Below are 71,413 nucleotides of genomic sequence, written 5' to 3' on the forward strand. Positions count from 1 at the left end.
GTTCAGGGTGCCACAGGACTGTTCAACAGAGTGAGAGAGGTTCCCAACCACACTCACCCAACAGTTTCAGGTCAGCCAATCATGGCACAGAGACAGGCCTACCCTGCCATTTCCTGGGTCTTTTGACCTGTTTCCCCAGTTTCCACCCTCTAGTTCTAGGTCATACATGTGCCAATATGCCCTCCCGTTTGGGTTCTGTATCCTCCTTCCCTGAAAGTCCTGTCTCCAAAGCCTCCCCAATTCAGTGGGTGTTCATCTGGCACTTTTCTATTTTTTGAAAGTCCATTCTGCCCTCTCCTTTGCCTGTGGCATTACCTTTTGCTCTAGGTGCATGTCCTCAGCCTGTGTGTTCCGGATCCGTGGACTTAATTCTGTTTCTTCTGGCGTTTTTGTCCATGTGCATTGGGGTTCTAAGTCCTGTTGGGTCTTTCTGAACATTCTCTTTTCTCTCTTTTTCTCACACATTTTCCCTATTTCCATCCATGTCTCCTCCCTTTAAAAACTAAAGAATTTAGACATATTTTAAGCCTTACTAGAAATCTTATAGGTCTAACAACTAGAGAACTTAGGTTAAGAATTGCTGAGGGGCTGGGGCGTTATCTTAACTTTCCTTGGCATCCTCCACGAAGGAATGGTTCTCTGGGGTGGCGTGCAGACCGAGGGGTGCTGACATGCTGACAATGAGTTGTTGCAGACATTGTGATATGTGGTGCGCACCGTATCAGGGTGGTCAGTGCGTTTTTCTTTTCCCTTAATAGTGCAAATTAGTGTGGCTTGCATACCTCCCTTGAGAAATTAAGGGATGCTTCTGATTAGCATTTGTGTCCCAGTGCTCTTAAGGTGGGCCCTAATGCTCTAACGGGCCCTAATGAAGAATGTGAGTTCTTGGCAAATTCCTCAGACAGCAGGCAATGCCAGAAGAGGTAATATGTTCTACCCTACATGTAGCACCCTGAGAAAGGAATGGGAGCTCAAATTAAGCCAAGGGAAGGTTTGACCCATAACTCAGGCCGCCAGGTGTCTGCTGGTGCTCTAACCAAGGGCTGGCTAGAAACATAACATATGCTAACTTCTTTCTGTAACAACTTTAAGAGTCGTAGTCTCCAAGGGGGACATGTCCGTAGGAGGAACTACCTGAGTGTGGGGAGAAAATATTACAATTTCTACTTAGTTTTTATTTTGTCTTTTTAATATTTCTACTTTTCCATATGTTTTATGTTACTGAATATTACATGCATATATTATATAAATAGTAATTGTATACTGTAGAAATTAGTAAAGGGCAACCTCACTAACATGGAGTTGAGAGGCCTGCAGGGGGATCTCTCCTCACACCCATCACTCTTCCCCTGGGAAAGACGGGACAGACACCTTGCACAATTCATACTCCTTCAGCTACTCCACCCCTCAGTAGGAGGAGAGGAGTTTCTGCCTCCCCCAGACACAGCCCAGTCCGTGAGAGACTGCACAGCGCAGCCAGTGAGCAGCCACGACATGTAGGACTCCCAGTTTCTTCCAATGGACTTTTTGCTTAGAACAGTCCCCAATTCTCTCCCTTTCTTCCGTGGAAGAGCCTCCTGCCCTTTGTTCTGGGAACATGCCTGTGGTTTTGCCACAAGCTTGCTTGTTCTTAATTGCAACTCTCTGCTGTTCCTAAATAAACCAATTTTACTGGAAAGATAACTGATGGTTTATTTTGATCAACCTTACCTGCTAGAAATACCTGCCTAGTCATTTTTTAATGATGAAGTGTGTGTGATCAAAGTTTCAGAGACCACTGCTCTGGAGAATCTTTGGAGCTTGCCATGGGCTCTAGGGGTGGGTCTGAGATGCTGGCCCAGAGCAGTCCAGCTGAGGAGGAAGGCCTAGCCCGTGTGGACAGACTCAGTGGTGAGGTGTCACTTACCTGACCTTGAGAGGGAACCATCGAGCTCTCCAGGAACAGCAGTTGGATGACCGTCCCCTGTGCCACTGTGAAACACCACCTCTGAGGTCACCTCAGGAATTCTGGCTACCTGATACCCAGAGCCTTTATTGAGAAGAGGGAATCATAGCTTCTCAAAGGGAAATCTGAAGAAGTGGGAGGCTTAGGAAGTTCTTCAGCAGGGGATCTGGTGCGGGGAGCTGTGACCAATTAGGATCTTGCTGATGGTTGGTGGGAGTGGATCCTGTCGTCATGGTTAGGAGCCTGTCATCTTAGGAATTGTGTCCTGCTCTGACTGTGCATCTCCTTGTTTCTGTCATGATTTATGTTTGTGACAGGCACTTCTGGTTGCCTAACAGAACCCCAGTTTTGTTTGTGACGCAAATGTGCTTAGCCAAAAACTCGATTTCTCAACTGTTCTTGAAGGGAGGGGTGGTCAAAGGACATGACTGCAGTCTGCTGGGCTGTGAGCTGAAGGCCTGGGTGGCGCTTCCTACTTTGCTCTTTATCAGGGGTCAGATGGTGTGAATCTTTTGTGCTTCATACTCCTCTTTTTCTTGCCCCAAACACAGTGTGGTGCCAAAGGTGGAGCAGCTGCCTTGGGACCTCACAGGGACAAGGAGGAAGAAGAAGAAGGTTGGGTGGCAACACAGAGGGAGTCCGGCTCCCTGAGGTCCTGTCTGCCCCTCCCAGACTATTTGTTATGGCAGGAGGAGGAATCACTGCTTGGTTCAGCCACCACCAGTTGATTTTCTATTACTTCCAGCGGAATGCAGTGCTGGCAAGTATGAAGGGTGACTTCGGAGCTCCCTGGTGCTTTGGTTAAGGCTGTTGACTTCCTCCAAGAGGCTGATGCCCTTACAGTTGAAGACTGTGAGCATTCCCTGCCTTTGGAAGCCCTTGTTTGCCCTCCTTCCCTGGAAATGGTAGAAACAAGCTGGCCTGTTACTTTCAGATCCTTGGAGGAGGAGATAAATATTGAGCTGGGCCTTTAAGAATAGCTAATTCTTTCAAGAATGTGGAAAGTCAAAGTCAGGGTGTGGTTCTGGAGCAGGCTGCTCAGGTTTGAGAGCTGATGGCGCACGTCTCTCCTAATGTGCATTAGAGCTGGTGGTTTGAAATTGGCCATGGCAGGAGTATTAATGTTATGGGAGTAGATAAGTACTACAAATCAGGGCTTTATTATTATTATTTCCTGTCTTTTTCTGGAGAACTGGTTGTTAAATATTTACCAACACACCCTTGGAGGGACCAAAAGTTCAGTTTACTCATGATATAAATATTATTTCATAGCTTTTCTTGTTTTCCTCATGCCATTCAATAAATGATAAATGGGCAGAATCAGGGAGCAGCTAAGTTTTACTGAACATAGGCTTTAGTCTCATTATGTCTTTGGGCCTAAAGAGAACCCTAAAAGTTCAGACTGAAAGCAAAACTAATTTCAATCTGACTTTGGCTGTCAATTTGTCATCTGGTCATGTGCCTGTCTTAGGTTTCATCTCCTTTCCTCCTAATCAGCCTCCTGCCCCATCCTGTTGACAATCTTCAGAGCTTCAGCTCTTGCAAACCTGGCTTCTTGCCCCATTTGTGCCACCTGCAGAAGCCCCTAATTCTGGGACAGGCATAACGGTTTATCACTTGCATCCAATCACCTCATCATCTCCTCTGATTCAGCACTAGTGTGCACGCATGTGTGTGTTACTGTTACATAGTCAGAAACCAGACTTGACGTTTTTGGTCTATTTTTTCACCCGCAGGTACAGTCAGGTCTCTCCTGCTCCCTTGCACTGAGCATAGCCTGGGAAGGACCTCTTTCTAAGAAAAGTGCAGCCATATTCACGCTGTTGGACTGGACCCAGCTCCCTGTGTGGCTGGCAGGCTCAATGGACTCCAAACGACTTTGCTACCCAGTATTTAGATTAAGAGGTGGGAGATTTCCCTGTGCTTCCAGGCCCACCTTGTGTCCCAGAATCGCTTACAATGGAGGCCCTACATTTCTGAGTGTTGAGTTCATGCTGGATGTACTCTACCTGTCTCTCCAAAACACTCTTCATCCTTTTCCGCCCTGCTCTGTGCATGGGGAAGCTGACTGGTACGGTTTTTATCAGCAGAAGTCAGAGGGAAGGAAAAGAGTGAGGCTGGGGATCTGGACTCCCCCAGATCTCTCCTTCATGATCCTTGGACTAGTTAAGGTTCTGGTTGCATTCCTTAACCAAAGTCATGGCTTCTGTCATGAGGCACTCTCCTAACAGTTCTGTTTCTGGGTTCTCATAACATTTCTCTTTTCTTGTCTCAAAGGTGGGCCTAAGGTTGGAAACCATTGCAGCTAGCCCTGGAATACTACATTATCTCTTGTGACTGCCCTTTAACCTTGCCTACACTTTTGTAAATAATCTCCCTTTTATTAAACTCTACTAAAATTATGCAATTTGTCATCTCTTACCTGTTGGGGAACTGATCCAGATAGGGGTTCATTGTATTGTTAATAGAGCTGATGTTTTGTTTCCTATTTGATTGTAGTCGGGTTATGCCTAGCAAACATTGGATAAATGTTTGTTGAATGAATGAATGACTAAATGTCTGAGTGATAGGATTAAACTCCTACCCCTTCTCTCTAAACTTCTACTACACAGTTTGAGTGGTCATGTGTAAAATATAGATGCTTGGTGCATTCTGAGTGCAATAAATGGGTGGATTATGTGGCTTAAATTTCCAGGGACCTTCACTTCTGTGGTTTTGCCCTAGTGATTTGTCCCCAGGTGTCCTTTTTCCTGGAGGAGCAATATAGAATAATATAAAGAGTATTGGAAATACACTAAATGGTGAAGACATTATTATGTTCACTAAATGAAGAGTAAGGCGATGTCTTCAATTGGAGAACACATAAAGTTTCAGACCCCAAAATAAGAAATGGACATTGAAAAATTTCACTTGCTCCTTGGGTTGGTTAAGTTATGGTTTTAAAGCAACCATACTGAATGAACTGAACTTACGGCTTACCAGTTATGAATTTATAAAGTTTATGTGATCTTTATTATAATTAATATTGTATTAATCATCTTGACATGACTATATATGAGGTGAATTTGATATAACTACTTTGTAATTATGGTTACTTTCAGTTTCACAACTGCAGGATGCTGCAGTTCATGACATTCATGATAATTACATTTCCACTGTGCAAGCGTTAGAGGAGTTCTCTCAAATAGTGAGATGTGACACATGACTTGCAACTCTCTGAGGGCATTTATCTCTCTGGGGAGATGCCTTCATGGATGATGCTCAGATAAATATCAGGTAGGACAACCCTAAGCTCCCTTACCTTGCCCTGCCCCAAGAAGTGCCTAGTTCTTTATTAACTTGTCCACATTATAATATCTTAAGGTGATAGATTCCAAGATCTTCCTCCCTGGATTTCCCAGCAGGAGAGCTGTCCAGATTGAGTTGTCATAATATACTTCATCTTGGCGGAGAGCTGCCCCCTTGATGATTTCCAGGGCACATTCTTCCTTTGGAGATGCATCCATGTTTAATATTCCATCAACTGCCTTCATGGCTGTGTCTGTAGAATGACAAGAGAAGAGTGGGATTATCCAAACTAGTAAAGTCTGCATGCTGGGAAGTCTGCAGACACCAACACCTTAGCTGTTCAGGGCTGTCTGCCAGTGCTTGCTCTATAAAGCCTACAGGCCCTATTCTGAATATGTGGTGAAGACTGGGTATGTCTTCAGGTCCTGTTGGGCAGAGAGAGGCTTGGTGTTAATGTGGGCCTTTATTCCTGGATGAAGATTTTGGGGGGCAGTTAGAGGTAATTAATTGAGAGATTTGAATCGTGTTCTTCTCTTGGGTGTTTGGTTGGGGTGAGGGGGTAAAACTGGGGGACAGAAGGAGGATGGAAGTCATATGATGACCCCATAGCTAATGGGAAGCATCAGTGGGCAAAGACAGGGTGCAATGTGATAATGAGTTACTGACTTGTAAAAGGAAGAGATGGACGAGAACCCAGGCCTCTTCCCTTGTCAACCTAACCACTTTCTCTTGGAAATAAAATTGCCTTCTTTCCCCTCTCAAATTTTCATGTCTTTCTGGCACAGCTTTTCTCTCTTTCTCATCCCTTTCTTGTTTCACTGTACATCTTTGCCTTTCTCTCTCTCTTATTCTATGACTGCTACTCAATTTACTCAATTACTCTTTAAATAGAGTTTCTTGTCATTCCTGCCACATGTTTTAAATAAACCTGCATTTGGACTTACGGAAAAGTTATAAAAATTATGCAAAGTATTTCCTTATATCCTTCACCCTGTTTCCCCTAAATATAACATCATACATGACCATTGTACAATTGCCCAGAACAGTATGATCTAATTGGAACAATATTACTAACTAAACCACAGACCTTATTTTCACTAATATCCTTTTTATTTTCCAGGATCTTTTCTAGACTTACACTTAGCAGTAATTTCTTCTTATTTTCCCTTCAATCCATGACATCAGACTTGCCTTGATACTTTTGAAGAGTACTCATCAGTTGCTTTGTAGAATGGCCCTCAGATTGGGTTTGTCCATTGTTCTCTTACAGTTGGAGTGAGGTCATGTATTTTTAGCAAGAATACCACAGAAATGTTGCTGGGACCTTCTCAGTGTATCATGTCAAAGGCTTCATGATATTGGTATGTTTTTTACTGGTGATGCTATTAAGAAAAACAGACTTGCCCTTGATAAAATCTTATATAGGAAAGTAACAGCTCGTGTCCATGAGGACATGTGTTCAGAATAGGATCAGGTGATGAGCATGGCATCACCCTGCATACTTGGTAGTCAGAATGGGAAGAAGGGTCAAAGAGTAATCAGAGGCTCCACGAGTGACAGAGCTGCCTTATTAAATGAGGACCAGTACCCTTCGTGGTTGCTAGTGCATTATGCAGGAGCCAGGGGGTTCAGCACAGATTTACCGGCAGTAGGAAGGCACACAATCCATCTGCAGGCCACTTATTCCAGCCTCTTGACCTTACCTGTGTTTATGAGGCCAAGGATGCAGAGAGTGATTGACACGTTGACGTTGGTCACTGAATACTCCTTCCTGATGGAGGAGAAGAACCCGTCCAGAGCAAACTTGCTTGCCGAATAAGGAGCAATAAGTGGATTAGCCATTTTCCCTGGATGATAAAAGAAATGGGGATAACAAGATGACAGACCCATTTCTGCTTCTGACAGAGCTGATCTTTGCTTTACCTGTAGCAGGCTTTGTAAGCCCTGCGGAGTCCTTCTACCCTTGGCATAGTGGTTTCCCTCTACTCCTTATAGAGATTATTGGGCTGTACTGAATTTCTGAAAGAAAGAGTCACTAAACTATCAAAGAAACTCCCCTTGCAGCAACTGGGGTGGGATGTGTGGTGGGCTGCAGAAAAGTCTTCGTTGAAGAGAGATCAGTTAGATTTTAGTAAGGTAAAGTAAGTGGGACAACTAAAGAGCCATGTAATCCCACGGCTGTCAACTCTGCCGCCTCTGGACCGAGAGAGCTGGGACTCTGGGGCTTGGCATGAGCTCTGGGACAGCACAGTGGCCTGTCACTGATTTACTTTCTTCCAAGGGGAAAGGAAACTCCTGTCTTTGCTTTTCTCTCCAAAACTATTCATTACTTTAATAAGCCTGGTTAATGCTCACTCAGGTTTTTGGGAGGCCACGTGGACACATGCCTAGTAGGATAACCTATTCTTTGTACCTTTTCCAAGAGGGAGTAGAAGTGGCCTGTGACTTTAGACTCCTTCCTGAACATTGTTAGAACAGCTGCTTTAAAATCCTTGGCTGCAAGCTCTGAAACATGGGTCATTTTAGGATTGATCTCCACTGATTGCCTTTCCTCCTGATTATCAGTCACATTTCCTGTTCTTGTATGTGCAGTAATTTTTCATTGTATTCTTTATATTGTGAAGGATACATTATATGGTCTCTGATTCTACCACTTTTATCCAAAAAGTATTGACTTTTATTTTTTAGGTGGGCAGTTAACGTGACTGAAACCCTGTGTATCTTGCAGTAGGTACCAGCTAAAAATCTCTGTTTAATTATTTAATCTTAATGGGCATCTTGGTGTCTGCATTGACCATTGTTTGGTCAGGGCACAAACAGAGATTCGGGAAGAGTTTGTGTATAGAATTTGGTGCTCCTCCACTGTGGCTCTTTCCTTTCCAGGATGTGCCCCGTTTCACTGTCTGACTGCTACAGACACCCCAAACTCTCCCTTCCGGTTCTTGAAGGCAGGCAGATGGCAGGTTTCTATCCCAGATATGGCAGTGTTTTGGGCCTGCCCTTAGGCTAAGCTATAAAATTGGGAAACTCTTCCAGTGCCCCTGCCCTCTTCCAAGTGTCAACTAATCTCCAGTTTCCATCTGCTCTTGCCTTTTCTCTCCAGTGCTTTCATTGGCTGTTTTCTGTATTTTGTCCAACCTCTGTTATTCGCAGGTTGGTCTGTGAGGTACCACTCTGCCATTATTGAATTTGGAACCTCCATACATTTTAAAATGTAATTAAGTTGCATGCCAATTCCATTAAGAAAGGATAGTTTATTTAATAAAGATGCTGGGAAAGTTGGTTAAGTACTTGGAAAAAATTGTTAATTACTTGTTTTATATCATATATCAAAAAAAATTTCACAGAGAAAATTACAGTAGATGGTATTGTCTACTTAATATCCATTTCCCCTTCTTTAATAATAGAATCTGGGTTTGCTCAGGACAGCAGTGTGTTCAGATACAACTGTTTGCCTGCTCAAGATTTCTTTGCACGCTGGGGTGGCCATGTGATGTAGTTCTGGCCAGTGAGAAATGTAGCAGATGATGGTTTCCAGGCAAGATATTGACTTCCTGATAACATATTCAGGTGGCATGTGTTTTTTACTTTCTGCCCTTCCCCTTTCTTCCTACCTGTACTTCAGTTGTTGTACCTAGAATTATAGCAGTCATTTGTGAATTTAAGGAAAAACTACATATTATGGATTAGAGAGCAGAAGTGTGGAGTGAGCTTGGATTCTTGAAGATAAAAGTCCACCAAACCAGCCCTGAATGTCTCATTACCTGAGGAAAACAAACCCCCATTTAGTGTTAAACAATTGTAAGTGGAATTTTTGTTACATGCTGGAGCAGAATGCATCTTCTGACTGATTAAAAAAAACAATTCCATCACAGAAAGAGGATAATATAGGTGAATAATTATCAGACCTTTAGTTATGAATGACGATTCAATAGAAAAGTAAAAAAAAAAAAATGTAAAAGCAAAGAACACTTGACTATATAGAAGCTTAAATTCTATATGGCCAAGCAACTGTAATAACATCACTATAAAGGTAAGAGATAAATGATAAACTAGAAAACCATTGGCAACATATTAGACAGACAAAAGCTTAATATCCTCAATCCTTAATGTCTAAAGAACTCCTAAAAAATACAAGCAAATCTCTTTAGAGAACCACACCAATTCCATTCTCAATTATGAGTTTTGGCTTGAGATAACTCCACAGTCAAGTTCTGAGAATGGGTGTGAGACCCAAGATGTCCACCCGAGTACCTGATACCTCTGGGCTCCTGGTCGGTTTGGGGCTGGGCCACAGACTCAAGCAGGGCTGTGGGACTCCTTGCTGGCCTGGTTCCCTAAGCAGAATGATTTTCCATTTCTTCCTCTGTAACAGAGCTCGAATTGGGTTCATGTTTGCACCTGTTGGCAGAGACTGCTAGCATTCTCTCAATCTATCCTCTGCCCTTCCTCTTGAGTAGTAGAATCCCCAATTTGTGGCTGGGCTCCCCGTTACCTGGAAAACCCACATTTCTCAGCTTCTTTGAACCATGTTGCCAAATGACTAAACCCTCTATCTAGTGGATTGTAAAGTATATCATGTGATTTCTGGGATATGTTCTTAAAGGAAGAAGTCAGTCTCTCCCTCTCCATTCCTTTTTCCTTCTTGGTGTCTGAAGGTGCCTATGATGGCTATGGCTCCAGAACTACCTTGGACCACAGAACAGAAGCCACGCGTTGAGAATGGCAGAGCACTGAGTGAAGGAGAAGGGATGCTGGGTGACCATGGAGCTACCATCCGAGCCCCATATTGCCTATCTTCAGGCTTGATTTTACCTTTTAACATTTAACCAACTGTTAGTTTATGTTTTTCTGTACCAGAGAGCTGAACCTAATCCTTTCGATAGTCCTTCTCACTTTTGTGCAGCCCATGTGCCAAAGGAAAACTGATTACCATCTTGAACTCTAGGGGTAAGCTTCTTTTATTTATTTAATCCCATCCTCCTTGCTCATGACTGATGCAAGAATGGACATGCAGCCCATTCTGGTCCCATGAGACTCGAGGAGAATTTTGTCGGAGTATCTGGGAAATTTCTTTGTTTTTCTGGGAGAGCTCCTTGAAGTAGCAACCCTGTTTCTCTTCGATTAGGCATTTTTGTTCATGGCTGCAGGGGCTAGAATCGGAGCAGCAGTTTCACGGTCAGCCTGAGGATGAAGCCACAATGTGGAAGAGAGCAGGACCAAGAGAATCATAGGGACATTGAACCTGAGCCAATTCAAGAAGCCTGCCCTAAATCTGGACTTCTAGTAATGTCCATAATTTTCCTATTTAAGCCAAAAATAGATCTAAATTATTTGTAAGAATAGCATAGTGGTTAAAAGTCTGAGCTGCTAGGGTCAGATGACCTGGGTGTGAATCTCAAGTATGCCAATTCCCAGAAGTAATATGTGGATAATACTACTAAGCTGAAATAATCCATGTAATATACTTAGCTCAAACTTTGGCATGTAGAAAGCATTTGGTAAATGCTATTATTATTAGTATTAGATTTCAAATTGGTGAGAAAAGTAGGAGCTATTTAAAAAATTATGTTGGGACAAATAAAAAATTATGTTGGGACAAAAATACTTGGAGAAAAGAAAAACTGCTATCTAATTAATAGATTCAAATTATATTAGAGAGTATATGTGGAAAGTAAAATAATAAAATATGGGTGAATATACAATCTCAAGGTAAGAAATACTTTTTAAAGTAAAAAGTCAAAAGCATACATTATGAAGGAACACATAAATAGGTTTGAATACATTTTGAAAAAGCTTCAGTATCCTAGAAATGCTCTCCACAATGGCTTGAACACACATCATGGTCTCTGAAGAAACTGAAATAAGTGACATAAGGATTTTAATTAGCTCCTGGTGGATATTTAAACTGAAAGGTCATATAAGGAGGGGACTGGGATAGCCATTTCCAGCCATGGAAAAAGAGAAGCAAGAGATATAAGCAGACAAACAACATCATCATAAAAATTGGAACTAAACAGGAGCTAACAACGTAGCTCTTATGTGCTAGTCTAAAGGTTAAATAATTCCCTAAAGTTGCAGGGTTAATGAGAATGAGAAACAGGATTTAAATCAGGATTCAAATTTGACTCTAGTGGCCCCACACTTTCAAGCATTAGGTGGTATTTCCTCTACAGAAGCCACTGTTCTTCATATGAGTATTTTTTTGGAGCCATGTGTCAAATCTAGCCATTCCTGAACTGGTGTGTCTGCTTGACAGTTAAGCTCCCAAATAGGCAGCATTTATGAACAGCAATATTATTTTCACTTCTAAATTGACGGACAAGGGTACCCCTAAATAGATAAGGCTAGTCACTCCTACCTGGTCCCTTTGTATTAGTTTCCTAGGGCTGCATAACAAATTATCATAAACTTGGTGGTTTGAGACAACAGAAATTTATTCTCTCATAGTTCTGGAGGCTAGAAGTCCAAAACCAAGGTATCAGCAGGGCCGTGTTCCCTCTAATGTTTCTAGTGGAGAACCCTTTCTTGTCTCTTCAAGTTTCTATTGTCTGCTACCAATCTTTGCCATGCCTTGGCTTATAGATGCATGACTCCAATTGCTGCCTCCATCTTCACACTGCTTTCTGCTCTTCTTGTGTGTGTTTCTTACTTTTCTTGTTAGGACACTTGTTATTGGATTTAAGACCACCCAGATAATCTGGGATGAGCTTATCTTGAGATCCTTAACGACTTCTGCAAAGACCCTTTTCCATGTAAGTCACATTGACAGGTTCCAGGTGGAAATATCTTTTGGGAGGCCATCATTTAGCCCACTACACCCTTCTAGATGATGATAAAGATATTTACTGTATCTTATCCAGGTCTCAACTGAGATGCAGAAGCAAGAGACATATGATCCCATAGACTGAATTCCTATAGCAGTGATTTTTGTCCCACTAATGGGCCTTATTGTATCCCATTTTCTAGACTTAATTACGCCTTTGGTTATATGCTCAAAGTATAAGAAAGATGGTAAACTATTTTGCAGGAGAAAAGAAGAGGGATTTTTGTTGTTGTTTCTGAGAGGAAGGTGAGAGAAGAGAGAAAGGGAAAGAGGAAGAAAGGAGAGAGGTAGAGAAGGAGCCAGCCAGTCACAGCAGAAGACTTTTCCTGAAAAATTCCCCAGATGGATGTATGGTTAAAATTTTTTTTTAAATGGCAAAGAAAAATCCTGAATTATTAGACAAGGTCAAGACAGGACAAAGACTATTGAAAAATTATTAACTTTAATAATGAAAACTAGGCATGAAGTAGACATTGTAATATATCTATGGGAACTGTCAGTTTCTCAGGTTAAGGCTGCAGTTGTAAGGGATATTCATTATAACCACATTTCATCTCTCAAATCATGTGACCTCCCATTGATCTGCAAACTTTTAAACCTATAGTTCTCAGATTCAGTGCACATAAGGACCTTGGGAGAGAACCTGCAGATTCAAGCCCAGACCGTACCCAGATTCTTGAAGTCTGTGTTCTGGGGTCAAGGTTAATCAGGAAGAGGGTATTTATCTGTAAACTATTTTATGGTGGCTTTTGGGTGTGGGTGTGGGTGTGGGAGCAGGAACAGCATGGTGGCATATGCTTGTTGAACTTGATTTAGGAACTCCCAGAAGAAATGGGGAGGGAGGGTCTTTGGAAGGGGCTGAAATCTCACAATGACAGCTGGGTAAGCTTTCACTGAATTATGAGTTATTGTGTCTCTTTAAAGCCCAGACTAATATGACTTGGGAAAACATGTGTCCCAAATATAAACTGGATATTCGGATGAAGAAAAATAATGGATTAGCCAGGCAACTTCACTACAAGAGATAAGTTCTGAACTCTGCTTTGCTGAAAGAAAGTACAGGGAGGTGGGCAAATGGCTTGTACAAAGGCTAGAGATGGGGATGAATTCAATAGAATGAAAATGAAAAGCTAGTAAAACAAGAAGAATGATAACATAGTTCATTACATTTTCTCCTCTATAAAAGTAATGGCGTATACATAGTTACCCAAAATTCTTAGTGCCTGATGTATTATGGAGTTAAGAATTATTTTTGGAGTTTAGAGGGTGGTATGGGGTTTATTACATAATTAACACTCCCAGTGAGGTCTGGGGAGGCATCTTGCAAGCAGGCACATTACCTTTTTGGCACTAGGGTATTTGAAACTTCACACTGAGGTAAGGCTTTAAATACCTTCCCTTCAGTTTCAAGTTAAATTAACCATGTAGGATTCATTATGAAAAAATTCCTAGTTTTTCAGAGCTTTTTTTTTTCCCCAGGGTTTTTGGATTTTGGAATTACAAATAAAGGACTGTGAACCAGTCCAGGCACACTAAAGGAAAGCTGGAACATTTCAAAAAGCAGAAAAAAAGGAAAAGAGAAAAATCTCCTAGGTTCTTGCTCTTCCAAAACAACCTTGACACATTTCGTTGAAGTCTTTTCTATTCATGGTATTGTTTGTGAACATTTCCCCGCCTAACACTAATTAGTTTGTGTGAGAAACCTCTGTAAAGAATCTCTGTTCAGTGTAAAGCAGGTTACGAGTTTCAGAAAGCTGAAAAGGGCAAAGCTCCTAAAAAATCCCAGATTCTTATTTTTCAGAAATGTTCTGTGAGTTAAGCGGCCCTAGTCAAAATAGAATAAGTAATATGTAACAGGATGTTAATATTTGACTCTAGTTTCAGCTAAGGTTCAAAGGCAGATAGCACAGTAATTGGCAAATGCCTCCATATTCTGAAGGGAGGTTCCAGACTACGTGAGCATTTACAGAGGATTTGGCAACAAAGACAACAAAGAACCACAAAACACAAAACAATGAATTTGCAATGTGCAGACCTGCAACCCTTCCAAGGGGATGCAGGGGATGAAGGTGAAGATATCAGAGAGGACAGGAGTTTGGGAGGGGAAATGAGCAGGTGATCTTCCTAGAAGGGGTGGGAGCTTCCACTCACGTCAACCCTTGTGAGAGGAGCTTCTAGGACACCTTGCGGAGGGCTTGTCCCCGGGAGTTAGAGGGACACCAAGGACTGAAGTTTGACCCAAACCGAGAGGCTGGTTGTAGGCAAAGCCAGCACAGAGCTAGACCTCTCCCCGCGGGGTCCCAGAATCCAGCCACACTTTGCTCATCACCCTGCAGGTGTTGTCCCAGGACTCAGCCCTTGTCCCCAGTCATTCCCAGCCCTGCCCCAGGGGAGAACCCAGAGCGGTGAGTGTATTCCCCTGCATTCCCGGCACATGAGGGAAACTCATCAGCAACTGTTGCTCACCTCACAGGAAGAATTATCAATATTCCAGCAGGGGCTTCCAAAGAACTCACAAAAGCACCGGGGCGAGACTCAGACTTGGTCATCCTCCCGGCCCAGAAAGCAGAGGTTTTCAATATCTGTGGCCAGAGGAGACCAATGCGGTATTACCTTGGCACCAGCCAAGAAAGCCCTTTCCTATCCCGTACCTCTCTTCTTCCCTGCACCCCAACCCCTCATCTTTTATATAAGGGATGCTAGAGGGACCCTGATGAGCGAGGAGTTGGGGAATGGGGAGAAAGGCTGGACTCACCTCTCTTACCTATCCAAGGTTTCCTACAACAGCAGGTTTGAGCTTGACGAGGGGAGGAGCTTTGTTAAATTACACACGACTAGGACATTTTAATTACTGAATTGGGACCTTTCTGGAGACTGGAATCATCCAGAGGATCTTTTATTATCCTAGAGTGTGGCCATTTGCCCTAGATCACATCCAGGTTCAGGGAAGAGCTAACCCATAGAATAGGTCTGAAAGGAAGAATTAAGTTGTTCCTGATTAGACCCTACAAAATGCACTTTTTCAACTACCAGTTAAAAAAATATGCCCGAGTATGAGCTTAATTACATCAAATGACCACGTAAATAAATGTTCTGTTCTAATGTGCATGGAGCAGTCATGAAAGTAAGGGCATGCTTAGAGGCCTGAATGCTTTTGACCTAGGTTGAGTTTTGGCTTCTGTGGGGGAATGGAGCCATTATGGCAGAATAGGTGTAAGGCAGCTGAATTTCCCTTCTGGGAAGTTTTAGACCACAAAGAGATAGAGCTGTGGTGACCATACTTTCTGAAGAAGAATAAGAGACAAGGAGTCTGACAAGAGTGCAGACTTGGTGATAAATGGGACATACTGTTTGCAATTAGCTCTGTCCCAGAAAAGCTGGGACTTAGCCACTGGGGGACCCAGCAAGAGCCAGAGGGCTGGCAGATTAGCTGTGCACCGGAGCTCGTTAGCTGAACAGAAGAGGTCAAAAGCAGGTCTCAGGCCTTTGTTCATCCACTCCACACTCTCTGTCCCCAACTTCCCTGCTGTTCCCAACTTCCCTGCTGAGATTTTGAAAATATTTCCATGTTAAAGGCCGATTGTGAACTGTTTTAATTGAGAGCTCAGAAGAAAGGGTACAGTATTGCAAACTTCACTTCTGCCTGCTTTCAGACTTGCAGAGTGACCCCAGGCAAATGTGCCACATCTTCTGTTGAGCGAGCCCCAACTTGAGGTTCACCAGGCCTTGATGGATTCGAGGCTGGCAACTCATCCTGGATCCTACCCCTTTTCCCAGCTCTTCCTAAACACCTTTCTTCAGCTGTGACTCTCATGGTCTAAACGCTTATAGTTGTCTGGGTTCTAAATTAAGTCCATCTTTCTACTCCAGGCTTTGGGGAACCTGAGGCACCATCATAAGCAATGAGACAACACACAACACAGTGAACACTGAAGTAATGGGAATGGATGGGATTGCCCAGGGAGTGTGTGTTGAGTGAACAGGGAACAGGGTTTAGGTTGGAAAGAATCTGAGGAAATGAATAATAAGATTGGGGAGATGAAGAGAACTGAAAAGGGGCAGTCAGGGCAGCTGGAGGACACCTATGGAGGCGTTTTGGCCACAGACAAGGGAGGTGTGTACGGTGTTGAAATTGTACAAAAAGTTGCAGAGATAAGATAAAATCTGTTACTAGATTTCACAAGGTGACTTTGTGCAAGTATGAGGGGGCGGGGAAATGTGGTTCCTCCTATTGTCTCAGAGCATCAGCATATCTCCCAGGGTGAGAATAAAAGGACAGATTTTCAAGAACCCCCGCAGTTGAAGGGGGAGCCCCAACCAGGTCTACCAGTGTTACTTACTCACCTACGTCCAGCTTAAATGGTTGTGTTTGGAGAAGGAGGAGTGGTCAGTGTCTGGTGTTCATCTACTAAGGGTCAGGGGAGGTGGGGTGGGGGTGGGGATCTGCATTCTCTTCACCTCCAACCGCATAGGAGGGGCTTTAATGAGATTGTTTCGAGACCTTTGCAACTGTGCCCTGGAGTCTGGAGACTCACACCTGAAATTCTAAAGGCTAGAGGCAGGGCTGTAACTGCCTGAGGGCGAAGTTGAGTGCAAGCTGGGATCAAATATATACACCAACAACAGGCGTTTCTGAGACCAAATGTGAACCCCATGGAGGTGAGCTGGCCTGGAGTCACCGGCCCAGGGGTGGTGGGGTGGACTGGGCCAAGAGGGCTGAGCCGGTGGAGCCCCTGGAGCTGAGGAGAAAGCTGAGAGGGGTGAGCTTGAGGAGGCACTGTTCCTGCCAAGGGGCCTTCTGCAGGCGGTCCCTGAGGGAGCCACAGGAAGCCCCGCAGAATCCATCCTCATGCGTCCTCCAAGCCACTAGACCCCTAGGGTGGGGATTTTTTTCTTCTGAGATAATTTCAAACTTACAGAAGAGTTACAAGAATAGTACAAATGACCTGTCTCCCCCTTCATGAGCTATTTGAGAATAATAGCTGTAATTGAGGCAATTGCTGACCCAATGCCCCATCCCCCCTGAGTATGTCAGTGTGCATTTCCTCCACATAGGGACCTCCTCCTCCATTTCCACAGCACAACTCCCAAAGTGAGGAAAGTAGTTCATTAGTTTCCTAGACCTGCTGTAACAAACGACCACAAACCGTGAGACTTAAGAGAAAAGAAATGCACTCTTTCACAGTTCTGGAGACCAGGAGGGCCAGTGTCATCAGGGCTGCACTCCCTGCAAAAGCTCCAGGGGGGAGCGGATCCTGTCCTAGCAGCAGCCCGCATTCTTTATGGCTAAATCACTCCAAACTACCGTCTTCACAGGGCCATCTCCTAGTCTCCTGTCTGTTTTCTCTTCTGTCTCTTATAAGGACATCTATCCTTGGATTTAGGGCCCATCTAGGTAATCCAGAATGATATAATCTCAAGGGCCTTAACTTAATTAAATCAGCAATGACCCTTTTTCCAAGTAAGGTCACATACACAGGGAGTTTGGATATAGACATATCCACCATTTGAGGGCCACCATTCAACTACTACAGTATTTAGTAGGACCGTACTTTTTAAAAAAATTAAATCACTTTTAAGTGTACAGTTCAGTGGCATTAAGTACATTCTTATTGCTATGCAACCATCATCACCATCCAGCTCTTCTTGCAAAACTGAAACCCTATACCCATTCACAATGACTTCCCATTCCTATTTCCCCCAGTAATTGGTGACCATCATTCTATTTTACGTCCCTATGATTTTGACCAAGTATTTCATTGAAGTGCAGTCATACAGTATTTGTCTTTTTGTGACTGAGTTATTTTACTTAACACCCTCAAGGGTTACCCATGTTGTAGTATATATATATCAGAATTTCCTTTCTAAGGTTGAATTATATATAGATAGCACATTTTGCTTATCCATTCATCTGTCAGTGGACACTGAGGTTGCTTGCATGATTTAGCTAATGTGAATAATGCTTCTATGAACATGTATGCACCTCTCTTCAAGACTCTGCTTTCAATTCTTTCCATTATATACCCAGGAATAGAATTTCTGGATCATATGATAATTCTATTCTTAATTTTTTGAGGAAGCTTCATACTCTTTTCCACAGAGGTTGCACCATTTCACATTCTCATCTACAGTGCCCAAGGGTTCCAATTTCTCTACATCCTCAACAGCACTTGCTATTTTCTGTTTTTTGTTTTTTTAAATATTGGCTATCCTATCAGTTGTAAAGTGATGTCTCACTGTGACTTTGATTTGCACTTTTCTCTGATAGTGATGTTGAGCATCTTTTTGTATATCTATTGGCCATTTTTTTTTGTCTTTGGAGAAATGTCTATTCAAGCCCTTTTCCCATTTTTGAAATAGATTGTTCAATTTTTTTTTGTCATTGAGTAGGGTAATTTTTGAGACTATATAAATAGAGTATCTTGTTAAACTTTTACCCACTAGTTTTAGCACCCATTTGAATTGATGCTTTCTGGATTGATTATTACTGTGGGGTTACCAAATGATTTTTCCCAGTTTCATCATTCTATATTCAGTATTTGTCTTTCTACTATATGGAAAAGGCTTCTCCTCCCTCATTTATTACTTCAGGTATTTATGTCATTATGGATTCCTATTATAGATAACAGGTTTAATCTGTTATTATCATTATTTATTTGAATGCCTCAATGGTCCCAGATTTGTTTGGTGGGAGCCCCTTAAATTTTTCTATGTCCTAGCAATATGTCCCTATTGATCTTTGAGCAGTTCTTTAATACCAGCACAAGATTTTCAGGTTCATCTTATACCTTTCCTGCCACTGCCCTGGGATCAACCATTTCTCCAATAAGCCTTATTTCATTTTAGTGGAGGATATTTAGAAACCAAGATCTGGGCACTAAGGGTGCTCTCAGGCCCTCTCAGTGGACAGAGATAGGGAATATATGCATGCATAGAGAGACACACACACATTTATATTTCCGTATCTATCCATGTACATTAAAAACTATTGATTCACACCGACATCTCCATTTCCAATCCAACATCACGAGTCATTCTCATTTTCCTCCTTTTCGTAATCTGTAACACTGAGAGTGAAAATCTGGCTTCCATTATGTTACTTATTTGATTGATGCCCCCTGTAGGGGACTGTTCTTCAGGTGCTTCTGCACCGTCTGGGTGGATGCCCTCCTCATCCTACCTGGGCTCTGACCCACCATGCCAGGCCACATTGCACTGCCCCTTGGCAGCACGCCTTGCAGACGCTCTTGTCAGCTCTCTTAGTTCTGATACCCCATGCCAAGTACCACATGGATACCCTCTTCACCCACTTGAACTCTGAAACTTCACCCCAGGCTACAATTGCTGTCCCTCATGTGCACTGTGTCCTCATGTCCTCCCAAATCAGGCTGCCACTGCAGCTCCCTGCCACCTACCTGTCCCATCCTGTCCAAGTTTGACAACCTGTGCTGACAGAAGCAATCCTGAAGGAAGTTTATCCAAGGTTATGTAAGCGGTTCAGACAGGTCTGCCATTGCCTGCCCTGCTTTTAGCCTAACTCTGCCCTTCCTGTGGCTTCACTGAGCCAGCCATGATTGTTTCCCTCTAGGCTGCTCCTCCTGAATGACTTGGGGGAGAGACTTTATAAAACTCAACTGAGCCAGTTAGATTGGGGGAAATTAGAAATTTCTTTGGGGAAAATTTGTAGTTAGGAGATTCGGAGAGCAAGAGAGTTGGCAATGGGGCAGAAGTAATCATTTTGAGGCTTGTTCTGTTGAGAAAGGGACTGTATCCAACTATGTACCAGATGAAGCAGAGGCTAATAGAGAGGAAAGAGGGGCAGATGTGCTGAGAGAACGGGGGTGGCAGGACCATGCATCTGGGAGGTCCTGGGGTGGCCTTATTTCCTCACGGCCTCTCACTTGCAACCCCTATAAGGCCAGCTGTCTCCCCAGGGGTGGATACAGACGGATGTATGCCCAGTATGGCCCAGTGGTTTGGCACCCCTTCAAAGTGATGTTCTTTAAATATTGCTCACCATTTATTTAGAGGGTCTGGGGAAAGACTAATTTTCTAATGCTAGAAATAAAGGACTTATTGTGTACACTTATTACATGGAAGTTCCCAAATTGGACAACTTCATGGAAAAATATGAAATCATTCAAAACCCATATAGTGAAATGGACTACACCCTACACTAATTGGATTATAACTTTCAGTTGATCCTGCCTTTCTGATATGCCTGATTTCAAGCACATGTGAATTGGCTATATTCAGTATTGGTAGCTTTGCTTATAGGTTCATAGACACATTGAAAAAAAATCCTACAATAAACGCTTTGTACATATATATGTGACTGGATTGATGGTTATTTCTTAAGAGTCTTAGTATTATGCTAGCTGGGTGAAACGATGGGAACAATTTTAAGGCCATTGATACATACTGCCAAATTGCCATAGACAAAATGAAAAATAAAGAACTAGACTTTCAAAAATCAATAGTGAAAATGAAAAAAAATTAGTGAGATTGTTAGAAAAAAAATTAGTATAAACATTTGATGTTTTGACCTGCATGATGGTTACATGAGTGTACACACGTCAGAATTCATTAATTTGTATGTACCTCAATATAAATAAAACACAATGTGAAGAAACATCAATAGTGAAGACCAGTTAAAATGAAAAGTACTGTACCCCTTCCCACCAGGAGTATACGGAAGTACCCTTCTCATACCTGCTTTGTGGAGTTAACAAACTTTTCAACAGTTAACAATTTTGTAGGCAAGAAAACTCCCCCAAAAAACCAACAACAAAAACTAATACCCCCATTCTTCACCATGGCATTTAGTAGTTTAAATTTGGTATTTTAGTAATTTTGGTCATTTGAATGTGTTTGTTTACTTGTGAGACTCAGCGCTATGTGCTTCTGAAGTCAGCCTTCCTGGGAGGAGAAATTTTCTGGTTTTGGTTACCATATAGAACCCTGTTCCTTAATTTTTTTCCAAAAATTACTCTAATAAAATTCATACCAAGACTGTTGCACAGTTAGCATTCTCAAGTATATACAATGAAAGGTAAAAACCCCCTTTATAAAACACCATTGGACTCATACTATATTATACTGTTCTCTAAATTATTTTTCCTTTATGCTTATGATTTTTATAGCCAGTATGTATAAATATTTATGTACTTATTTCACTACAGCTTAAGAACCTGTTGCCAGTAGTGGATGTTCAGGTTGTTCTCAGTTTTTTAAATAACTATAAGCAATGCAGCAACAGTTGGCTTACACTGGAGTGTGGGCTCCATCCCAGCACACGCTTGGCCTTGCCCTTCTAGCTCACTGCTGTGGCCCCAGCATTGGGCACAGTGTCTGGCTCAGAATGGACCCACTGTGCATATTTTTTGAATAAATGGGTGGATATATTTGGGGAGCACTTGTGCAAGTTTATTTGTAGAACAAATTTCTCAGATGTAAAATTATGCTCTTTCCCCAGCCGTTCCTCACCTTGAAGTACCTTAAGCAGAATGCTCCCAAGCAGGAATCTTCCTTGGGTCAACAAGCTCAACTATCCAAAGCTACACATTTGCACCATGTCAAAATGCACTTTTGACTTAATCAACTTCATTTTTAGCTGCATTTCAATGATAATGTCTTTGCAACCAGAAGCAGCACATGAAGTTGATTTGCTGTATTTATCGTTAGAAAAGTTTTGCCTAACATTTCAGTGGTCAAAACAGAAAATATAAATAGCCTACAAATACATGAAAATGACACCCATTAGGTAATTATTCAAGTTATATTAAATTTTCACTACATGCCAGGTGCTATTGGAGGAAATAAGAATACAATAGTAACCAAAAATAAGCAGATAGGGTCCTCACATTCCACCTCACAAGTAAACAAAGAAATTCAAATTATAACTACTAAATAACTTTTTCTTTTACCTACACAACTGTCAATTGCTGAAAACTTCAACTCTGCAAAGTAGGTGTGAGATGAACACACACACACACACACATACACTCAGGGTGAGAATGGGGCGTGGCACTCATAAGTCATTTAAATTGATTTTTATTTTTGTATATTTTAAAACTCCAGTCCTTTATTTATCATGTTATCTAAAGCAATTTGGAAATGTGTACCAATAACCTTAAAAGCGTTTCCATCCTCTCACCTAGTAATTAATAATAATTTAATAATTTAATAATCATTGACTTAACTACAGATTAATGTAAAAGATATTTATTAAAGGAGTTTTAAAATGGCAAAACATTGAAAATAACCTAAATATCTGGCAGCAGGGAAATAATTGTGCTCTATCTCTATCTCTATCTCTATATATATATGGAAGGAAATTATCCAAAACATTGGCATGATTATGGATGAGAAAAAGCTATTTATGCTTTTCTTCATTTTTCAGATTTTCAAACTGCGTATGTGTAATTTTTATAACCGTAGAAGCATTTAAAATAGTTGCTGGGGGCATTGCACTTTCCATTACTTTGCGCCTTCAATTTATAATCTTTTATGAGAAATTTATTTCAGAAATTACTCACTTCCTGCTGCGCTTCCTTCTTTTGAATATATCCTTACCTATACACTGATCCTATTCTTTTCCTTTTTGTCAAGAAAATTCAAGAGCCAAATTTGAAACTTAAGCACCATATATCTAGGCTGAGTCTAATTTTGGCATTTTTATATTCTTCTTTTCTTATGACCTATTCTCTGTTTCTGTATTTCCAAATAGAGTTATATGCCCTCTCAAACTGGTGAGTAAAGACAGGAACGACGGTGAAGCCTTACTGGTTTCATCAGGAAGGACGCTTGAACAAAATCAACGGTCTAGCAGGGCTAAGGAGACACGACTGCAGAAGTTTCACCTGCCTTTAAAAAGGGAAACGTGGAACAATAGCAGAGAGAGCATTACATTGTTCTCCATCTGCACTTTAAATGGCCTCCAGCAGGCAGTCTCCTCTCCTTTAAAATCTCCCTTTTTTGGGGGTCAGTTACAGCCCTGACCTCAAGGATGAGTCCAGCAGCCTCTGTGTCAATCCTTCAGATTCTGCCTAAACATAATCTCTTTAATTTAGGCAACAATGAGTCCTGTAGTTTTAATGTCCAGGTCGTTGATTCTTACTCTGTCTCCTTCGGCCTTCCTGCAGGCCCTAGCGATGACCTATCTGCACACACCTCACCTCCTGTTTCTCCCCATTCCCTCCAAATAGTCCAAACCTACAGCAGCAGTCCCCTTCCCACCTCAGAACTCATTTTCACCTTGGAAATTGTGGTCCCTGAAAATTATGTCTGAGGTAATTGGATTTAAGAGTAAAGATTTTACCTTTCCTTAGAAAATTAGAAAAATTGGTTGAGGGATAAATCACCCCTTTCTGCTGTAGTTCGCAGGCTCCTTTGTGTCCTAGACCTTGACCTTGGCCCTCTCCTCCCCACTGCACCCCAAAGGGATCCATAAGTTGAGGCATTTATCTATCTTTCTGGAAAAAGTGGTATGCCAGAGCTGAAGGCAGGGATGAGGTTAACATCTGTATATCCTTGTCTTTTTGGAAAACACCATTATGGATATTCCAATTCCTGTTAGTTGATATGTCTAGTTGAGAAACTTGGGTGGTTTTATTTTCCGCCTTTGTAATGTTGAATTCTAAAATAGGTTTAGACCACACAGCCAGCCCTCAGCTGGCAAACAGGTTAAGGTCCAACATGTGACTTCATACACCAGTTTGAATTTTCCCACAAAAGCATTGTCTTACGTGGTATTTGCCCCTGGCTAGTCAGCTTAGAATGTGCCTGAAATACTACACATTTACGTAAAAATAGCACAAAACTGTGCTGGAAATGAGTAAACCAAGAAAGGAATGCATTTGAATAAGGCTTAAAAAAATATATATAGAAAGTTGATCTCTTCGAAGGAAGATTTACTTGGAAAAAAATGAATAGGTAACTGGAGACCCTTAAGGAAATTCCAGAGAGGTCTGAACATTAGGAGGTTATTGGCAAGGTTCTTTTATTCCTTATGATGTGCTTTTCATTTTGAATATTTAAAGAACCCCAGTCTTTCATTGTGCCTAGTTTTACCTTAAAATATAGCTATATCCTTACACTTACACTGGTCCAGTGTGGCTAGCTTGTGTATTATAATTGTTGTTAGTAGCATTTGCATCACCAGGGAAGCCAACAAAGAGAAACAGAACATAGGACTTCTAAAAGAAACTTTCCAAAGTTCAGTAGATATGAGGAACAGGCTGTGGAAAGGGCTCTGGTGAGGATGGAAAAAGACTTGATATGAGGTGAGGGCCAGTGGCTCTTGAGACAAGAAAGAAGCAGGGGGATGGCAAGGTTTGCCCACAGTTCTTCTGAGGGCACATACAGGAGGGGGAGAGAAACAGAACAGAGGCTGGGTACCAGCTGTCATGCTTGTAACTGATGTGATGCGTCACAGTGATGGGGCTCACAGAGGCAAGAGAACTTCACTTTTTAAAAATTGAACCTAAGTCAAGATGACCCATTTTGACTAATTGCAAAGAAGCTTCTTCCAGATGTTTTCAGCTGTTCTCTGCCCAGTGCAGTGATTTTTATTCAGTCAAATTGGAGTAGTAATATCTCTGTCTCGGTGTGTTTCACAAACACCATCTAGGCATTCTCTTCCTATTCTTTCACCTACCCCGTTATGCCCTGTACCATTGTTGGAGGAAAGGGGTTTTGTTTTCTCCATGGGCTTTGAATGTGAGAGAGACTGGGTTTGGGGTGTGAGCATATGGTGTGGGGTACATGGAGGGAATACTGCCTTCTAGTCTTAGGTGCATTTTGGCATGGGTTGATGTGAGAGAGACTGTTGTTGCTTATCAACATCAGGGTCCTCTGTAGAACTAGAACCCCCAATTTTCAGGTGGACACAGGTCCACTCAGAATAAAGACCACAGTTGCCACCCACTGCACCCGAGAAGCTTAAAACTTTTAGGTTGTTCTGCTTCACTTTCTCCAGCTAGATTTCTGACATGATGAGCCATCTTGGATGTACAGGTGAGGATAACAGCCTCCAGGATGGTAGTTGTCAGGTAGGTGCCTGGACTACTTCATGGGGCAGAACTACCATATCAACCCTGGACTGCTTGCTCACTGCAGGCTGTTTCATGAGAGAAATATTAATTTTGATGGTTTAAGTCATTATAAATTCGGGTTTTGTTATAGCAGTTCCACTTAGAACCAAACTAGCACTCAGTGGAAGGAGGGGAGAATAGTCAATGTAGTAGATGTTATATACACATAGAAACTTGATTGGGGCCAAAAAGGTGTTGAACGGTGGATGGATTTGGACTTGAAGAGGTTCCCAGAGGCAACAATACTGCCTCTGTTAGTGCTAAAGAAGTAGCTGAGGCTCTAAAATACATATTAAAGTATAGGATTTCCATGTAATATAATAACTGGAAATGCATTGCAGATAAAAACAATTGCTTATCACTGTAATTCAATAAATGACTTGATGCACCCCCCTGGAAGGAATGATTAAAAACCCATACTAATACTCTTTGGCTGACCTTAGGAACAACTTGAGGATTAACATCCCATGTTTGTGGAATTCAGATTTTAAGGAGAAAGGATTAATGAACATGTTTGCTGGCTGCTTAAAAGAATATAGCACAAAACAGAGAAATTCTTCAGTTAGGGAGAGAGAGCAAAATGTCTGTACTTTGCAAGTTCACAGACAGGCTTCAAAGTAAGCAGGCTGAACTCTTGGCCAAACACACAATAGACACAAAGGAAAGTAGCCCAATGAGATTTCTACCTCTCCAAGTCCACAGAAATTACAAAGTGACGTTTGGTAGGTATAGAAGATGTGTGGGAACAGAGGTTATCGGAATGTCATCATGCCTTTGGACTTCTACAGCAATTCTTGTTCCTTCTTGTACACACTTAGACTGTGTGTACATTGTAGAAAGTTAAATTCACCAGCCAAAGATGAAGCACACCCTTTGTCTGGAGTGTATGTATTATTTAATCAACTGAAATCATTAACGTCACCTACACCATGACTGATGGGAGGGTTTTGGCCAATACCTTAGGATGGAGTGGGGATGTGCCCAACACCCTCCCACTCAGTATGCATCTGGAAGCTCTCCCTTCTTTTCAGCCCAGAGAGAGGCTGTGTCTGGGGAGGGGTGGGGAGCTGTGTTGTCTGGGAAGCACGGGGATGCATATCAATCACTCTGTTTGGCGGGTAGCTCAGACACACTGCCCTTTTATCCCATCACTATGCAGCCCTTTCTCCTTCAGAAAGTAGAACTCTTTACAACATAGATGGTGTTCTATGTCACAGGAATAAATAATGTTTGTTAAGTTCTTAAGAATTTACAGTGTCCTCTAGGTCATTTGTTTTTACATTGCCAGGATCCACATTTAGATGACTAATCTTGGTCCTGGTGTTTGCACCTTCCAGCCCCCTCTGACTGACCAATCAGCAAATATGTAAGGCTTTTCTCTCCTGGATCCATGATGAAATAGGCCTAGGAATCTCCCAGCTGGAAACTGTCTAGCTCTTCATTGGTGATAGATTCTGATACTGCCACCATCCAAAGCATGAGGGACCTTGCTTGATCACACAAAGTTTTCTTCATGAATATTTCTCTGTACATACTCTCTCCCTACCGTGTTGGTTGTTTAAATTGGACTTTTAATGTAGCAAGTTCAGATTTAGGAGAAAACCCCTATTAAAGGCAGGTCCGTTAATAATGTGGTGTATTTGTTTTTATTCATTTCATTTTGCCTTAGCTTAACCCACTTATCAGACAACTATATATTGTTAAAATATTTCACTTTTCAGTTCTACCTGTGCATCAACTGACTTCACCAACCTACAGCTCTTGGTCCTGGAGGAAGTAAAATTCTTTTTATCCATTGTGACCAGGTGTCTCCCTTAGATTCAAGACAGGCTGTACCTCCAACAATCTCTTGATATCCCTCTGGCCTTCCATTTGTAGATCACAAACCACCGGATTTCTGGTGGACATTCTGAACTGCTGCTCTTTCTCTGTTGCTTCCAGGGATCTTGTAGCCCATCTACCTTGAATAACCCTTCATTTTTTATGGTCCCGCATGTTCTTAATAGCGTCCCTTTGACCCAGCATGCATTCTCCTCACTGAGTTTACACACCCATGTCTCATTCAACTATCTGCCTGGCCACACATGTGGGCAAACTATTAGTCAGCTTCTGCTTAATATCACTGTGAGCATTTCAGCTTCCAGTTTATATGGGGTTACTTCTCTGCATGGAAACTGATAAAAATTCATGTTCACTCCAGAGCCCCTCACACTCCCTCTGGCACTTTTCCTGCCCTTGTCTTCCACCTTGGTCCCTGCTCCACTCACCAGCCTTTGAGGAGACAACTACAATGCTTCCATTGCTCTGCTTCAGCATGGGCAAGGCAGCAGCGCTCAGGACCACATAACTGAGGAAGTTGACCTCCATGCTTCTGCGCACCAAGTGTATGTCGTCACTGAATAGAGTCAGAGACGTGTTGGTGATGTGGTTGAGAATGAGCATGTCTAGTCCCCCTGCAAGAGATGGCTGTGTTGAGAGAAACCATCCGGATCAATACCTTCCCCTTCTCCCTCCCCAAGACTCCCTGGTTTCCCCTGGAGCAGAGTTCAGAAGATGAGGGAGGAGAAGGGGCCTCACCCATGAGCTTTCCAGCTTTGGCAACAAATTGCTCTGCGAAGGTCATATTCTCCATGGTGCCAGCGATGTAGTGCGCTGAGGCCGCTCCGAGCTCCAGGCAGTGGGATACTACCTGCAGGGACGTAGGGGCAATGGGGTCAGTCTTAGCTGCAGACCTTTGCAGGAAATGTCTGAAGTAATGGTTTAAATGGCTGATAGCCCTGTTTCGATAAGAAATGGTGAGGGCGTGTGTGTGAGTTCAGCAACTCTGCACACACGCTGGTGTGTGTTGCTAAATGCAGTCTAACACAATCTCTGTCCTCTGAAATACTTTTTGGAAATATTTCAGGTAAGATGTAAGTGGATAAATCATTGCTGCTGGGATTTAGGCTATGATGTATGCTCACGAGTTTCTGGAAGCAGACGTTACTGAATGCATTATTGGTATGGATACTAGTTTCCATGTGAATAGCCATGAGTTTGTGAATGTTTGTAAATCCTTGAGTTTGTGAGTCCAAGCATATGAGAGGGCATGTGTCTGAGAGTCTGCGTGGCTACAATAATATGAATTCATGAGGAAGTACTGAAATTTTGGTATCTGAGCACACATCTATATATCCATGACTCCATGTGTAAATGTGTGTGAATAAGTGTGTCTATGAGCTCATGTAGTTCAAGAACTTTATGTCTATATATGAGTGCATGGGAATGAATACTTAATTGCATGTTTTTTATATTCCTATTAGCGCTTGAAGCTGTGTGTGTATGTGTGTGTGTGTACATGCATCTGTGGTGGATGTGCCAGCTTCTGTGCATTGGCATGTATATGTGAGTATATGTAATGATACATCTGGGCATGTGAGGGTACACTTGTCTGTGGGCACAGAGTCCTTACCTTCTTTAGAGTTTCTTTTGACCTCGCTGTCACCACCAGGTGGGCCCCCATCTTTGCCAGCTGATAAGCCATTGCTTCTCCAATCCCCTTGCTGGCCCCTGTGACAATCACTTTCTTTCCTTGGAGCATCTCTGGGAAACCCCAAAATGAAGTGAGCACAACACCCAACTTGGCAGTGACATTCCTCCTGCATGGATGGGGGCCACCTTATCTCAATGTCTAAAGATTATAAGGCCAGATCGATTTATCCCAAACTGCGTAAAGTCAATGAAGAAACAGTTCCAGTCTTTCAGCATGATCTGTAATCGGGGTTGGCTTAGTTGCTCAAAACCAAGCTTTCCTGCTCTTCTTCCTAAAAACCTCCATGGACAGAGAGTTCAGCTAAAACACTGGAGTTCCAGACATTTTTAGACTCATCCAATTTTGCTCAACTGAAATAAAATTCAAAAAACTCATCAAAACATGTGCTCACACAGAATCCAGGAATTTTCTTTTGCTTCTATTTAGTCATCAGCTCCAGAGCCCTTTCTTGCCTCCCCCTTATCAGCCTCTTCATGGAGTCGAATTATCTGGATGAGTTGTGAATTTTGGAAATACCCACATGTTTGTAGGGGATCTGAAATTGCTTTCCCTTAAGGGTGCCAAATAAAGCATGGACTATTTGGCAATCTTTTGGCTACATGATCACCCTTCCCCACCCTCCTATTACCCATAGCCTGTGACTGGAAGACACACAAATACAGTCCCACCTCAGAGTCCCTCTTGTTCATCAAGTCTGGGGACCAGAAAGTCCTATTGATTCTCAGAAACACTCCAGCTACCCACCACCCCTTTAAAAAAAATCTATTCCTCTAAAATTAGACACATTGGTGCTTACCTGGTCTGAATTCCTCATTTGCAGAATAGTAGTGGTAGGCCAGGAAGACCCCCAGAATGGGGAGGAGGTATTTTTTCATAAAAGCCATCAGACAGAGGACTGGTCTGAGGAGCCCTGTAGGACACACAGAGATAACCTACAGAGCTTTCCACAACCTCCTAGGCAGGCAGCAGCCTCTGAATTGTGACATCAGGGACGGGGGAGGCTGGAGGAGTCTCAGGCAGTGCTAGCCAATTTCCCTGTCAGAGCAGTGATTGGCTTTGGGTGGGGGCCCATTCATCCTGGCAGCTGCGTGGTGGATTTCATAATGGACAATGTTTACTCCATTTCATTGAGCAAGAAGAGACTTCCAGATGGCCAAGCTCATGACGGTACAGGACTGGATTCCTGAACATCCCTACGCAGAGCCCATCTTCTTCTTAACGTCTTTTACACCAGGAACCGACGGCCTTTCAAAAGTGGAATGTCAAAGGCAGAGAGAAAAATGTGCGCGGGGCTTCTGGGGAAATGTGAGTAATAGCAAAGAGGGCCAAATTCAAGCCAAATCTCGCTCTCAGCCCCACCTCCCTGTCGGAAGCAATTAAAAATAACAGCACAAAACAGAAAAATAAGCTTAAGAAAAAATGTGCACATCTTGGTTGGGAGGGGGAAGCAGACAAGCCCTATAAGCCCCACACTCAAGTTCAATGAATAAATATTGCAACATCAAAGGGGAAAGCAAGCCAGCCAGAAGTCCAATGGCGGGAAACACAGGACCAGTTCAAGACTCTCAAGCAAATAAAATGGAACGTACGCTCATTACTTTAACAGCAGAGAAGGAAGAAATAATGAATGCCAACAAAAGAAAAAACAACGCACTGAGCTATTAAACTGGGTCTTGTAAGTGTTATAGAAGAATAAGAAACACAGAGGATGTTAGGAAGAGAGGATCTGGGGCAGAATAAAAAAGAACTAGCACCGTTGAGGCAAAATTAGCCTGAAAAGCCCACATTCCAGCTAAAAACGAATCTAGTAACAATATAAGGATCAGGGGAGAGAAACCTCTAGCAATTTAGAATGTATCACAAAAATATAGAAAAAAACACCCATTATGTCTGTAACAAGAATTCATTAAGGAACAATCCTCTAAGAAAGAGTTTAAGTATATTAGTAAGTTTCTCAACTTAAAACCAACTAACTAACCAAGTCATAAAAATAACCCTATCACAGAGCAAATCCAGAATTCTGCAGGTTACCAACAGCTGAGAAAGCCATTTCAATGTGTTGATAAGAATGGCTACCTGTGCTTTGGAGGAGGAACATGGGTTGAGGGTGGTGGATGGGGGATTCACACAGGATTAAGAGACATCAAGTTATGACCCCACGTACGGTGTCTGGAAACACTCACTGAATTTTCACTTCAGAGTAAGGGAAAATAGACCCAGAGGAGATGAAATAATTTGTCAACAAAGGCTCACAGCTGTAAAGTTCACTTCCGGAAAACAATGGAGATTTGAGAATACTTGAGGGCTTGCTAGAGCTCAAGGTTCATGGAAGACAATAAAAAAAAAAAAATCCAAGTGGAATATCACATTACATATGATCAGAACTGTAAGATATGTATGTATAATTTTATAAAGGGTTTTATGCTACCAATATGTTACAAACTACACTCCATTTTCATCTCTAGGGAGAAGGAAACTTAAGTTTTATTTTCTTAATACTATACTATTAAGAGTAAAATTACAGAAAACAATGAAAAATTGCTTTAAAATATGATGATTCTGAAATGATAGAAGGATGGACAGTTGAGAGAAGTACATTGACAAGAAAGAATTTTAAAGTGCACTATGGAAAACATAAATTTAAAGAAAGAAAAAATAACCACAGGTAAGTAAACTGCAGGGTAACAGAACATAAAGTAAATGCATCAACTATTCCTGATTGTTGGCTAGATTAAAAATGAAATCCAACACCGTGCTGCCTCAAAAGATACAATTAACCAGAGACACATAGAAAAACACAGATCAATAATCAGATAACCTAATAGCTGTCATGCTAGAAAATAAGGATATAAAGAAAGCATCCAATAAAGTAATATTCATGGAATTAGAGGAAACAATTTTTAACCAAAAAATGCATCAATGAGAAATGAGACACTCAGTAATGGTAGGTGATACATTAAGTCTTAGCAGTTCTCAAAATTTTTGGTCTCAGGATCCCTTAACAGTCTTAAAAATTATCGAGGATCTCAATGAATTTTTGCATATAATAGATATAGGTTTCTATCTATTGATATTGATATTGCTGTATTAGAAATTAGGACTTTTTTGTTAACTCAGGAATACAAATACATAGATTTTGCTTTGTATTATCACACATCCTGTAGCCCCTGGAAAACTCATAAGAGGGAAAAAAGACAAATAATGTCTTACTAGATTATGAGAATAGTTTTGCCCTTTCACACCCTCAAGAGGGTCTGAGAGACCCATGGCACCATACTTTGACCACATTTTGTAAAAAACATAGATGTGTTGTATGACCATATTTACACGCCTGGTTCTCTCATTAGCTTGTAAACTCCCAGAGAACACAGACTATGTCTTTTCATCTTTGTCTCCATCTCCCCTGCCCAGCCTTGATCCAAAATAAGCATTCAGTGAACTTTTGCTTCTGAGGCGCTGCAGCATTGAGAAAATTACCATCTTTCTGGAGTCTGATTTAACCTGGAGAAATCACTGGGTTCGGCATTCTGCTTAGAACCTATCAACCCTACTCACTAACCCTTCTAGTGGTTGTCAACAAATTAAAAAATTAAAAAAGGCAAAAGAAATATGACTGTTTTACCTAGCATTTGTTTCCAGGCAAATCTTCCCCAGTCCAGTAAAGTTCCTTTTGCTGCCTTAGCAATGGAGCTGGCTGTTCCCTCTCCTCTTCCCACAGGCCCTCCTTTGTAAGGCATCGATCAGCTCCATTTTAGAGCACGCTCTCTGTGAAATACCTAAACACAACCTGCCAGGTTTAAAAAACCCACATAGAATGGGTTCCTCTCAGCTGGAGGAGCATGTCAGAGCCCAGCCAGGAATTCTCTGACTTGCTCATTATCACTTGAGTAAATTGGGGTGGAGGAAAAGCAGCAAGGGGAGAAGAGCCCAGGGACTGAATGGGTAAGGGACTTTGAGGGATGGGCCAGATCTGGGAGGACGAAGAGGACGTGGCAAAAATGGGAAGAGGAGCAGCCAAAGAGGAATTTCTATGCATGTGGCCAAAAATGTAGATTACGAATGGAGCATCCATCATTTAGGAGGCAGAAGCCGCAGCTACAATATACTTCAGGACTGTTCAGTGGCTGTGTTGGGAAAGTGGCCTCACTTGGAGAACTAATCCCAGCCGTGGAATTGTGGGCAGGCCTCAGAAGAAGAGGTGGGTGTGAACCCTCTCGGTTGCAAGTCTCCGTGGTTGAGACAGAAAAGGACTTTGGCATGATATTAGAGTATTAGCATGAATTTCTTCCTTTCCCTTCACGCCTCCTACCCCGTCCCCACCCACCCCAGCGCCTCGGGTCTGACTTTTTAGGAGCTTGTGAGGCTGTGACATGGCTGCCCAAAGCTGTTCCTTGCTATGGAAACAACCATCATTTTATATTATTTTATCTAATACCACGGACCCCTTCTCCCCACCTGCTTTCTTCTCCCGCCCCATATATCTAAGGAGGGGTGGGGAATTCTATTTGTCAATCCTCCCATGTGACCACACTCCTATTGGACAGATTTACTCATATATTCCAACTACTGCAACCTCAGATCTGGGAGAATGAACTAGAGATGGGATCAGCTGCCCTGTGTGGGCCGTCCTGTCCCTCACCTGTCATACAGAGTCTGTGGCAGAGGGACTGTCGGGGACGACTGCCTGGGAGAGCCACGGGCGTCTTGGGAATGAGCAAGTACCCGAAGGAGGCCCAGAGCTCGGCCTGAGCCCTGCCCTCGGTGGGGGTGGGCCAGAGGCCAATCTAAGCATGTTGTAGTTGTAGTGTTTCAGGGTTTCCCCCCTGCTTAGCAAAAGCCTCAGCTGGGTGGGTTTCTTAGGGCGCCGTGACTTCAGCATCAGAGGAAAGCCGCTTCCCTTGGATGGGTAGCAGGCAGGGCTGCCGGATTTAGCAAATGGCAATCTAGAACACCCTGTTAAATTTGAATTGCAGATGAACAACAACTACTTTTTTAGGATAGATATATAATCCTCCGTATTGCCTGGGATATGCTTATGCTAAAACATTATTCATTGTTTATCTGAAGCTCAAATTTAACTGGGTGTCCTGTGTTTTATCTGGCAATCTGGGATGTGGCACAGAGCTTTGGGAAACTATGCCTTAGGTGCGGGTAAAACACCCTTGACCACGGCTACTGACAGCAGAAGCGAGACCACCTCATCTATCTTCAGCATGATGGAACCCAGCAGCCTGGCCAGAGACAGCCCCCAAAAACAGCTCTGGGTAGCAAAGGAGGAAAAGGGGACATGCCACATGGTGGATAAGTGCAGATACCATCTACTAACATTTATTTAGTTCTTACTACGGGCCAGGTCCTACAAATGAAAAACCTGCAATGCTTGCTGAGCCCTAGAAGAAGATGGATGTGGAAATAAATGAAATGTTTTAACATGTCACCAGTGCTATGATGGAGATTTATGGTGAGGGCATAACGATGCAACCTGCCCATTCCGTGTGGGGGACGGGCAAGCGGAAAGGCTTCAGAGGTGGGGTTGACCTTGATCCAAATTAAAATGAGCAGGAATCCTCCAGGCAAATGTGGAAGGGTAAGAGAGAGCACCTGGGTTCCAGGAGTGTGTCAGGGAGATGGGATGGTTGGTTCGCAGAACATTCCATGCAGAGGGAGCCGTGTGAGAAAACAGGAGGTGTGACCGGTAACGGCACGTTTGGGAAACTGCAAACAATTCCATGTGGCAGGATCACTGAATTTTAAGGCGCAGGGCTACCTGGTGAGGAATAAGCCCGGAGAAGCAGCAGGGCTGGCTTTGGACCTCCATCTGCTGCTGGCCCTGTAGTTAGAGCCGCTCCTTGCCGTCAGGCAGCCTCTGACACTGTGGTCTCCTCATTTACCCCAGAACTCTGCTTGTTTGCCGGCCTCCCGTGTTGCCTTACTGCCTCCCGCAGAAGATGCTGGATCGCCTGGACTCCGCAGGCCCCTCAGTCCAGCCCCTCTCCCTCTGCCGACGCCTCACTCTCCCAGCAAGCCTCCCTGGGTGTGGCCTATGCCCCACAACTTTGATGGGCTCCCCCATGCCCAGCGAGATTTTTCTACCGTGTCTTACACTTCCTGGTTCTGTTTACATTTACCTGACTTCTCAGTAGCCCGGTGCCCTGGTCCTCGCCCCTGAGCATCTTCTTCCCTTGGATCCTGGCCATGTGCATTCTCTGGGCTTTCCTTCTGTTTCCCTCAGTGTTCCTTTTAGGCCCTCTTCCCTTTTGGATTTCCTGGGTGTTGGAGTTGGCCTTGATTCTGTCCTCACTCTTTCCTTCTCTCTCTCTCTCTGGTCCCTGAGTGATTTCCTTCACTCTCACGGCTCCAGTTACTATCTGCTTGTTGACAAGTCTTAAAAATCTCTTAGCTCCTGTGCCATGTTGTCTCCTAAGCATCAGGTGGCATAACCTCCTAAACACCTCAAAGTACAATTCACATACTAGAAAATTATGTTGTGATAAGTATACAATCCAGTGACTTTTAATAAATTTGCAAAGTTGGGAAACCATCACCACAATTCAATTTAAGAACGTTTCCATCACTCCAAAAGATTCTTCTTACCCATTTACAATTGCTCCCTGTTCCCACTCCCAGCTCCAGGCAACTAATAATCTACTTTCTGTCTTTGATATTCCATGAAATTCATGGAATCTCATGACAATGTGATCATTTGTGTTTGACTTCTTTGACTTTAGCATAACGTTTTTGAGGTTCACCCGTACCGTAGTGTGTATCAGTACTTTGTTCCTATTGCCAATGTATTCCATTGTGTGGCTATACCACATTTCATATATCCTTCAATCCTCAGACATTTAGAATTTTCCTCTTTCTGGACATTATGTACAGTGCTGCCATGAACACTGGTGAGACAGTCTTTGTGTAAATGTGGTTTTATTTCTCCTGAGCATATTCCCAGGAGTGGCATTGCTGGGTTGTATGGTAAATTTATATTTAACTTTTTAGGAAACTGCTAAACTATTTGCTAATGACTTTGTTATTTTTATTCACCATCTCCTTAGGATCTCTATTTCAAACAGTGACTTCACCATCCATCCGATTAATACTGAAGCACGTTGACAATCCTCTACTCCTGCCTCTCCATAACCCCACATTCCCTGGCTTATCAATTACTTCCTCAGTAGAACCATCTCTAGAAGCATCTAGAACCACCTTCCAATCTTCACCTTGGCTGTGCCTACCCTAACTCAGGCCACTGCTGTTTTCTGCTTCAGTTTCATCCTTACTCTTCTCTCTGCCTATTTTACCTTCTACAACCCATTAAAAAAAAAGTTTGATAGGCACAAAAGAATATATGAAATCATACAAAATTTATGAAGCATAATAAGGAAGTGAAAGCCTTATGAGTCTATCATGCAACTTAATCATTACCAGCACCTGGCCAGGACCAGCACTGTGGAAATGCCCTGTGGGCTCTACGCCACCCGATTCTCCTTCAGAGCTCCCTGTGTTCTTAGGATAAAGTCCAAACTCACTATTTTATTGTTATAAGTTCTTCATAAGTTTTGAAATCCTTTCCTAGTAACCCCTCACCATCCAACCACAATTCCTTCTTATCTTTTAGGTTCTAACCCTTCAAAGTCACCCTCCTGTTTTCTCTAGGGCCAGGTAAAGTGCTCCCTAAACTCTGGGTATTTCTCCTACCATAGTTCCCTTTACTTTGTATTCATAGTTGCTCATTTGTCTGTTTTTTCCAATACCCAGATTGGGAAGGGCACAGGCCTGGTCTATCTTGCTGGTGTATCCCCAGGATTAAGCATGGTGCTTCACACACAGTAGATGCTCAGCAAGCATTTTTGAAGTATTTAATGGAAGTAATTCCCATACATCCAGATAAAGATGTCTGGTAGGTATTTGCAGCTCAGGAGAAAGGTCTAAGCTAAAGATATAGATTTGGGAGAATTAAAGCGTGTAAGTTCAAGTCAAAATCATAGGAGTAGATGAGACCGCCAGGCGGAGGGTGAAGGGTACCTTCACACCAGAGGGGACTATCACACCAACGCCGGTGGGCCAGGCAGGAGAGGAGAGCCGGTGAAGGAGGGCAAGGGGGAGCAGCCAGCAGGAGGGCCTGAAGGAACACTGCACCTGGGCCACGCGGGTGTCCCACTGAGGTGGGAGAGGTCACAGCTTTGAAGCTTCCGAGAGGTCAAGGAGGACAAGTGACAAGAAGGCACTGGGTCTGGGGTGTGTGAGTCCTCAGGGACCCAAAGCCAGAACGCTGTGGATGGAAGAGAAAAGGCTCACGAGGAAAGAAAATGTTCAGTGTGAGCACAGGGGTGTTTTTGAGGAGCTGGAGAAGCATGCTGATCTGAAGGAGGGCCTGATTCTAGGACAGCAATGAGTTAAGCTTTCCTTCAAATGTTTTTGAGCATTTTCTCTGTGCCAGACACTGTGTTAGACTGAGCATGTTTTTCAGCTTGCAGGAAAGGTCCAACAGAGTCTCCGGGCAGGCATGATTCACGTAGCTCTGGAAAAGGAGGGTCCAGGAAGTCAAGTGAGCGTGGAAGGGAACCCTTGTCCTCTGCTTCCAAATTCAGTGAGCTTTATGGCCTAAGGAGTTTCCTGCTTCTGGTTTGGGAGGCAGATGGATGTGGCTTCCCCAATCATCCACATCTATTGGAGGGGGGAGGAAAGAACACGGAGGGAGGAAAACTCCTTCCTGTCCCTCTGTCCTTAGGCTTGTTCACAACACGGACCTCTCATTCTCATTTCAGCCTCATTCTGCCTCATTCTGTGAATATATGTATTCACACCTGTAAGGCAAGAAAGGCTCTCTCAGGTTTGTTGAACCGTCCATTTTCTGTCTGACGGGAGGTTTCATGAAGTTCAAGGGCTTGGCAATAGCTGGGGAAAATGACCTCCTAGGAACAGGAGCCGCGTCGCTTTGGGATGCTAAGAGTTTTAACAGGCTTCTGCCAGCAGAGGGAGCTCCAGGGTTGGGAGAGAAAGCTCAGACTGCAGGGGTTTAAAATGACAGACATGAGGACTGTATTTCCTGCAAAATTTTCAGCCCAAAGGGATTTATGGGTTGAATCCAGATAAAAGAAGATGGAAGAGGGAGGGAGGGAGAAAGATGGACTCATAATACGCTGACATATATAGAAAAACAGTCACATAAATCACATGTAAACCCCTTCTCCCCCTTCCCCTCTTTCCTTCACAATTTCTGCTCCAGTTCAGTGGTTCCTAAACCCTGTTGTGTAAGGGAATAATTTGGGGGAATTATGGGCAGATTCCAAGGCCCCATCAAGGCCCGTTGAAGAAGCACTATCAAGGGTGGGCCCAAGAATCTGTATTTTTACAAAGGTCCCCAGGCGATTCTGCACCACACCGTGGACAGACAGAAGGTGAATTAGGTAACATAATTATAGCTTGTTTGAAACTTAATTTAATGACTCCAGGCATCAGGTCGCTGACTGGTGCATGGAATGTAATCTGTGGGAGATTGCTGTTATGAATGAGTCATTTCATTCCTTCCTTTAAAATAAAATAATTTATATTTATTAATGTAATATAGGAGGGGGGATAAAAAGCCCCATGGCATCAAAAAGCTTATAGTAAATAAGAGGAGTGTGTGCCTCTCTCTTTCACATGCCCTAGTCCCATCTAGAGGCAACCCCGTTTTTTAAATCATTTTTTCTTTCTTCCCCTCAGGGAATCAACTCCCTGATTTTAAGCAATATGCTTTCACTGATATTTCTTATTTTGCAACTTTATAAGTTATTTATTGATTTCCTACTAAGGAATATTAGCACTTTGATCACAAAGATCACAGATACTCATTTGCTTCCTTCTAGAGTCCTATACCATTATGATCACAATTTTAATTAAATCAGTTAGTCAGTGTTCATAATGTGATGACTAATTGTTTATAGCTCAGTAATATAATGAACTGTGATTGCATTTCTTTTCTTCCCACGCTGGAGTTAATAATCACCTCATTTTTGTTTGCTTACTTAGTTGTTCATGTTGCCAAATCCTCCGACAAGAGTTCTAAAACTCAAGCAAATTGGTTAAATTAATTGGATAATCTATTTTTCTTTTCCCTGGAGACACCCCTCCTGCAGCCTCCAGTCCTCCTGTTCCAATCTGGACCAGGAGCTCAATTGGCTGTTGTCAGGAACATCCCTTTGCCATTTACCAGGGAACTCCAACATTTTCTTTCTTAGGTTGCTTCCTCACAAAAGGTAGGGGGATTTTTTTGAGATCCTGAATGCAGGAGTGATATTTCACTTTAAACATCTTGTGGGCATTAATCCATCAGACCCTGACCACATGCCCCACAGTGCGGCCACACTGCTTGCTTGTATTACATTATATTACCTTCTCCTTGGTTCATTGTCTGGTAAGGATTTCTAGATTGGAGGCTATGTTCTCTCCAAATCAGAAGACTCTCCTGTGTTGTTTTTCCATTTCTAGCCTCCTGTGTTGATGCTGAGAAGTCCAGTTGCTGTCTGGATTCCTGATCCTTGGTTTTTGGACTTTTTTTTTCCCTCCAGAGCTTTTAAGGTCCTTTTATTCCTGGGGTTCTAACGTTTCCAATAATGTACTTTGGGGAGAGTTTTTCTTTATTGTTGTTCACTGGGCAGGCGCTGGGTCCTTCCAACAAGGAAATTCAAGTCTTTCATTAGGGGAAGTTTTAGAGAAATTATCTTTTTGGTTAATGTCTTCCAGTCCATTTTCTCTGTGCTCTCTTTTTGGAATTCTTATTAGAAGGTGTCAGAGCTCCTGGACTGATCTGGTAAATTTCTTATCATTTGCCCTTTTTAAAATCTCTTTCCCTTTTTGTCCCACTTTCTGCAAGATTTTGTTAACTTTATCGTCCAGTGCTTCATTTTAATTTTTAAATTTCTAGTTGCATTTTTATTTTAAAAAGCTTTTCCTTGTTTTCTAGTACTTTTTAAAAAACAGTGATCTTTATTCATGGATGCCTCTATGCAGGGAGATAGAATTTCCTTTCCTTCTCTCTGGGGGGAGATCGATGTTGCCATGGCTGTCGTTACCGGTTTCCTCAGCTCTCTGCACTACTTATGTTGGGGTCTCCATCTTCAACGTCAGAGGCCTTCATTCCCTGCTTGGTGATCCTTGGAGTCCGTTCCTTGGCTGCTGGAAGCTTTGTATGTGAGAGCAGGGCTGGTCAATTGCTGGCCTCTGCTGTACAGTGATCCAGACGGTACTTGGCACTTTCGCTGGAAGACCCCCAAATGTCAGCGTCTGTTGTCTTTTTTTTCTTTGGTTGGCTATTTTCTACAAGGAGGAATCCTTAATTCTGTGCAGCATGTGGGCTGGGGTAGGGCGAATGGAGAGGGGTATCAGCTGGGCTGTCCTGGGAGCCAGGCCAAGACGAGCGCCTGGGGAATCTCATCTGTCAGGATGGAGTCTTTCTCTCATCCCTCTGCCCCCAGCTCCATGCCGAACCCCACCTTCTACTGTGCTTGGTGTCCCTAAATCTGGTGTCTCTTTGGCCAGTTGCTCCAGAGAGTGGACTTTCCTTCTTCCTTGGCCAGCAAGATAGGGGATTTGGAGTGACTCTCCTGTCTTTGCCCCCTACCTCTCCCTCTGTGTTCTGAGGCTCCCGGTGCCCTGACCCCTGGGACTCTCCTCGGCCCTGTGGCTTATTGTTGACTCCCCATCGTGGCCCCTGGGGTGTCACAGTCTCCAGTGTGCTCAGTCACCGATCACTTGTCCATACACATTCCATCTTCCAGAAGGGTGCTGCCCTCTCTCATCTGCTGTGGTTTCCATTCCTGCTCTCTTTGTCCTTGTGGTTTATAGCGTGCAAATTATTCTCCTTTGATCAGTAAGTTTTGTAGGGAAGCAGAAACAAGTGTTTGTCAACTGCTGCATTTAACTCTAGATAGCTCTTTTGGGTAACCTGGCAGACTTGCAATAAGGGAAGCATGTAGTAGTGACATCTCCTATTTCCCTCCAAGTTACCCAAGCATCAAGAGTGTGGAAATGAGACTTTTCATGAAATCATTTCAGTGGAAGAAAAGGAGGAGTAATATTTCATTTGTTCATTCATTCACTTTTTCCAAATGTTTATTGAGCACTAATATATGCCCAGATCCTGTGCTAGATGCCAGGAAAAGACAGGCCAGTATTTGGTATCTTCCTTCAAGGAGACTGGCTCGGGGCAGTGGGAAGGACTTCTGGGAAGAGGAGGCCCTGCAGCTAAGTTTTGGAAGATAAGTATGAATTGTGGAGATGAAGAAGTGGGGGAAGGTCATTCGGAGCAGAGGGAACTGCATATGTTTAGGCAAGGAATCTAGAAATAGCATGACATGTCAGAGGACCCTCAAGTAGATTGAAATGGCTGGAGCAAGCGCCTGCTTTGGGGAGCTGTCCAAGTAAGAGGGCAGCAGTCACTGTACTATAAATATCTGCCTTAGTCCAGAGCACGATCCTGGTCCTACTAAGCAGAGATGCAGAAATAATACCATCTCATCCCTTCTGTGAATCTGATCAAATTTGAAAAATGTTACTTATGAAATGAAGATACATAAAGAGATGAGATATGTAAAATGCTGGATCAATGGTAGGAATTTAAAATATTCTGGTTCTCTCAGGACAAACCTGCCTTTATTCCTTCTTCTATTCTCTCTAGGCCTCTAACAGTTATCAACCAGATTTTCAAGAAGCTTAACTATTAGGAAAATCTTTTCCTTCTTTCCATTTCTGCCAGGCAAGGATTATTTGAGCATCTTTCAACTGAATATTTTATTAATCAGCAACTGCAATGATTATGAGTCCTTGGGTATCTGAGGTGCCTTCCTGTAAAGTTCCAGTCTCCCCTCCACCGCTGACATATATCTGACCTTGGGCAAGGAAGGCCCTTCCCCTGTCTTGGCTTCAATTCCCTCACCTGGCAAACTAGAGGAGTTAAATTAGATTACCTTTATGATTTGTTTCAGATCAGAAAATGGATGTAAGGAGCTTTTAGCTGTACTGAAATTAGTATAAAGAGAGAGCTAGGATTTTTGGATATTATTTTCGTATCATACCAACGAGAGAAAGGCATTTCCTCTCAAATCCTAGCAAGCAGGCAGAAGTGAGTTTCTTTCCTCTCTCCTTACCTCACCCACCCTCCATTCAGCTTCCGACTTTGCTTTACTCACACAGACCCCCAAAGAGATATACTGGCACTAAAAAAAATCCACTTCAGCGTGTCCCTCTGAATTGTTAAGCTCTGTTGGGAAAGTTGGGAGAGCAGGATTCTCAACAGCCAACTGTTGTACAAACACACCATCATTGTCTATGAACACTTTCCAAAGCATGAGTCTAGCTGTTTTAATCCCTCCAGGTAACTGGGTCAGTGAACTGCAACCTTGTGGATGATGCTATTCATTGATGGCAAGTGAGGGTTTGGGTGAGTGGTGAGGGTGGGGAATGGTATTTCCTGTTTCTGTCAGGGTTTCTCCAACTGACCTGAAAGACGCGCCTTTGAATTAACCCTGAACAGGCATTTGAAGGCTCAGGAAGGTCAGTGTCCTGAGCAGCCTGACTAGACTAGGATTACAAAATAGGTGAGCAACACATGAAGAATTTTGGTTGACAACTTTAGGCCTTCTTGGCCCATTGAACAAGACTCCTTGGGATAAAATGAGCCTTCCGCAAAGACCCAGGTCTGGATATTAACGATTTTAAATTAGCTGATGGCTCGATGCATAACGCAGACACCAGCATTCTTAGCAATTCCCAAGATAGAGCCTAGTGTTTGCGCTGTGTCATAGGTTTAAAGCTGACTTGGAAAAATGCTTACAACCTGCAATCTTCGTATGATTTCAAAAGAACATGCAGACATTTTAAAAACTATTTTTGCAACGTTTTTGTCCCAACTTAACTTTCTGTCCCAAAACGATCAGAATGCGCTCTCAGTGCCAGTAACAGATGTCTGGTTCCATCTGCATCTTATCATATCTTCCCTCCTACACATTTCAAAGCTCATTGGACCTTTGTTTTGTTTTGGGTTTTTTTTTTTTTTTTGGCCAGCATTTGATGCCGAAATCTCTCTTCAGCCCAGCCCTACGGTTCATTCCAATAGATGCATTATTTCAATAGTGGGTTTTTGAGGATCTACTATGTATGAGGCCCTGATGCACATGGCAGTGCTATTATATATAATGTGATTGTAAAAAGTCTTACCTTGAGGTTTCAACCAAATCTGACTTCTTTTTATTGATCTCCTTTTTCCTTTTGCTGCTTCTCCCTCTCCCTCCTCCTCCGCCTTCCCTTCTGTTTCATCTCTCTCTTCCCCTGCAGTTTCCCACTCTTTGGGGAGGGGCAGGATTTCCTGCTCAGAAGTTGGTTGGCTTCTGGGAGGAGTCAGAGGATCTGATTCGGGACTGGAACCAGCTGGTCTGCCACCTGATGCAGGGAGGTGAAACCCAGGGGAAGGTTGAAGACCTTTGTCCTTGGACTGAGCTGGCAGCCAGCAGGTGCCCAGAGAGGGGCAGCAAAGGGAAGCCAGAGGGGGCCAGTCCTGAGCTGGGAGCACCAGGGTTCCCCAAAGCACAGGACCCCCCCAGGGTGGGGGTCACTGGAAGTGGCCCTGATCGCCCTGGAGAGTCCTCCGTCGCTATTGTCAGCTCTAACATGCCAGAGGCACCCCAGGCTGAACCCCTGCACTAAGCAGTGCTGCCTTTCAGATTTCTGCCTTTGTCTTAAAGCAAAGGACTGAAACCAGAACTGGGTTTGGGAGATTTTCATTCCCCACCAGGAGAGACTCTGGTGATCCAGTGTGTTCTGTGAGGCTTGTGCGTCTGCATATTTCTCAATTATAAACTCCTTATAATATTTCTCAAATTATAAAATCGCTGGTGTGTGACATCTAGACCGCTATGGCGATCACATCAACAGGTGCCCAGAGTGGACCGTAAAGGAGGGACAGGAGCTTGCAACGGGATCCAGGTCGGGTAGGGGCTCCAGAGGTAGGGACAAGAATCCCAGCCTAATTCACATCAACTAATGACAAGGGGATCAAAAATCAGTCAGAGGTTTTTGTCCTTTTAGACAACGGTATGGTTAACTGTGCCAACGGAAATTCACTTTCTTTATCCATTTACTTATTTGCTGCTCAACAAAAATGCAGTGAACTCCTGCCATACCCTGGGCACTGGGCTAGCAACTGGGGATTGAGGGTTAGCCGAAGCAGACATAGCTCGCCCTGACGGACAATGTAGTGCACACGGTTGCACACCAGTGCCTCTGAGACTGGCGTACATACATTTAGAGGAAGGACAGGAATCGCTGGCTACTAACGTCTCCCATGGAGCATCAGTGACCTTTCTGCTTGTGATATCTACAAGGGTCCTTAACTACAGGCTGCCGATTCTTTGATGATAGGAGACTTTTTAGTCTTGTTTTATTTTCAGGAACCAGTTGCTTTAGTGTGAGAATTGTTAAGTTCTAGTCATTTCTAGCTTATTTATTTACTTGCTGAAGCTCTCTGAAAATGTTCAGCCACTTAGTGAATATTTTCTGAACAGCTAGTTTTGGATTTCAATCAATTTTTTTTTCTCATTAGACTCCCTACTTCATATTTGAGACCATTAAATGAAAAAAAGAAAAAAAGGAAAGAAAAAGACAACTCTCCTTTACAGAAGCTGTTGGGTCTATTCCAGCACGCTCTTTGAAAGTTGCCTGAAGTTCATTTTCATTTTTATTCAGCTTACAATTTGGAATCTTTGTCCAATTTACCTTTAAAAAGAAAGGCTTCCAGAATTGTCTTTTGTACTACTGTACTTCCTGTTTTTTTCTTGCTCTCTTAAAGCACTTGTTTTTTCATTTTATACAGTTGAGCTTTTTAGATATTTCCTCTTACTCTGCCACTTTTACTTATTTTTCTCCAGCTGAAGGGTTAACAAGTAATTGAACTTGTTAAGAATCCACAGTCTAAAGAACAGTAAGTAACTAATAAAACCCTGAATTGTGTAACAGATTTCTCCCTGGCTTTCTAAGGTTTAGGAAAAACCCTTAATTGTAACTCTAAATAAGGCTCCAGACCAGCATTTAAATTAACTTTCTTTTAAAAATTCAATTATTTAACCTAAAAATGAGAACAGCAACACCAATAAAACAGTTCATCCAACCTCTTTATGGTTGCCTTCTGGTTTAGCAATTTTACAATGTGGCTGCTTTTTTCCAGAGAAGACTGTAAAAATGGTGGCTTGTACAGAAGGTCAGATAAATATGAGTGGAAGGAGAGAGAAATGAAATGAGGGTGGGTTTCAGAGGGTCTCAGAGTTTTTGAGAGAGACCATGTTGGAGTTAGAGTTTTGTTCTTTAGGCTCCAGTGTGCTAATTAAAGAAGCTAACTATTGACTCTTTACATTCTGGGATTCCTCTTAAATATATTAATTTATTCTGGGGTACCTCTTAAATGAATTTACTGATTTTGACATGTCCAAAGTTCTCCATGGTGGACACTGTTATTCAAACTCAAGGTTTTTGCCTTTTATCAAAGTACATTCAAGAGCTGTGATTACAGTTGTAACTACATATGGGAATCAGGACTTCTTCCAAGAGGAGCCCACAGTTTTGATGTGGAAGAACCCCAAAAGATTAAAGAGTCTATAGTAGATTGTGTGCCTGCAAAAGGTATCTTGGATTCCCTTCCTAAACAAAGGTTAGGAAAGGGCCATGTAATTAATAACCTGGCAATCTTTCTTGGAATACAGACTAGAAGTAACCTTTCACACATTGACAGAACCGTTTGTGCTCTCATGAAAGTTTTGTAGGGACCCGAAGCTGTGTTTAACCAATTGCCTTTTCCTTCATTGGTCACCAGGCTGATGGACCTCCAGCTATTACCCTTCGGACCAGCTTAGATTGAATTGGAGGCTTATTCCAATCATAGGCCATTCCATATGTAATACCCCCTTATTGATATATCAGAAATAAGGCTTTTGAGAACAAAACAAATACACATTAAACAAGACTTTATAATATAGAAAAACAAAAGCAAAAGCAAAGTGAGGAGCAGAGGAATAAGCAGTTTAATGCCAAAATCCTCATTAAATGGTATACCTCCAACACAAAAGGTCTCATGAACTTATACAAGATGTATGGTTCTTGTATACTATTTACTAATTACTAATTTACTAAAAAATAATACTAATTACTGCATGGTATGTTTCTCAAACAAGATGTCTAATAATTTTATACAAAGTCCTAGGTATAATTACTTGCCAGAATGTGCCTCTGTAAACTAAACTTTCTAATTACTTCATATAAAGCCTGAAGTCTAATAATTTCATACAAAGACCTGCTTGGTTACAGATCTTAGATATGTGAGAACTCCATGAAACTAGTCAAGTTCAGATTATTGTTGAGACTGACTTACCTGGCAGCAGATCTGAAGGACAAATAGAGTTTGAGCACAAGGTACACAGTAAGTACACTTACTGGTTTTTGGGAAGCATGAAGTTCAATATTGGCATACTTTCTCAGACGTAAATGGGCTGACATCATCTATAGAAGCATATTTATTTGTCAGTCGGCTGGCATCCTGAAACATATTTATGGGGTCGGGTCAGTCAGTTCCTGGTTGGCTGACCCTCCAAAGCAAGGGGCTATCACAGATCGATTGGCTTATAAAAGTGTATTAACTGAAGTGAATTGTCATTGATTGAGCCAATGTTTAAAGCTGGTTCTGGATACTACGAGCATAGAACAATCAACATTCCAGGACTGTGGAAACTATTTAATATTCTCACAATTGATACATACTGTTTGTTTTCACTAGAACATAGCACAAATTGGTATCTGATTTAGCAAAACATTGCATATTGATTTATATTATTTTTATGTAGTTGTTTTATAAAATTATGTATTTATTTATATTAATAGGTCAGAGTTCAGGTGTTCTGTAAAGAGCAGAGTAACTATTAAGTGTTTCATTATGACCAGGTTGGAGGGCCATTAGGTTCAACCACTAGGTTAAGGTATTTTCTAAGAGGTTGAAAGCATTACTTGGATAAACTTCATCAGGAAGTAGTTTATTTTTGGAATTGAATTCATTACTTGTAATAGTTATCCAGCAAGAAGGAAAATATTTGTCAACATCCTGAGAAAAAGAACAAAGAGGCATTGGAAACATAGTGAAGGGGGTGGGCCCAGAGAAGCAGGCAGGAATGGGAAATATATCCCCTGTTTGGTGGTTGTATTAAACAGAATCTTAGCATCTTATCATTGGATGGGACCTCAGAGGTCATAAGACTAACTTCTCTCCAAGTTCACAAATCTCCTGTTCAGTTTATATCATCCCTGGCAAGTGATTTCCAACCTTTTCTTGGATGTTCTTAATAATGGAAAACTTACTATGTTCATTATAGGCAATTCACTATGTTTTGAATCATTCTGATTTTGTAATGACCTTATTCTGCTTCCTTGTACTCCTCCTTGCTAGTCCAAGTTCTGCATTTTTAAGCCACATAAAATAAGTCTACTTTATTGGATTTTATTGGACCAATATGACAGCCCTTCCAATATTTGGAGGCAATTGTTATGCAACATTATCGTATCTTCTCTAATGATCCATTCAATTGTTCTGTGTGATAGGGTTTATGGACTTTTATCTGCCCAAGTCACTCTGATTTAAGCAGTTTTTGTTTGTCAAGGTCTCTCTTGAAACAACAAAATGATCACTGGCTGAAAGTTTACAGTAGGCCAGGTACAGTTCTAAGCACTTTCCATGCATCAGGTCATTTAATCTGAAAGATCCCACTAGGAAGGTACTATGTTATGGATGAGGAAATAATTTAAGTAACTTGAAGCACAGAGTTTATAAGAGTTTACAAGGCAAAGACTAGTTCAAGGTCTTACACCAGCAGATGGGGGAATCAGAATGCAAACCCAAGCAAATCCAGGCAGTTTGACTTAACTTCTTTGGTTTCCCAGCTGCTAGATTGTAAAGTAAAACAAAACCACCTCCTCTTCCCCTTTTCTGAATGTTCTGCTTCTACTGATGTGTCAGTTTGTTTTAGCATCCCTGTCACAAGCCTTTGTTGGCTTACAGGGAGCTTGTTGGCTTATATAAATACCTAAGCCTTTTCCACATGAGCTGCTGCTAGAATAAGCCTTCATGATTCTGTGGTCATGCAGCTGATTTTTTGGACCTAAATCCTCTGCTGTATCTTTTTCCCTATTCAATTGCAATTGGTTAGCTTCAGTGCAGGGTTCCAGCCTGCAGAGCTGTTTTGAGTCCTGACTGCTATCTCAGCTCTGCATCACCAAACTGTTAAGGATACTTTCTGCCACTTCTCCTAGGTTGCTCATAAAATTGCCAAACAGGATAGAGCCAAGGACAATTATTGTCCCTATGTTGGGGGAGGGACTTAGCCTATTTGGTCACAACCATAGTCTTTCAAGACCTCCTCAAAATCTTGATTCTGAAACTATTAGGCAAACCCTTCCTCCTACTTTTCTTTAACCCAGGTTTTCTCAACCCCAATTCTATTGGCATTTTGGGCAGAATTCTTTGTAGCAGGTGGCTGTCCTGTGCATCATAAGGTGTTTGACAGAGTCCCTGGCTTCTATGCACTAGATGCTAACAGTAGTACCTCTCATCCCCTACCAGATGACCAGATATGTCTCCAGGCATTTCAAATGTCTCCTGGAGAGACAAAATTGCTCCCCCTCTCATTGAGAACCAGGACTTTAACTTTACAAATAGATTAATTGTACAATCAAGTATTTATTAAGAACCTACTATTTGCCTAGGACTCGTTAATTTCTATGAACGCTAAAGAGGAAGACATGGTCCTTGACCTCAAAAAGAATATACTCCGTTCCCGGAGGAGGAAGAGTTACATCTGTGACAACCAGGTTTTTTTCCTTCTAGCCTAGAGCTTCTTACTATGATCTGAGTTCAAGAGGAAAAAGGCTGAGTAGAGCTAGACATCCAATTAGATATTCTTGGAAGCTTGCCTTCCCTCCTTTACTCCCAGCAAGCTAAGTTCTTCCTTCCTTCTTTTTCTCCCTCCCACCTGTTTTACTTTCATTAAAATACAGTTAGGAAGAGAGAGGTACAAATCACAGGAGGCAGTAGTGCACAGGTATGAGATGGCAAATGGGTTTTCTGCCCTAGAATTAATCAGTATCTCCCATTTACATACTCTAGCTCAAAAGTTGATTTATTTTCTGATCTTAAAAATGCTAAGTCTGGTGGGACTTACACAAGTTTCTCTCTTCCCACCTCTAACATGAAACAAAAACAAATCCTCAACAGACTTATAAGGATGTAATATGAACGTCAGAGTCCCTGGCAGTGAAGCAGGTGTGTCCTGACCTTCAGGAAGCTCCACAGTGCTCAGGTAAGATCCTCCTCCCCGGCATGCTCACCTTCCCCAGGAAACCATGCCCCTCAGGAATCAGGCACTGAGATATAGTATAAAACGATTTTTATTTCAAAATGCAAAATGGTAGTCATTGTAATAATGATGATAATATTATAAAAACCATTTCTTCTTCAGCTCTCGTGCAAAATAGTAGATGCACTCAGATAGCTCAAAGGTACATAGTGTTGGACATGTCCTCCTTCTGCAGTGCTGCACGGCAGCAAAACTCAACCCCAAACTCTTGGTGGATCTATGCCGTAGTTCGGTTCTAGAAGTGGGGGGCTTCTCAGAAGTTAAGTCCGAACAGCACAGAACTCGTTTTCTCCCACTGAGACTGACCCCAGCGCTCGCTGGCTCTCTCTGTAGCCCGGTCTGTCTGTCTACCCGTCTCTCCCCCTCCCTCCGCCGGCCTCCCGGGTCCTAGGAGGCGTGCTGCCGGTTGGAGAGGGCCCGGCCGCACAGGGCAGCCTCCAGCCGCTTGCCTTGCTCCAGCAGGGCCCGCGACCTCAGGGCCTTCCGCTCCCGGGCGGCCTCCCGGTCCTGCTGGCTGCTGGCGGCCGAGAAGGGGCTGCACAAGGTCTCCACTAGGCCGAGCACCACGCCGAGTAAGGCCAGCACGCTGCCCAGCACGTACAGCTTCACCAGCTTCCGGCCGGACTTGTGGGCCATCATCTCCTTGGCCAGAGGAACCAGCTCCTGCACCGTCTCCATCTCGGCCCCGGGCCCTGGGCGGCGGGGGAGACCTGCAGGAGGAGCGGACAAGGAGTGGGGGCGCTCAGCCACGGGAGGGCGGCTCCAGCCTCCCGGGGCTCCCCGAGAGCGGCCGCTGGCCGCGCCCACCCGGAGTCCGCCGTGCCCACCGTGCGGGCGCAGCGCCGGAAGGGCCGCGCGAGCCAGGCCGGCGTCCGTGGAGACCCCCTGCTTGCCCGCGGCCGCGTCTCCTCCAGGAGACTCTGCAGCTGGCGCCCCTCGGCCGCCCGCAGCCACTTTATACCTTTTCTCCGGGACCCGCCTCCTGGCTGTCGGGGCGGGGAAGGGCGCTGCGCGAGCCCGAGCGCAGAGGAAGGGGAAGGGCGGCGGAGGGGGGTGAGGGGGGAGGGTAGAGGGAGGAGGGGATGGGCCGAAGGGGCAGCGGGGAGGAGGGGATGGGAAGACGGGGCGGGCGGGGACAGTGCGGGGCGCCCACGAGCTGAGCACGCCCGGGCGGTGTGAGCGGAGAGTCCCGGGAAAGGGACACCGCGGCGGGGTGCGGGGCCGGGTAGGCCTGGGCGGGGAAGGGCCCTCTGCGGCTCGGGCGCCCGGACCCAGAGCCCAGGGAAGCATCCGTGAGCATTTCCCGCAGGACTCTTTCTCAGTGCCGCGGGTGGGTGCACAGTTACCCTCATCCGGGGCAGCCTCAGAAGGACCCCTAATGAGGACATCTGGGGTTGTACCTAACTGAAAAATCTTCATTCAGACGAGGTGTCGTCTTTCCACAGGCGAGGTGACCTGAGGGTAGAGAGCAAGGGGGGGAGGGATCCAAGTAACGCACAGCGGCCGTTTCCAAGCCGGGCCGAAGGCAGCGTGCGCTCACACTGCTGCTTTCCTGCCTGACCGGTTTTATTCACAGGTGCCTGCATTGCTGGGATCCCTCTGATAACTACTTGTTGGAGGTGCCCTTTCAGTCTCCGAAGTGTGTGTGTGTGTAAGATGTCGGTCTCTGTGTCTGCCCATGTTTGTATATGTACTTCTGCCTATCAGGGAACTGCCATTAAATCCAAAATACCCCCACTCCTACTTGAGAAGTGAGGTTGGGGATTGGAGGAGGTAAAGAGGGAGGGAGTTACTAGTAAAAGTGTGCTGGTCTGGAATGCAAATATTTCATGCTGTCCTCAATAATTACTTGCCACTTCTCTGGATCTGGGGGTGCAGCATCACTGTGCCAGCTCCTATAACAGAAGCCATTTAGGGGCGAAGGGTAAGAGTAGCCAGCTTGCGTAAGAAGCTCATGAGTAGGGGGTGCTCTGGGAAGCATGGCTAGGGAGGGTGGGATTGACTTTGACCAGAATTAAACATCATTACCTTGGGTTTGGGGGTGGGTGGGTGGATTCTGATTTAGCTTTGCTTATCCATATACCAGAGTTAGTTAGCAAGTAGGACAAAAGGAGAGACAAATAGGCCAGAGGGCTGCCAGCAGGCACAGGGAGAGGGCAGGGGCAGGAGGGGGAAATCAGACTGGTCCCAAAATTGCAAAGGTCAGTGGTGTAATCTTGAAACACCCTGTCAGTCAGCCAGGCTGAGCACTGCAGGGAGGGACCAGGGAAAGGGTCGTTTCAGGGATCAAATATTTGAATCACTGGAAATTTTAACAGTAATCTTTCTTTGCTGGTCTGAGGCAATTTAATTTCCAATTAAAAAAGGCAACAATAATAACTACCCTTTACCTTGCTTCTTCATCTATAGTAGGATTTATGTGAGCAGATAGGGCAAGTTTCCCTAACTAGCTTATTTAAAATTCTTCATTTTAGTCTGTCCACAAGCAGTCGAGGTGACAAGGGCCACACAGGGATTCTTCCTGGAGGACTGGGTCTCCTGCTTATTATATTCTTTTAACCTTGCCAGGCAGGAAAATTCTGTAACAGGGGACCAAGCTGAGATTAATATCAGTCTTGGCATTTTCTTTGAATCTTCCTTATAATTTCGGAGAAGCCTCTCTATTAACTTACAGAAATGATAATGTGAGCTTTCCCAAGAGCTGTGAGTGTTCCAAATTCACATTGTGGCCTTCTAGAAGATCTTATGAAGTGTACCTTAATATCAGGGATTTTACCTCATTTTTGCCCTGAAGGTGAGTCAGCTCAGCTTTGGACCCAAAACTCCGAAAATGACCCATTAGTAAGCATTTCCCCTATTTCTGGAACTCAAAGGTGCAAACCACATGTCTTCCGAGGTCAGCAGACTATAACGTATTGGGGGTTCCCTATTTTTGTGGTTTGGACATCACCACTTCAGATGTGTTCCACGCTTTCCCACTTTGATAATCTGACTTCAACCCCCAGGCTGCACAGCTTGCTGGCCAGGGTTGGGCAGAGAGGAGAGATAGTAGCATGGATTGGAATCACCAGTGGATTTGGTGAGAATAGGAGACTGAGGAACCCAGGACACCTCATGACTAGGAATTTCTAACCCAAGTCCTCTGACTGGGTGGGGAAAGAGAACCCAGTTTCTAGTGTAGAGGGTTAGGTAGGGCTTGGGAAACTAAGCACATGCGTTATCTGCTCTGACATCACTATAGAGATGTGAGGCCTTGTATTGCATCATGCAGGTCAGAACTGGTTAGAGCTCTGAAGTCAGACTAGCTGTTGTAGGGTGACCCACCATCCCAGTTTGCCTAGGGCTGCGGGTTTCCCTGAATGCAAGACTTACAGAACTGGGACAGTTGGTCACCCTACTCTTGAGTCTATCCCAACATTGTCCCCATATCTAGGAAGGCAGGAGAGACCAGTTTAAAATTTGTTTATTTTGCTTCCCAAACATTAAAAGACCCAGAGCCATCTGCTGAAGAAACAATCACAGAGGACAACCTGTGGTCCAAGGGGTGAGAGCAGAAGAGGGGTAGAGCTATCCCAACAGCTGCCTCTGGGATCAAAGAAACGGGACAGAGAGGCCTTCTGGATGGTTGGTTGTGTGTGAGCCTCAATTATTTATTATTATTATTATTATTATTATTATTATTATTTTGTTACCAGCTTCTTGATGCCTACCAAAGTCATGGCCCACCCCTGGGGTTCTAGGAGGCTGGAGGGAGGGGATCACCATAGAATATATGATAAAGCTATTTGTATATCTTACACTCCTTTTTAAAATTTTAAAGACTTTGAATTACTTTCATATAAATTCATTTTGGAAAAAAGATTTTTTTTGTGTGCCTCAAATATCAGTAGATAATTTTTAAATCTACATGCCTAACTTTTATTTTCCTCTGGTCTTATAGATTGGAGTTCTACAGGCTAGGTATTTCTGGGTGGATATCCTGCCTTTATCACAAGCTTTGTTGCCTTCTGGGCAGCTGGAGGTCCCAGGGAACCCTGCCCGGGGAGGTCCCTCCTGAGGGCTTGGTGAAACCTCAACCCTGATTGGGGTGGAGGGGGAGGGGGGCTCTTGACCCTGATGGGGAAAGAATTTGTGAACAGGTCAAACGGTGCAGGTTAAGAAGGGAATTCATTAAAAAGAGAATAGTAGTATCAGAGTTTCATAGTGCCAGGAAGATTGACCCTTAATTGTGCAGCCATACAGGCAACAGGAAGCAAAAAAGAATGGAGGGAGAGAAGAAAGTTCACTGAACTCCTGTTCAGAGTAGGGCAAATCACCTGCCGACTCCTAAAGCCAGGGTCACCTGGCATCCAGGGTCTGCTTGACCTGCATAGCACGGGAATTAAATCCCTACCACCCCAAAATGTGGGGGGAGCCATGGAGCAATGATTGGAATGCAATTATATTCTGAGAACTTTCTAAATCATAGAAAGGAGACCTTTTTGGGGCAGGCTGCTAAAGAACATGATCAAATGGCTGCAGTTCCATCTGGGTCACCGAGGCTCAGGGGGAGTGTCAGCCACCCCTACTCAGAGGTTCCCTGCTTGTTGGAAATAAGAGACAGAGCAGAGAGGGAGGAGTATTGCATTAAAGACTTGATATCCAAATGAAATAGCAAAGAGACAAAGACACTTGGCAGCAGAGGTGGAGGTGGGTGGGTTCTTGTCTTTGCCACGGAAAAGAATTCAGAGACAAAGTGCAAGAGGCTTATGAAGTGAGAAGTTTATTTGAAAAGAGTACATGCTCAGACGGGAGTGCGCGCAGCCTCAGAGAGGAGGTGCACTTTAAGGGTTTTAGGTTTGGGTTTTTATGGGGTCTTTTAGATTAGGGGTTGGTGTAAGGCATGATGTATATAGATGGTTAATAGTTCTTTTTAAGTTTTGTTTTAAGAATAGGGCTAATCAGGTGACTATGTTGATCTGGATCTCAGCATTCTTTAAGTGCATAGGCTCATTTACACTTCTGAGGTCTGTCTCTCCTCGCTACAAAGTTATTTAATTGATTGAGGAGCTGGAAGAAGAGGAAGAACAGCATATAGATTAAGTTAAAGAATAAACTGGGCCTTTTTCACAGGCTAAATCGATTTTACAATGGCATGATCCTCGTCCCATTTCCCTGGTCTGTCTCATCTTGACACACTTAGAAACAAGACTCCCCACATTCTCTGTCCTCCTACAAGCTAAGCCACCTTCTCAGTATATTTATTCTCAGCAGTGGCCTCACCATTTCCCCTGTCTTTGGGCTTGAAATACTGTGGTACTTTCTTGGACAGGTCTGCTTTATTTTTCTGCATAGCACTTCATGCCTGACTTTATATTGATATAATTATCGGTTTGCTTTTGTGTTGTCTTCCATGCCCACTGCAGGATAAGCTTCATGAGGGCTAGGACGTTGTTTGGTTCAGTGTAATCTTTGGCACCCAGGAAATCCTTAATAGGTAACTGTGGGATTAATAATGTCTTTCCCATTAGGCTGGCAGGGGAGGACTGTTTATTACATTTGTATGCAGTCCAATTTTTAGTGGATGCTCAAAAAAATTCATAGATTTTTTTGGGGGACAGGTTTTTTGTTTTGTTTGTTTTTGCCTTTAATCCTCTCTCCTCTAATCCATCTTTAGCACTACCACCAAACAAATATTCCTAAAATGTAAATTTAATTCGTAATTGCCTATTTAAAGTCCAGATTATTTCTCATTGCCTATACGATGAACTCCTGGGTTCTGCATGATTGAATTTCCTTAACCAGAATCCCTGGAATCTGAGACCTCTATGATCTAGTCTTCCCTGCCCACCTGACTTTATATCCCATTCTTCTCCAGCAAGAACACTTGGTCCACAAACAAGTCCTCACAGTCCAGGGGAACAATTCATTCTCATTGTTGCCGTCTCACCTTTGTTCATACTCTTCTTCCTACCTGCAATACAGTTCTCATTCAGGTCATGATGCTCCAAGAAGCCACCACCGCCCCCGCCAGCACACCCTGATCTCTCCTTTCTGTGAATTTCAGCTGCCTTTGTGGCTTGTACTGTGCAGGCTGGCAATGAGCCGTGTACCATTTATACAGCTCTCCCATTCTTTGCTGTGGGCTTGTCCTGTCTGCAGACGACCAGGTCTTTGTAATTTTCACAGTGCTAACATATAATAGGGGCCCAGTCAATACTGGTAACCTTGACCCAAAAGTCAGTACTAGGATGGAGAATGCAAAATGATCAGTAAAGAATCTCTTGGGAGGTTATTTTAGGCACAGTGGCTTATCCTTGGCTCAGAGCCTTGGGGTTGAATTTGCCCAAGACCTGGCAACCTGGCTTAGTTCCCTCCACTCTGGCTTCCTCACCTTTTGCTTCTATTCCCAATTTAGTGTCTGGCATCACAGTGATTGGCTCACTCTCGGGCACCCCTCCAACCTGCTCCTGGGACCCCGGGGTCTTGACAAATCAGTATTGAGAAAAAGGCCCTTCGGTGATCTTTTGCTTTTGTCCCTCATGGCTTTGGGCCAAGCAGAAACCCTGGCTGCTGGAGCAAGCAGGATATCCTGGGAGCACCGGCACTTTGCTGCTCACATACCTCCTCTGAATTGCAGTACTGTACTTTATAAATTTGAATTGCCACATACAACTTCCCTGAAGCTCAAATGCTAGTTGGACTTAAGAGTATAGGGCTTTGGAGTCAAACAGACTTGGGTTTGTTTGACTTCAAATTCTGGCTCCTCTTACCCGGATCTAACCTTGGACATGTGATTTAACTGTTCTAGTCTCCATTTCCTCATCTGTAAAGTAGGGTGATGGTAGCACCTGTTAAATGGGGCATGGTGAAGAGTGAATGAGCTAGAGTACTGTGCAGGGCTTAGTCTGGCTCAAATGAAGCAATCAATAAATGCTATTGATTTCATTATCATTCTGTTATTATTCAGTGGTCTTTGCCTCCTGCTCCATGTTAGCAATTTCTGTGGGGCTTTATCCCAGCCCAGGACATGTGCATTCCCTAGGTGACAGACGCAGCAATAAAGTCCAAAACATTTTGCCAGTCATATATCCAATACTGTGTTAAGTATAGTTATACAAAGCAGTATAAAAATTGTCCTTGCCTTCCAAAGCTCATAATCAAGTAGAGGACACAGACATTAAATAATTTACTACAATACACTAGGATAAGCACACTAATAGAAATATATCCCAGGTTAACAAATAGAATAGAATGAGAGATGTGTTGATTGAATCTGGGGAGGAGGTGATCAGAGAAGGCCTAAGAGTGGATCATGCCTGAGTAGCTGGGGTATGAAAAGATAGACAGTGTTTTCACCAAGTGACTCAGGGAGAGAGTGGGGTTCGGGTTGAGGGAGGTCTGGAATGGGAGAGGACTGCGTGCTAACACATTGCATGGTTCAGAGAAGTTAGGCAAGATTGGTGTTAGAGCATAACGAGTGGTTTGGGGAAACAACAGGAAATGAGGAGAAAGGAGTAGATAGGAGCTAGATAATAATTATGTCAGTGATCACCTGCCAGTGTCATGCCTCGGAGCTGTCGACCACTCCCTCATGGAAACACATTCTCCTTGGCTTCCGTGATGTAGTATTCTACTAGTTTTCCTCCTGTCCTATTCTGGACACTACTTAGTTCTTTTTTTCACTTTTGCTTTTTATCCAACATCTAAATGTCAGCATTTCTCAGGCCTCAGTCCTGGAGCATGTAGAACATGCTCTCTGTAGGTGGTTGAGTTTACTCCCAAGGCTTCCGTTACCGCCTCTATGAAGATGACATGCGGATCTGAGCTCTAGAATCGTATCTCCGCCTGCCCATTCTACACTCCACTTGGATATCCTGCAGGTATCAAACTTACCATGTCTAAATCCAAGTTCAATATTTCTACCCCATAAATGTGTACCACTGTCTCAGTCTAGGCTTCACTGTCCATCTAGTAGCTCAGATCCTAAACCTGGGAGCCATCCTTTTCTCCTTTCTATCACCTCTCATATGCAAACAATCACCAAGACTTGACTGTAAGGCCACATCATTCTCACCTGGATTATTATTATGGTCTCACAACTAGTTTCTCTCGTTTGGGTCATGACCAATTCAGTCCAGTCCAATTCAGGGTAATCTTAAAAAAAGAGTGGACACTTGATCATGGCAGTCTACTCTACAGCCCTTCAGTGGATCCCACATTCCCCTTGGGCTAATGCCCCAGATTCTTACCATGGCCTGTAAGTTCACCCACGATCTTGTCTTCTTCTATTTAGAAAAATATGTACTCTTGAGCCCTTGCTCTAGGGGCCACCCACACTGTTTTGTTGCTTCACCCCTTCATGTTGTCCTCGTGTTGTTCTCCGCTTGGGGCACTTTCTTCATCCCCCTTGATCTGGTGAACTCTTGCTCAAGTTCAAGTAGCACTCTCTTCTCACTTCCTGCTGCTTAGATGAGGTCCATTCTTTGTGACACGTTCCCACACAGCCGCCTGACTTTCCCTCCCCTGACTTCACTGTCTGTCTCTCTTGCAGGACTGTAAGCTCCACGAGGGCAGGAACTGCCTCTGTCTTGTTCAGTACAGCGTTCTCGGAGCTAGCACAATGCATAGTTCATTTAGGTGTTTAGTCTACACCTGTCGGTTTCTCTTATGTGGAAATGGTTAGCCTACAGGCACTGGGAGACCTTGGTGCATTTGAGGCAGCAGCACAGCTCAACAAGGTTGGCATTGCGTAGATCACAGCAGCAGAGTGAAGAACGCACGGGTGGGGTGTGGTTAGAGTAATGCAGGCAGGAGATGGCGAGGCACTGGGTTAATGGGGACAGAGGGAGACATATTTGTATGAGAAACTGCACGTAAAACTGGTGGACCTGGTACTGTGGGAGAGAAAGGAGTGAGAGGTAACTCCCAGGTTTGGAGAAAGGAAGAAGCACACATTAGGTGACGAAGAGAATGAATTCCACTTTGGATATATTGAGTTTGGATTATTTATGGGTCATGCAGACAAAGATGATCATCAGGTGAATGTATGGGAATCATGAATCTGGACCTCTGGAGGGAGGTGGGGTTTGACGTTAAAGATTTGACAGGTTTCAGTGAGTTGAGATTCCTGAGATCTTGGGAATGGGGGAGATCACCCCAAGAGGGGACAAAGAGAGGAGAAAAAGGATGGAAATCCTGGGCCTGAGGAAACACCGATGTCAGCCTGAGGCTGGTGGTGCAGCAGAGCAATTGGTCTTATTTCCTGAATCAGCTTCCAGAGTAGCTGGTGTAGTAGTAGTTCTAGGTATATGTACCACGAAGTCTGGTTTTCTCCCCTCATATTCAGATCTAGGCCAGGAGATCTCTTGGAGTGAAGGACTCATCTCCAGTGTGGTAGGCGGAATTTTCAGATGGTCCTGAAGATCCCTGCCCCTGATGTACAGTCACTCCCATGATTAGGTTATGTCATATGGCCCAGCTGGTTTTCAGAAAGGGAGATTACCCAGATGGATCTGATCTATCAGGTTCACCCTTAAAAGGAACTGGGCCCTTCCTGAAGAAGAAATTCAAAGGATGAGAGGGATTCCAAGGGAGGGAGAGTCTCTCTTATTAACTTTAAGATGGAGGAGGCAATGTGTCAAGGAATGTGGGTGGCCTCTGGGAGCTGAAGGTGGCCACTGGTTAAAGCCAGCAAGAAAATGGGATGTCTGTCCTAAAACTACAAGGAACTGGATTATCACGCACTTACATCAGCTTGAAAGAAGATGCCAAGCTCCAGATGAGAGTGAGCCCCACGGGCACCTTGATGTAGGCCTTAGGAGGACGCAAGCTGCAGGGCCCAGACTGCTGACCTACAGAAGTGGGAGCTAACAATTGAATGCTGTTTTAAGCTACTAAATCTGGGTAATTTGCTTTGCCACAATAGACGACTCACATAAGCAGCCTGCTAGGAGCTCCTGCTGGGCTGACAGGAGAGAAACCATTCAAAACTAATGCTAACCAGGATGGGGAGAATCTGGCTTAGCTTCCGTGGTCCATCGTCATACACATTTCTCTGCAGACGCTTTGCACTGCCTTGTCCTTCTGTTTCTTTCATATTTACCCAGAAAGCGTGAACCATGGTTGGAGTCAGCTATCTGCTCTGTCATAATCTACAACCAAGCAGTATGTCATTATTGGAGAAAAGTACCCAACCAGGCTGACAATTTTCTGTAAATATAAGATTGTAATTCTCAAATGGGCAGTTAGCTATAATTTATTATGTTTTCCAAGTCAATTTTTTTATTACTCTCTAAAAAGACTTTTCCATACTTTGTCTCCCATTTCCCAACAGGCTATATCCTCTTCTTCCACGATTATCTCATGCCCTGGTATAATAGAAGGAATCATACTGGAGCTACTTTACTTTCTAGCCAATAAATCTGTCTGCACAAGTACCCATGGGCTCTCCTTCCAGTCACATTACCAGGGAGGAAGCATCCCTGATTCTTTCTATATAGAGCTGCCCCTCCATCTCAATCTGACTTGGCTATTTAAGGTCTTGGGAGTCCATGAATAACTTAGGTTGCTTTGGGCTACAAGTAAGAAAGCCTATTCAAAATGGTTTAACAATAAGAAAAATATAATATTTCATAAGAGAGGGACCCCAGGGTTGATTAATTCAGCAGTGAAACATTATTAAAAAATCCAGGTTCTTTCTATCTTTTTGCTCTGATACGTCCAGCATGGAAACATGCCACTGTTTGGGTCACATTATGGTTCCAAGATAGCTGCCAGTTTCAGGCATTGCGTCCAATATGACAACATCCAATGAGAGGAGAGAGGCTGTTCCTTCTCTTTTATCAGCAAAGAAAGCTTTCCTGTCATTCCCCTAGAGACTTCCTTGCACTGACTGGAACAGGGTTGAATGCAATCTCTAAGACTGCTCATGAAGGAAGAGATTACATCATGAGCTTAGACCAGTGGTTCTCAAAGGTTCTCCCTGGGACCAGTCACAACATTGCCTGAGAACTCCTGAGATATGTACATTCTCGAGCCTACTGAGTCAGAAATTCTGGATGTAGGGCTAGCTGCATGTGTGGTGCAAAGTCCTCTAGGTCATTTTGAAGCCTGGTGAAATTTTAGAATCACTGGTGTAGGCTAAGCTCTGAGCTGGGGAAAGGACAACTGCCTTTAGGACTTGAAAAACATTGGGGATCCTTAAGCAAGAAGGAAGGAGGGTATGCATTTTGGATAGGAAGTCACCTTCCTGACAGATCGACTTCCTCCTCTTAGCTGAATAATCACTTTCTCCTTCTTTATTAAAATATTCCAGAGCATGCAAACACACTCTGATATCTGTATCTTAAAAAACCTAGTTCATGACCTCAAATCACTATCCAGCTGCTGCCAGAATTCTTTGCTCCTCTTCATAACTAAAACGGTTTATTAACCTCTGTCTATTAATCACTGTCTTCATTTCTTCATCAAACATTCACTCTTACACACTCCCATCTGGCTTCCATTCCCACCACTCCACCAAAATCTGATGGGATGTTTATTGAATGAACTGGGTTTTAGGGTTCAACAGCTCTAACCATTTCTTCTTTCTAGAATCGCATTTTTCTTTTTGCTTCAGGGACATCGCACGCTTCTGTTTCTCAGTGTATCACGTAACTTTCTTCTTCCTAGATCTTCTTTGTTACATCTTTCTCCTCCACCAGTCAGTGGTTCTCAACCATGAGTGCACATTAGAATCGGAAGCTTCAAAAATTTCTGAAGACCAGGCTGGGTTCTAGACCAATTAAATCACAATTTTTTCCAAGGAGGACCCAGACATCAGTACCACTTAAAGGTCTAAAGTTAGTTCCAATGTGCGGCCAAGGTTGAGAATCACTGCCATTCATGTTGGGGTACCCTGGGGCCCTACCATGATTCTTCTCCTCCACCTACATTATTTCTGTAGGTCAGTGGTTCTCAGCCCTGGATACACTTCAAAATCATCCTGGGAGCTTTTGAAAACTACCATTGTCTGGGAACTCCCCAAGACAAGTTGCCTCTGATTCCTGGGGTAATTCTAATGTGTACCCAGAACTATGAACCACTTCCCAGATGATTTCCTACCATTCCATGGACTGAGACTCAGTGCTCTTCTATAGAACCTGCAGCACCAATAATAATGTTCAAGATCTGTGCTAGTATGGTAGCCACCAACTACCTGTGGCTCTCAAGCACTTGAAAAGTGGCTAAAGAGACTGAGGGACTGAATTTTTAATTTCATTTTATTTTCAATTAATCTAAAGTTAAATAACCCCATAAGTCTGACTAGTGGCTACTGTATTAGCACAGCTCTATAATATTAATGACTCTGAAATTTATTTCTCTTGAGCTCCTGGCTTACATATTAAGCTGTCTAATAGGTGTCTCTTCCTAGATATCTAGCAGGGTATCTTTAACTCATGCAAAATGAAATTCTTGATTTTTTTCTTCAAAATTTGTTCCTCTCTGAGTCTCCCCCATCTTGGTAAATGGCATTACTGAAGTCTCAAATGTGGAAACTATCTTTTATCCCCTTCTTTTCTTCATCTCTCTCAGCTGATTTTTCAGGAAGTCCTGTTTGCTTCCAAATATATATAACTTGAGTCCATCCAATTCTCTCCGTCTCCACTGCCAGCCCCCTAGGCCAAGCTGTCATTATTTCTCATGCAGAATGGTCAGAGCTAAAAATCACTGCATCCTTAATATGTGCTTTCTAAGCCACTGTTATGTATTAACTTACCGCACCTACAAACAACCCGATGAGGTGAGTGGACTATTATCCCCATTTTTCAAATGTGGAAACTGAGGAACAGAAAGCTTAAGTAGTGCGCCTTAGATCCCATGGCTAGACAATGGCAGAAATGTGATTCAAAACCAGACGGTCTATTGCAGGATCCACACTCTTCGTCATTCACTTTTCCGTCTCTCTGACTGGTTACAAGGCACATAAGAGACGTAGACACTCCAATTTTGTCCAAGGTGTCTACTTCCATATCTTTTAAAAAATATTAGATACAAAACTTTTCAAGAGAAATGTTGGTTCCTCTTCTTGCTGCAACATTAAAATAGACACATAGACACAGCCTGCCATAGGAAGTCTGGTCTTAAATCTTTCAAGCTCATCCCAAGGGACACCTCCTCAGACAGAATTATCTGTCCTTTCTAAAGTGGCACTCCCAACATCCCAAATCCCTGTCTACCATACCATCCTTTTAAAGAAAAAAACAAAAAAACATTGAGTTCTGTAATAGTCAGATTTAGTTTCTAATTTACTAGTTTATTGTTTGTCTTTCTTGTTTGCTGCTGTCATGTCTGTCCTCACCTAGCACAGTGCCTGGTGCAAAATAAGTGTTCAGTAAGTATTTCTAGAATGAGTGAATAAATGAACACAGATAGATGTATGGCATGTAGCTGTGAGTAGATTAACCCCAGTTTGGATTGTTTCTTTGTAAAAGACTGTCTTCCTGGGGTGGGTTGGGAGAAGTGAGTCCGCAAAAAGGAAGGATCCCGACCGGTTATGAGGAGGGAGGCCTGCCCCGGCTCCAGCAACCTGGGGAAGGTTTAAAGCTAAGGCAGGAGACAGCAGCAGGAACATGTTATGGTGTTGGATGGATTCTGGGGACTGGGAGAGCTAGTATTTCTTTTAAGGTTGTAATTTCCCTGTGTCATCTCCAGATTTTCAATAAAATCTCTTAAACTCAATAGCTGCATGTTTTGATCTTTGAGGAATGGAGAAAGGACCATGTATTCATATTTGGGGCCAAAATAGGAATGAAGAAATGGTTAAAAGGAAGCTAAGAGTGTTTGAAGACAAGGAGCAATTAGAATGAATTTGTATTTTCTGTTAGCATCTCCCTAGAATTCTCAGAACTAAGGTTAGTGGGATAGTAAAGAGTGACTTGGATGGCTAAAGAAGTTGAGGTCACTGTGATTGCATAATTAATATATCATTTGATAATTATGTATTCAATGTCTGTGTCCCATGAGACACTAGTACCCCTGTGGACAGCGTCTGTCTGGCTTGTTTACTATTGGGTCACTGGATGCTTCGCATCAGGGGTGGGAAGTGCTCAAATATTTGTTTTGTGAATGAATGGTTCTGGATGTTTTGTGTTTCTGGGTCAAAAGTCAGAAGGGTCTGGTGAAAGGTGATTAGGAGAACTGGAATAAAAGTCCAGGATCTGAAGATTTGGACAGATAGAAGCTCAGGGTGAAGGGTGTCAATATGCAGACTGATGGGTTGAGAGGATTCGGACCAGAGTGCAGGTGCCCAGGACACCTTCAGGGATAACAGGATACTGTTGATCCCCAGTCAGTGGACTTCTAGGAACAAATATTCCTAGATCCCATTTCATTGTGAGAAGGGGTTTCTTAGTGTACCAGATGTGGTGGTCATTGGCCAAGGTTGGGATGGGCCTGAAGCTACCAGTGGGTTATCTCTGGCAGCACAAGGACAGACAGAGACTGACAGACCTTTTGCTACACATGTTCCCTGATTCTCTGTGAGCAACGAGGAATCCTTATAATGGATAGGAATTCCTGCTCCCTAAGGCCCTCTCTCCATTTTTGCCCTTCTCTACCCTGTACCCACATTTGTCCTTTTCCCCACCTCTTAGGGTTCTAAGAGCTGGGTCTTGAAACCTTGAGTCCCTGGGTCCATAGTCTGACCCCAGAACTATTTCAGTTCCAAATACTGAAAGTACTGCCTGTATGATTCCTGGCTTGTCTCTCCCTAAATACCAGCCATGGTGGATTGAGTAGGAAGTACAATCTTGGTAGTTTGTTGATCAGTGGGTCACCCCACCATGAAGTTTTACAGGTCCAATTCTTAGGGGGGAAAATGATATTTCTTTTTCTGGATGATTTTCTATGTCATCTTGAGAGGGAGTTCTGGAGTAATATTCATGGCATTGTATTTTTCAAATACTTTTTATTAGGTTTTCCCTTGTCCCAAACTAATAAGTCATTATCTGTTTATTAAACTTATTAGGGTATAAAAAGTAAAGCCAAGGGTTGTCCCTGTTTTCAAGGCATTGACAGTTCAGGTCTGGGGACAAATCACAAAACAACTGGAAGTCAAAAACTGTTAAGTATGCAAATTTGACATAGAAAAGATTTACCAAAAACAGAACAGAACTGATTGCTGATTGAATTGTATAGGTGAGTTCTGCTGCTGGAATTTGGGAAGAGTTTACAGGGAATAATAGAGAGGCCATCATCGGTCCAGGAATGTGATCTGATTCTTAGAGTTAGGATTTAGCTAAGTAGTCAAGAGGTGGAAGGCCAGTGTAGACAAGCAAAGCCAGATGAATCAAGCTATGTGTGGTCCAGGGAACAGAATGGCTGGACCAGAGCACTTATGTGAAGGGGGCTGTGTGTGATAGGCCCAGCAATGCAGCTGTTTCAGCAGGACTCTGAGAGACTGGCTATGGGCTTTGGACTTTAATCTGGAGATGATGCAGATTGTACAGGCCAAAGTGCACACCAAATCTAGCTGGCAAATGGAGTGCTGAGCCAAAGCTCACAAGATGAAATGCGGTAAGAAAAAGTACAAAGCATGTGTGTGCGCATGCACCTCTTAAGCATAGCACAAATTCAAGATGGGGGCAGTTGGTTTCAGCAGTAACTTGAAAAATGTAGAGGTGTCAATGTATGTATAATATGGCTCCTTGGTGTGATATGGCTGGGAAAAGCCTACACGCCAGGCTGCAGCAGCATGAACCGAGTTTCTAGAACAGAAGTTGTATTGGCATACTATTTTCTTCCTTTGAGTCCTTGCTAGGGTGGGCCAATATCCATACAGGAGCTTCCTACACTCTTTCCTGCAGAAAAGAGTTTTATTCTTGCGTAGCCTTTCCACCCAGGTTTTCCTCAGATCACTGTGCATCTTTGCGCAGAATTTATTGAGCCATTTGATGAGATACTTTCAAGAATTATCTGGAAGAATAAGTATTGATGTACAGCCAGGTGACCAAGCATTTGTCTGGGACTGAAGGGGGTCCTGGAAATTGGAACTGTCAGAACTAAAACAAGGAGGGTCCTGGCAAACTAGAATGGTTGGTTACCAGTACATGCTAGAATCTTGAAGATGTGCCCTGAACCCCAGGGTTTTTTTTTCTCCTAGAGACTGGAGAGCATACGTATCTCATACATACTTACCCTTTGGGTACAACTTGCAATGATCTCATTGTCTTTGTTTCTAAGGTTTTCCAGGGGGGCAATCTTGTGATGCTTCAGGTTTTACAAACCTAAAACCTTCACCATAACCATCTTTTCTCTGCCGGTTTCCTTGCGATGTCATATTCTGCAAATTATCCCTTATATAATTTCTTCTTTGTGAAAAATTCCTTCAATCTTGGAGGTCCAAAGGTTGTAATGGAAAGAGCATGGATTTTGGGAGCTTACAGATCTGCTGTTGGATTCTGGTTTCACCGTGTGCTCGTTGTGGTAGACGCTGGTGTGTTCACCATGTCCTACTTCATTTTCCTCTTCTGGGCACATAGGAATGCCGCTTAGCCCTGTGAGCAGTTCTGGCTGACAGGTCATAAGCGGAATGACCATCACTTCAGAGCAGAAGCATGGGATGACTGGGGAGAGTGTCTTCATGCTCCTCTAACCTTGCTGTCATGACCACTGGCTGGTAAAGCCACAAGATGGCAGAAGTCCATGAATGACTGTGTAGAACAAGAGACCCCTCCCCTCCCCACTGTCTTGTACCTCACTTTGTTCCAGCAACAAAGAAACATTTGTTGTGTTTAGCTGCTAAGATTTTGTGGTTTGGTTATTACTGCAGCATAGCCTCCCCTAACTTGACTAAAACATTAGTTTTGTGTCTTCATCAGCTCAGGATGCTTAATGAGATACTATAGATTGGTGATTTCAGCAACAACATCGATTTCTCACAGTTCTGGAGGCTAGAAGTCCAAGATCAAGGTGCCCGTAGACTGGGTTCCCCGTGAAAACTGGCTCCCTGCCTTACAGAGAGCTGCCTTCTTGCTGTGTTCCCACATGGTGGAGACAGAGCTCTGGTCTCTTCCTTTTCTTATAAGACACACTAATCCCATTACAGGGCCTCCACCTGTATGACCTCATCTAAACCTAGTTATTTCCCAAGGCCCCTACCTCCTCCTACCATCACATTGGGGGTTAGGGATTCAACATAAGAGTTTGGGGGGGACATATTCAGTCTATAGCACTCTGTAACCTTCTACAAGTGACCTAAAATTGCTGAGTCTATAAAAAAGGGTATAATAGTATCTCCTTCAAAGAGCCATCTTAAAGGGTTGCTTAAATGAGACACTTAAGTGAAATGCAATGATGGTGCCTCATATGTAGCAAAAGCCACAAAAATATTTTGTTTCCTTCTGCTCTCCAGGGAAATACGTAACTATTTCTTTCTGGAGTAGTACTTAAACAAAGGAGTAAATACAACCTATTATGCCCAGGGAAGCATATGTATAGTCCCATCTCTGCACTGTTGCTCAGCTCTCGGTCTTCCACATGGAGTGGTCTTTGGTAAGGGGACCTGTGCCCAGAGCATGTCTGCATGATGTCAGGCATAGGCACCAGGACAGCTGCGCTCACTTCTAAGCACCATACGTTAGGAAGATTGACAGATGGGGGAACTTCTAGAGGAAGATGACCAGGTAGGAAAAGTATGGAAGCCATGGGAGTGGGCAAACAGCATTCTGTGGTACAAGTAAGGTTGCCAGGTTTAGAAAAGAGAAATGCAAGAAGCCTAGTAAAATTAGAATTGCAGATAAGCAATGGATAATATTGTAGTATAAGTATGCCCCATGCAATATTTGGGGTGTACTTATACTAACAAGTTTTTCTTGTTTATCAGAGGTTCCAGTTTAATTGGGATCCCTGTATTTTATCTGGCAATCCTAGCTCCAAGGAGCTTATGGTCTCCTGGAGACTGAGCACCCACCTGAGATAGAGATGTGACAACAAGAACACGAATGCATTCTCATACTTGAACACTATGAGCTGTTGGGTACACAAATTTCTGACTGTTATTCTGGGAGAATTGCATGGGAGAGGAATATTTGGGTGAAGGTAGGAATTTTAGTTACCCTCACTTTAGGTAAATATATCCTCTTTACCCTTAAAATGTAGATAAATGAGAACTGAATCTATTCTTTCTTTTGAGTTTGCTCTAATGCATACAAGCAGGAAGATAATTAATTGCTGGTAATTACTTGCTACATTTTATGCCCTTCCTTCTTGTCTTCCTTAACACATGTATTAGCACCTACATTTACTGAGGAACTATGCTAAGTTCTTTCTTGACATAAGGAAGCTAACAGCTCCAAGAAGCAATGCTTCTTAAGAAGGGGAAACCACATTCGGCAAAATCTACAATGATTTGGACAATGTGTAGCAAACTCTCTCAGTCAGCCTGTGGTTAGAGTGGAAGGGTGTTAGGGCAAAGGGAGGGAACAGGAGAGGAAGGATTAGTAATGTACAGGTGGACAAAAATCACTCCCTCACCCTGAAGCTTTTTACTTTTACTGATCATTCTAGTAAAATATTCTCATTATGGAAGATGAGAACATACAGAAAAATATAAGAAATGTAAAGAGATGGGAAATGTTAACATTTTGTACATTTTCTCCCACTTGTCTCTCTGAGTATTATTTTTTCTTCAGAGTTAAGTAGATTTTTTGCACATTTGTTTTCTTATTTTTTCCACTACTTAGCGGTGTCTCATAAACATTTCCTTCTTTATCACTATTTTTGAGGAGGGGGTCAGTTTTGAATGATGTTTTAAGAGGAAGGTATTAGGTCTGATAAGGACTTATCACCTTTGAGAGGCTGTTGGCCAGACTTTGTTCTGTGTAAGCAGAGGCCTCAGGAAAAGAAAGTGCTTTTTGTCTATAGTCCTCAGACCTGCTGCCCAGATTAGCTTTGACTCCTATCTTTATCAGGTGTTGAACTCTGGTTTTACTAACTCTTGAAGGCTATAAAACAGTCTATCCTGCTATGCTTGCTCCTCTGCCCTCTGCTCCCTGTTTGTAAACATGACCACCCCACTGTCCCTGCCCAGGAAGGCTGGAAGCACCACCTTGCTCTCAGAGAGCTTAGCTCCGTTGGCCCCCTGAGAGGCCCCTCTTCCCTTCTGGTCCAGGTCCTGGGAGTTTGCAGTCACCAAGGAACAGGGTGGCAGGCCAGAGCACAGATTCTCAGCTTGGGATCTCCCCTGGGGAAGGATGAGGGGAGAAGCCCAGGTTGGCTCACTGCCCATTGACTGAGTTATGAAACATCTGGATGGGAGTGATACTTGTTTTTTGTTAGGCACAACTGTTAAGCACAAACCCCCAACACCAGCATCTGACACACACGTGGGGACAACCTTTGCAGAGCACGTACCTAGTCTGACACTTTGCTGAGAGTTATATATGCCGTGTTTCCTTTAATCTTTGCAAGGATCCGTGAGGCCAATTGTTACTCCCATCGGAAGCTGGCGAGTGCAGAACTAAGGCGGTATCTGCCCCCCTCTCCCCAGCTCCAGGCTTTAACCGCTGCCCTGAGCCCTCCTCTGCTACCCGTTCCTCTTCCCTGGAGAGTGGAGCACGCTAGAGCTGGAGGCGGCTTCAGGGAAGCTTTAAATCCAGAGAGAGTGGTCCTGCCCCTCTGTAAGCCAATTAAATCCCTGGGTGGGGCCTGGCCTATGTATAAGATTTTATAAGTTTTGCAAGTAATTCTGAGGGCAGCCTGGGTTGAGAACGAGTAAAATCCTACACTTTGATTTACAAATGATGAAACTGAGGCCGAGAGAGGGGCTGGCTCAAGGTCACTCTTACTGAATTGCAGAGCTGGAACTGGGTCTCAGATGTAAAACCCAAGTCCATACACAGACCCCGTGTGGCCACAGGCACTGCAGGACGTGCTGGTGAAAAGCCTTCACGTGGGGTTCATTCCAGACATGAAGCCTTTAGCACCCATAGCCCTTCCCCCGCAAGCCACAAGGCCCTCACTTCTCGCACGAGGTCCTCAAATGCCAATTTGAACATTAAGAAGTTGAGTTTGTCACCCTGGTGGCCCTTCCAGGGATCATTTTATAATTTAAAATCCCCTCTGCTCGCGTGGGGAGCAGCTCTTCCGATACACATGCCCCTTGTCCCCCTGCCCATCCCAGCCTTTGGGTCTCCAGTGCCCCTGGTCGGCCTCAGGGCTGCACGTTGCCCCCTTCAGGTGTACGTCTCTCCCTCTAGGTGAGGCTGGGCTACACGGCCAGCTCCACACTCAAATCTGTGGCCAGAGGTCACTGAGGTTGGACTTACCTCCCCAGAGCCTAGTTCCCAGAGGGCAATGGCTGGATAGTAGAGGCAGGGGTGGTTGGCGGAGGGGGAGAGGTGTGGCCATGAGCCCACCTGACTGCTGGGGAAGGTGGGGAATTTGGGAGGCCAGTGAGGGTGCCAGAAATGCCAGGATGGCCTTCCCTCTTCTCTGGGGAGCCAGGCAGCCATGGGCCAGTCTTGGGCCAGCATTGGCCCCCCCAAGCTGCAGGCTGCCCCAGCTGTGCCCTCAGGAGAGAGGGGTTGGGACATTTGGGGTGCACAGGGAGATAAAGCAGAAGGAGCTGAGGCCCCCAGGTGACGCAGGAGCCTGACCTCAGGGAGGGGAACCCCCTTCCTATGACGAGAGGAAGTTGTGTCATCCTGTCCGCACGCCCTTTATTTCATCTTGTTAGCTCACTGTGTTGCTTGTCCGGTCACCCTCTCTGTCTTTACACTCCTTAGAGAGTGCTCACTTCCTCACTCGGGGCAGTGGCCTGTGGGCATGAGGAGGAGACCCTGCTAGCATGTGCTGGAGCCCCTGAGATGGGAACCCGGAGGCCAGCACCTTGTCCATCTGTGCCCGCACACTACAGGCTGTCAGTGTGGGAAACAAGCAAGAAGGCCCTGAGTGGTGTCTGTTCTGAATGCTCCTCGGCATCAGGGCCTCCCCCAGAGCCCCCGGCCCATGTCAGTGCCCCAAGACATGGAGCAAAGGCTAAAAGAAGCATTTTCAGGCATCAGGTCTTGATTAGATTTGGGAGTCATGAAGTTCAGAGTCTGGTAGAATCTGGTCAAGGATGACAAGGATGGAGATGGGGAGTTTAGGCTGCCTTGGGCTCTAAGAAGTGGTTAGGGTGTCAGTGTGGGGCCAAACTGGCCTGGGTTCAAATGACTACCGGCTGGGACTGAGTTATTGAAAACGTGCTTCATTTCTTCATCTGCAATGTGAGGATAAATAAGTGTCCACCCCCACAGAGAAGCAGTGTGTATTAAGTGAGTTAATACATATAAAGGGCTTAGAACAGTGAGCGCTTGGTAAAATGTTAGCTGTAGCTAATTTAGGCTGACGGTCTGATTTCTCCCAGACCTCAGGCGCAAGCTACCGTGTGGCGTGGCCTCATCTGCTGGGCCGACTTCAGGTTGGGAGGTAAGGAAGGGTGTGCAATCGAGTCTGCCTCACGGCAGGGGCGCCGGGCTCCCGTGCTGCTCACTGCTGGCCTTGGCCTGGGGCTGGGTTCTGTCTGTGCCCAGTTACCACGACAGACCCACTTTCTCTCTCTGCTTCTCAGGCCCACAGAGAGTGACCAACTGTCTGGGCAGCCACGCTAGCTTGAATCACATGGCAAATCCCCAGGGCTGCTCCTGGGGCCCACTCGGTCCCACAGACGAGGACTCAGCTGTGACTCACTGCACCCAGGTGCTGCTGGGGCCTTAGTCACAGGGTGCCCCCTCCTCCGACACCTGAGAATCAGCCGTGGTGGCCTGGAGCAGGCTTGTATCTTGCTTAGCCTTTTCTCCCTTTCTCCTTTCCTTGCTCCTATCCCCTGATCTCTCACCAGCCAGATCTTGGCTGAATTCTCCCTGGCCACTTGGACAGTTTGAGCCTGACAGACGGATAATGGAGACAGTAGCTTCTAATGCCACCCACACACCCTGTCAGAGATACTGCCAGGAATGACTGATAGGCAGGCAGAGAAGGACACTGCCTACATCAACATGTGAGGTTTCTGCAATCTGGGGGCAGGTGCCTCCATAAGGACCGCCCTTTGCATCTGACTACTGCAGGGACTTCTGTTATTAGCTATCCATTCTGGTAACCAAAAGCCCAGACTGTCCCCTCTGAGAATGCAACTACAGGTATACAGGGCAAGGGGACTCATTAAACCACATCAATTATTTACATGTCATTCCATAAATATTGAGCACCTACTATGTGCCAGGCACTATTTCTAGGCACTTGGAAAATAGTAATGACCAAAATAGACAAAAATCTCTGCCTTCTTGGACATTACATTCTGGT

General features: G+C 43.8%; 2 protein-coding genes across 3 annotated transcripts; both read right to left on the reverse strand.

Annotated features, from left to right (window-relative positions):
- Positions 1-4,927: 4,927 nt before the first annotated feature.
- Positions 4,928-43,008, reverse strand: HSD11B1 (hydroxysteroid 11-beta dehydrogenase 1). 2 transcript variants are annotated; one of them, XM_036912430.2, is made up of 7 exons: positions 42,882-43,008; positions 29,482-29,595; positions 28,605-28,735; positions 27,731-27,842; positions 27,421-27,606; positions 6,937-7,080; positions 4,928-5,486 (listed from the first exon to the last, which is right to left on the reverse strand). In XM_036912430.2, the coding sequence occupies exons 2-7, from the start codon at positions 29,567-29,569 to the stop codon at positions 5,269-5,271; spliced, it is 879 nt and encodes a 292-aa protein (XP_036768325.2). In that variant the 5' UTR covers positions 29,570-29,595; positions 42,882-43,008; the 3' UTR covers positions 4,928-5,268. The 2 variants fall into 2 exon arrangements, with proteins under 2 accessions (XP_036768325.2, XP_036768326.2); XM_036912431.2 differs by lacking the exons at positions 6,937-7,080; positions 42,882-43,008 and having other exon boundaries at positions 29,482-29,692.
- Positions 43,009-49,121: 6,113 nt separating this feature from the next.
- Positions 49,122-50,098, reverse strand: G0S2 (G0/G1 switch 2). Its single transcript, XM_036912434.1, has 2 exons — positions 49,936-50,098; positions 49,122-49,818 (listed from the first exon to the last, which is right to left on the reverse strand). Exon 2 carries the CDS (start codon positions 49,784-49,786, stop codon positions 49,496-49,498), a length of 291 nt encoding a protein of 96 aa, XP_036768329.1. The 5' UTR covers positions 49,787-49,818; positions 49,936-50,098; the 3' UTR covers positions 49,122-49,495.
- Between the last annotated feature and the right edge of the window lie 21,315 nt (positions 50,099-71,413).

This window comes from Manis pentadactyla, chromosome 9 (genome assembly GCF_030020395.1).
Source record: "Manis pentadactyla isolate mManPen7 chromosome 9, mManPen7.hap1, whole genome shotgun sequence".
Taxonomy (NCBI): domain Eukaryota; kingdom Metazoa; phylum Chordata; class Mammalia; order Pholidota; family Manidae; genus Manis; species Manis pentadactyla.

Excerpts from the sequence above, each read along its gene's own strand:
- HSD11B1 (XM_036912430.2), bottom strand. The coding sequence starts at position 29,569 with ATGGCTTTTATGAAAAAATACCTCCTCCCCATTCTGGGGGTCTTCCTG. Across the intron at positions 27,843-28,604 it reads CAAAAGAAACTCTAAAGAAG|GTAGTATCCCACTGCCTGGA; the intron begins GTAAGGACTCTG and ends ACGTCCCTGCAG. Across the intron at positions 7,081-27,420 it reads AGTTGTCTCCTCAAAGGCTG|GGAAAATGGCTAATCCACTT; the intron begins GTGAGTGGAGCA and ends TTTATCATCCAG.
- G0S2 (XM_036912434.1), bottom strand. The coding sequence starts at position 49,786 with ATGGAGACGGTGCAGGAGCTGGTTCCTCTGGCCAAGGAGATGATGGCC.